This window comes from Beta vulgaris, chromosome 9 (assembly GCF_026745355.1).
Source record: "Beta vulgaris subsp. vulgaris cultivar EL10 chromosome 9, EL10.2, whole genome shotgun sequence".
In the NCBI taxonomy this organism is placed as follows: domain Eukaryota; kingdom Viridiplantae; phylum Streptophyta; class Magnoliopsida; order Caryophyllales; family Amaranthaceae; genus Beta; species Beta vulgaris.
This window is the reverse complement of record NC_079210.1, coordinates 46,368,463-46,440,551: the sequence shown is the minus strand read 5'-3', so window position 1 is coordinate 46,440,551 and position 72,089 is coordinate 46,368,463. Positions and strand designations below refer to the sequence as shown.

General features: G+C 34.1%; 7 protein-coding genes and 1 long non-coding RNA gene across 13 annotated transcripts; 6 read left to right on the top strand and 2 right to left on the bottom strand.

Annotated features, from left to right (window-relative positions):
- Positions 1-14,233: 14,233 nt before the first annotated feature.
- On the bottom strand, positions 14,234-15,862 carry LOC104904103 (pentatricopeptide repeat-containing protein At4g38150). Its single transcript, XM_010692292.3, has one exon. The coding sequence runs from the start codon at positions 15,719-15,721 to the stop codon at positions 14,465-14,467; it is 1,257 nt and encodes a 418-aa protein (XP_010690594.1). The 5' UTR covers positions 15,722-15,862; the 3' UTR covers positions 14,234-14,464.
- Positions 15,863-15,941: 79 nt separating this feature from the next.
- LOC104904102 (hypothetical protein) lies at positions 15,942-19,025 on the top strand. 3 transcript variants are annotated; one of them, XM_010692291.2, is made up of 2 exons: positions 15,942-16,090; positions 17,781-19,025. In XM_010692291.2, the coding sequence occupies exon 2, from the start codon at positions 17,786-17,788 to the stop codon at positions 18,770-18,772; it is 987 nt and encodes a 328-aa protein (XP_010690593.1). In that variant the 5' UTR covers positions 15,942-16,090; positions 17,781-17,785; the 3' UTR covers positions 18,773-19,025. The 3 variants fall into 3 exon arrangements, with proteins under 3 accessions (XP_010690593.1, XP_010690592.1, XP_048491789.1); XM_010692290.4 differs by having other exon boundaries at positions 15,943-16,090; positions 17,736-19,025; XM_048635832.2 differs by having other exon boundaries at positions 15,956-16,090; positions 17,763-19,025.
- A 3,316-nt stretch (positions 19,026-22,341) lies between these two features.
- On the bottom strand, positions 22,342-23,432 carry LOC104904101 (hypothetical protein). The gene has a single exon (XM_010692289.4). It carries the CDS (start codon positions 23,274-23,276, stop codon positions 22,527-22,529), a length of 750 nt encoding a protein of 249 aa, XP_010690591.1. The 5' UTR covers positions 23,277-23,432; the 3' UTR covers positions 22,342-22,526.
- A 10,548-nt stretch (positions 23,433-33,980) lies between these two features.
- Positions 33,981-34,616, top strand: LOC104904238 (uncharacterized). The gene has a single exon (XM_010692437.1). It carries the CDS (start codon positions 33,981-33,983, stop codon positions 34,614-34,616), a length of 636 nt encoding a protein of 211 aa, XP_010690739.1.
- Positions 34,617-36,037: 1,421 nt separating this feature from the next.
- LOC104904099 (protein FAR1-RELATED SEQUENCE 9) lies at positions 36,038-39,801 on the top strand. Of its 3 annotated transcripts, none has more exons than XM_010692288.2 (3): positions 36,038-36,583; positions 37,241-38,694; positions 39,308-39,801. In XM_010692288.2, the coding sequence occupies exons 2-3, from the start codon at positions 37,249-37,251 to the stop codon at positions 39,473-39,475; spliced, it is 1,614 nt and encodes a 537-aa protein (XP_010690590.1). In that variant the 5' UTR covers positions 36,038-36,583; positions 37,241-37,248; the 3' UTR covers positions 39,476-39,801. The 3 variants fall into 3 exon arrangements, with proteins under 3 accessions (XP_010690590.1, XP_010690588.1, XP_057247867.1); XM_010692286.2 differs by having other exon boundaries at positions 36,039-36,583; positions 37,052-38,694; XM_057391884.1 differs by having other exon boundaries at positions 36,049-36,583; positions 37,354-38,694.
- A 2,011-nt stretch (positions 39,802-41,812) lies between these two features.
- On the top strand, positions 41,813-42,571 carry LOC104904237 (uncharacterized). The gene has a single exon (XM_010692436.1). The coding sequence runs from the start codon at positions 41,813-41,815 to the stop codon at positions 42,569-42,571; it is 759 nt and encodes a 252-aa protein (XP_010690738.1).
- A 10,719-nt stretch (positions 42,572-53,290) lies between these two features.
- Positions 53,291-54,004, top strand: LOC125493699 (uncharacterized). Its single transcript, XM_048637189.1, has one exon. It carries the CDS (start codon positions 53,291-53,293, stop codon positions 54,002-54,004), a length of 714 nt encoding a protein of 237 aa, XP_048493146.1.
- A 3,805-nt stretch (positions 54,005-57,809) lies between these two features.
- On the top strand, positions 57,810-60,987 carry LOC130590030 (uncharacterized). 2 transcript variants are annotated; one of them, XR_008967619.1, is made up of 4 exons: positions 57,810-57,833; positions 57,963-57,996; positions 58,524-58,580; positions 60,153-60,987. It is a non-coding gene; the product is annotated as an uncharacterized LOC130590030 (long non-coding RNA). The 2 variants fall into 2 exon arrangements; XR_008967618.1 differs by having other exon boundaries at positions 60,139-60,987.
- Positions 60,988-72,089: the final 11,102 nt, after the last annotated feature.

Below are 72,089 nucleotides of genomic sequence, written 5' to 3'. Positions count from 1 at the left end.
TTATTTAGCTTAAATATGGAGAAGAGTGGATGGATTGCAACAAAATTTCTAAGGTCTTATAAGTTATAATTGAGTGAGTGGGGAGTATCAGCACCATCAACCATGTAATATATACCATGTGGTGGCATGACACACAATTAATCTCATCATGGACTAGTGTTAGTAACGATTCTCTTTCCCTATTATTGTGGACTTCTCTTTTATAAGTACTGGTGAATTAATAAAGTTCAGTAAGCTTAATTTTTCCCTAAATATTCTCAAATAGATATAAAAAGTTGCATGTGCCATCTACTTATCATGGTTTAGACATACCAATGTGTCACTAATTCTTAGCATGTGGCTTCTATCTACTTCTCTGCTTGTGGTTTGTTTGCTCAAATTTGCTGAAAACATGTAATACTTTATTATATTTTTTAAAGTTGTAATATTTTGAATCATGTAAAAAAATTGCAACATTTTTACTAGTAATCTTAAAACACACAACTTTAAAGTATCTCTAACTATATATTACAAAAATGTTCTAAAAATTGATATATTATTATATATATACTCTTGATTAAAATAGAACCAAAAATGTTTTACATATAATAATCTTTATATATTAGTGTAAAATTATTGGTCAATCCTTTTTTATATATAGTGCAAAAAATTGTTGAAAAAAGAAGCAAGCAGCAACATCTCAAGTCTAATCCTTTAGAAAAAATTAAATAATATAAATGGAAGGAAAAATAATAATGATGAGTGGATGATGTCTTAGGCCTCTGACTTCGTAGAGTTTGGCAGTACATGGCTTTTTATTATTATTATTATTATTATTTAGAAAAGTATTTGCTTAAAGTAGATGATTTTTGACATATATATTTTATTTATATGTAGAGAAGAACATGTCAATATCCACAATGAAAGAATTGTCAATATCCAAAAATTCATCATTCATCCCAAAACTAATGTTTCTCTCTATTCATCTAGTTGTAAAAACAAATTTTAGATATCTGCAACATTTATACCTACACTCGCTAAGATAGGTCAATTAACATCATATAGATAATTAATCAGATTTCGAAAAAATAAAAATGAATGAATGAATTACACAACTTAGTAGATGAAAATATTCAACCTAATATATCTTTGTCAACAACTTTGCAAGGACAAATTGACAAAATTACCTAACACTCTAAAAGAATAACATGAGAGACATGTATCATTCTTTTTCCTAATCCTTTGTACTAACTAAGCTTTTATTTAATCTAGCTAGAAAAGCAAGAAAACATACTATTGCATGTTGCATGAGAATTGCTTCCATGCATATTCAAGAAAGACGACCTACAAAGAGGACAAGTAAATTGGTTCCTATCCACCCATTTCTCAATACATACCATATGAAATATATGACCACATTTAGAAAGTTTGGTCACATAATCTTCACTCTCAAACTCAACTAAACAAACTGAGCATGCTTCATCATTATCACATGTATTCATCTTCAATTCTCCATATTGGCTCATTGGAAGGTCAATCAAACCTGTTTCCAAAGGATCAACCATTATCGGTTGCTCCGAACACTCGAACGGGTGGGGCCCGTGGGGATGTAGGCAAAGGATAAACCCTACAATGCTAAATATAGCTTGTTTTATTTGTGACAAAGGTATGTAAATACAAGTGTAGAAGATTAGGGTTGCCATGCATAATTTTGAGTCGTATACATTTATCATTTTTGGTTAATGGTATAGAAATATATACTTCAAAGGATTTTTTTGTATAGGAATTTTTGTGAGTTTTAATGTGAGTGATGTATGTATGAATAAGATGAAAATGGGAGAAAAGAGGAGTGCTTTATATAGGAATAGAAGTCATTAACATTAATCTAATGAAGTAGGATTTAATTAGTATCTTAATTAGCAAGTGAGTTCTGACTTTTTGGGGTGATGAGAAGACTAAAAATAATTTATTGTATAATATATAGTTTGAAAAATGTAGACTTGTAGCTAGTAATATGGTAACCTCATGTCAATGTCATATGGGGTTGGCATTTTTTATTAATCGGGTCATCTACAAAGTCTTTATATCCGGAGGATCCGGGGGCCGGCGCCGACCCCACATACTTCCTAGTACTTTTGTTCATAAGGTAACTAAAAATGGAAGAATCTAAGTCAACTTTGCCACTACTTTTACTTACCATAAATGGAGCCTACTATTAAGAGCATTGCTGAATGGTGGCTTTACCAATGTTATCAGGATCGAGATCCTTCTTTGGATTGTAGAGATTGGTAGGATCGAATCGTGGGATCGGGATCCTACAATTCTGTAAAATAGAAATAATTATGCCAGAATATGGTGAGAAATTCATGCTAAAAAATTTCACAAATTAATAATGACTTACTCCCTCCGTTTCCTAAAGATCTTCCCACTTTCCGTTCAAGAGTGTTTCCAAAAGATCTTCCCACTTCTGCTTTATTCCTTATTTGGCAAAACAAATTTCCCTATTTACCTTCTCATGTCACTATCATATGGTCCACCATTACATTATTAATTCAATTTTACTCCCTTTTTCTCTCCTACTTTAACCCCTTTTTATTTGTTTATTTATCTTAACCCCTTTCTCTCTCCTACTTTACTCACACCATGCCCAACACAACTTGATTTTCCTTGGTATCTGTAGAAACAGTAAGTGGGAAGATCTTTAGGAAACGGAGGGAGTATTTCACTAAAAAATGGTGACATTTTGTCAATACTATAAGATTTAAGTAACAAGCAACTAAAATCTATAGGAGAAATATATATGTAAATTACTTGATGATTCTTTTACGATAGGATCGAATCGTAGAGTTGTAGTATCGTATAATCGTATTAAGATCCTACCATGTGATTTTTTATGGTTAGGTAGGATCGAAAGATCCTAAAAAATTAAGATCCTACGTAGGATCGGGATCGTTAAGTTCCTTTCAAATCGTTGAATCGTAGGATCGTAAAACCCGGATCGGGATTTTAACAACAATGGGCTTTGCACTAGCTTAAATGCTTATCTAAAATATGCTTTAAGTTCTTCATTCAATTTTTGTAAGTTCATACATAGTTTTAACATAAAAAACAAGAGCTACTTATGGTCAATTAGGATTTTGATGATTTATTGCCGTGAACATATGTTTATTTGATGTTATAAGCTCTTTCCAACGTTGTAATTACGTAGATAGGTAGACTTCTTTTTTTTAGTATTTATGAATCATGTAGGTAACTTAATTGCAAGCAAATTTTTTTTTTTATTACATAATGAAAGTTAGGACACCCTTCTCTCAAAGGAGACTCCTAAAGAATCAAGAAGAACTAATTTATTTAACAAAGGTTCTGTAGAGATATCCACGTCTATCGAGGCAGCGGAACTAGTGTGACCTTTTTTTGATAGAAGATCTACTACCCGATTAGCTTCCCGAAAAATATGCTTAATGGTGTAGAATTTAAAATGACGAAGCAAATGTCGAATGTCGTCAATTAGTATTTGGATAGTCCAGGGGCAAAGCAATTTGTTTAATAAGTTAGTCCGACATATTTCATATATATTGAGTTCTGAGTTAGAATGGCTGAATGGCTGAATGACTGATGATTATGAGATTAAGTATACTTATAGTAAATGTTAAGAGTTTGAACGAGGTCTTTTAAAACTTAAATGAGGTTAAATTTACGAGTGTAGCCATGAATACTTGAACCAAGGTAGGCAAGGAATAAGGATCAATCATCTAAACTCCACTTTGGGACATAATATTGCAGGATAAGTATACTTGGGGGCCCTTGGAGATTAAAGCATCACTATCCTCAAAGATAGGCTTGTGTATTGATATGATTTGACAACAACTACATGATAAACCTAATTTCTCACTTATCCAAGGATCATTCATCTACTTTCAGCTTTGAATTCGTAATGACGTATATTAGCTTCATAGCTTGTTTGGACCTAAAGAAATAAAATCATCACTATTCTCTAAAAATAAGCTTGTCTATATATGAAAACAAATAAGTATATGAGAATTGACAACACCTCAACACCTAAATGATAGATCATATATTATTGTACGCATGTTCACGGTTCAACATATGATTTAGTTGATATTGATTTGTTATCTACTCCATAATCAAAATTCACCAATATATTCAAAGAAGATATTGCATGCTTGTAATAATACAATACATGCAAATACTTCTCCGATTTTGAAATAAATAGAACGCTTCTCACTTTTATGTCATAGTTTTTTGACAGAAGCGTTTCATTTATAACAAAATAGAACAAATACCTTCTTTTCAGCAGAATACTCATATATTTCTTTCTACAAAGAAAACACATGAATTAATAAACTTGAATTACATATATCCAAAACTACTAATTCTCATTCGTCAATTACATGAAAATGAAACTTATTTGTTTAAGGTAAAAATAACCCAGGGCCGTCTTGGATATATATGGAACCCTTTTATATAATGGAAATTGGATCCTTTTGTTTCCCTTTAATGAGAGAAAATGACTATAATTTTTTTGAAAAAGTAGAGAGAATTAATACTAGTTGATGGATTGATTTATTATTGATAATTATGAAAAAGTACTAATGACAATACTAAAGTTAAAGATATGGAAGGTTGAATTTTTGGTGAAAGAGATTGAGGAAAATAATAGGGGATATCGTGAATTATGGAGTACAGAGATGAAGATATGAAGTCTTTGCCGTTTACACAAAATACGATTATTTTCAAATTGGGTTCTTTTAAATAAAACAAAAAAATTTAAACCGAGGCCTGTGCGAAGGGGTTATTTATACACCCGCGGCCCCTGGATTTCTGATTCAAATTCCTTCTCAGGCTTTTTCATAACCAACTAATCATCAAATAATCATTAATTAATTTTTCATGCAACAACTACTGAAGTCTACTTATTTGATATACAGTCAAGAAAATGCCGTGGAGCACGATATACTAATATAGACCACTAAACCAGAAATCCTTGCAAGTTGCAAGTGGGATTAGTTAATTATCACATTAATATGATTAGCATTATTGTAATAATCTCTGATTTTGTGATTACAATGATTAATGTAGGACACAACTACACAAGTGGTGAACATGGCTTTGGATGGAGATAATGCTCATGATATTGAGCCTGATGTTACTGGTTAACTACAATAAACAAGATCAGAACAAAGCCATGATCAATAGTTGGACATTTGATAAGCAATCACTCATCTAAAATTTATTTGCTTATTTAGATCATGTGTTATTTAGGTCTGACATCTGCCTTTTGGACCTTCAGAAAGATATAAATTGAATTAAATATTTGCACCACCACTATAACTATGTCATGGTATTATTATGCTCGTCATGTTATTTGAAAATTTTCCCTGATTAAAGATGATAATGCATGAAAATATTACAAAATGTATAGTACTTAATCACTGAGGTATTATTGGATATGTTAGGCTCAAACACCAAATATATCTTACAACTTTTACCATACACTAAGTGTATCGTATACACCCAATACTACTTTTTTTGCTCATTACTCATTTGAAATCCTCAAAAATAATCAAATTATACGCAATATGGAATGTTGTCCTCAATATATCTTTATACTGTATATTTATAGTACTAGCCTCCAATAAACCATCAATATTTGCAATATAATACGAACTCAACAATTCGTAGTTAGGTCCTCTTCGGCAAAAGTAGCTGTTGGCTGTTGGAGTAGTTGTCAGCTATTCGGGTAGCTGTTAGCTCTTAGCTGTGGAAGTAGTTGTTTACAATATAAGTGTTCGGTAAAAGTAGATGTTATGCTTATATATGATAAAAATAACATATTTTTTAATTATAATTATATGATTAATTACTATATAGTTCATACTAGGATGCCAGTGTCCTCATCAGTCCACTTAAATACCTCTTTCATCCATTCTTTGTTATTAGATGAAGCCATCTACATATGTAACATAACCATAAAGAATATAAAATCTTAATGAGAATATAATGCACCAAGCCATCTACGTATCTAGCAGCCATATTAGTATACTATCAACGTTGAAATATATAGGCAGAACGAAAACGAGAGAGTTAGTTGATAAAAAAATTATCTTTGATAAAAATGAGAAAGCGACATTTTTTATCCTTAAAAAGTGGGATTTTTCCCTGTTAATCTCAAATTTTTATGCTGAATATATATTCTTTTATTCCCAAATTTTTATCCTTAAAAAGTGGGATTTTTTCCTTTGAAAAAAAAAATTAAAAAAGTAGAGCGCTACTTACAGAAATTGAACGCTATAAAATATAAAGTTTGGAAAAAGCTATCCAAAAGCTATTTGAAACTCCAACGGCTACTCCAACCTCTACTATGCCAAACACTTAATTAGTGTTTTGACTTAGTCAAAACACTAAAAGCTAGTGCAAAAGTTGTTGTCGAACAGGCCCTTAATAACACAGTAATGCAATATATATGATGGTCTCGAAATATTCTTGCTAATATTATCATATTAAAAATCTGAGGTATGTAACTCTAAAATCAAATGCCTCAAAATGAAATTCTATCATTTTAGTAGGGTTGATCAACAGAAGTAGTTGTTATTGTAATTGTTATTCGTTATACTAAGGGCCGGTTCGGCAACAACTTTTGCACTAGCTTTTAGTGTTTTGACTAAGTCAAAACACTAATTGAGTGTTTGACATAGTAGAGGTTGGAGTAGTTGTTGAAGTTTCAAGTAGCTTTTGGATAGCTTTTTTCAAACGTTATATTTTATAGCGTTCAGTTTCTATAAGTAATTTTCTATTTATTTTTATTTTTTTTCAAAGGAAAAAAATTCCACTTTTTAAGGATACAAATTTGGGATTAATAGAATATCATATATTCAGGATAAAATTTTGGGATTAATAGAAAAAAAAACCCACTTTTTAAGGATAAAAAATCCCACTTTCTCATTTTTATCAAAGATGATTTTTTATCAACTAACTCTCTTGTTTTCGTTCTGCTTATATTTTTCAATGTTGACTAGTATACTAATATGGCTGCTAGATACGTAGGTAGCTTGGTGCATTATATTATCATTAATATTTTTATATTATTCATGGTTATGTTAGATACGTAGATGACTTCATCTAATAACAAAGAAGGGACGAACGAGGTATCTAAGTGGACTAATGAGGACATTGTCCTCCTAGTATGAACCATATAGTAATTGATCATTTAATTATAATTAATATTATAATTAAAAAATATGTTATTTTTATCATATATAAGCATAACAACTACTTTTACCGAACACCTATATTGTAAACAACTACTTTCACAGCTAAGAGCTAACAACTACTAGCCGACAGTTAACAACTACCTGAACAACTGACATCTACTCCAACAGCCAACAGCTACCCAACAACTACTTTTGCCGAACAGGCTCGTACAGGTTAATTCGAGGTATAGCTTTTAATACAAGTAGTAGTATTTGGCAAAACTAGTGGTAACTTGTAAGATCAGAAAAGAGCACAAGATTCAAAAGATATATTTTACCTTTTAAAGCTACGCCTAACATTACCTAAAAGCTATCATTTTTAGCTTCTTAAAATACCACTTTTTTCTTGAAGGATCAATGTGAACAAAACTCAAAATGCTACTACTTGAGAATTATTAACGTAACACTCCCTAAATTTAAGAAAAATTCCCAAATTTCCCCTTAGAATTTTCGTTGTATGTTTTGGTGTGCTGGTAACTATGATATTCTATGCCCAAGTAGCATGAAAGTTAGTGTTGTTAGATACAAACTTAGGGTTGTTACAATACAAATTCCTAAATATTCTTTGTTCACTAAATTTCCTAATTCTTTATGAATATTAATAATGGCCTAGAATCTTGACAACCTCGAGTCCTCAACCTCTCCCCATTTGACTCCTACCATTAGAAAGCCATCCAAGACTTGGTGGCAGGAATCTTCAAAAGTTCACTCTTTTTTTTCTTTAGAGAATAAAATCATGAAGAGAACATTAGTTTCCAACAAACTTTTTCTTTTTTTAGTGTGTGTGTGTGTGGTGGGGGTGTTATGAGAGTATTAGCTTCGACTATACATTTTTTGGGGGCTAATGAGAGTATTAGCTTATTAAGGAAAAACTCTATTCGGCTAATATAATTAGCTCAAAAGTTCACTTTTTTTGTTCGGTAGAGAATATACATTTGTAGACCTGACATGTAGCGAAACTAAAATTTAGTCAAATAATGACGATCCTTTACAAAATGACGGGTGCAACTTTTGGTATATGATGCACCTATGGCTCAAGAAGCTAATATTATGTTCTCAGCCTGTTTGTGCACCTTTCTAAACATTGTTCTAGGATATATATAGACATATTTTCCGAACAATTTAACCAAAGGGGCGTCTCAAGAAGATAAGAGAACTCGAAAATCCACTTCCAAATATAGGTTAATCCTTTGGAAAAACCGGCCTGAGAGTAAGGGGAATGATCAATATCCAACCAATACATGAATTTAGAGAGAGAGATAATTCATAATTCCCTCAAATTAGAAAATTTTGAATGTAATGAAGTCAGATTGAAGAAACTATATTCTGATCATTCCTTTGAACTTGACTTCACAGATGGGCAAAAAGTGTGAAATGCATTTATCAATTCCTGGAGCAAGAACGAGCTAGCATGTAATAATATACTGATGCATGTGCATACACCAAGAAGTTATGATATAGTCTCTCTTGTATCATATTTTTTGGTCCTTTCTCATATAGCCTCATAAATACAAGTATATACATGCAGTAAACAAACAGGTAACTTAACATTGATTGCTAAAATTTAAGGTCAAAACTCAAATCAGAAGGAATATGCATGATGCACCTAAGTTTCTAGCACTATAGGCCTCATCCACCTACTATGCATAGTAATAAACATTACTGAGATACTTCAGATGCACTTATGTGGGGGAAAGAATACCTAGGATACTTATGCAACAAATTGAACTACGCGATAAAATTACTCTTTCTTTTATTCTTTTTTTCATGTGATATTGTATGTAACAACTCTAATGAGATAGACCACATATAACTCACCATACAAATTACATGCTGAATCTTAAAAAAAAAAAGAGGCATTAGCACCTTCTTGGGGAACTACAAGAGTAGTGAGTTACAAAGTTACCTTTGTAAATGGGGCTTGTGCATGTGTTAGGTTGTAGGCTTGTAGCATATAGATACTCTAGATTTCATTGAAGTCACAGCTCGTTTGATAAGAGATCATAAATGGTGAGAATGGTAATACATTATAGTGTAAATTTGTACTGCAAATCCAATGTCATTACCTGTGATAATGCTACTTCATCCCAAAATATCCATTTTCTTCCTAAAAACTCATTATCATCCATTATCACTTGGGAATGTGGTATTAAGTGGTAATGGAGATTTATAAAGGAAAACTCATGTTTTGTGATAAAGTTTCATTCCCATGGTCATTTGCATGAGAACTTGTTTACACATTTACACTATATTTTATTATCATTACTACTATTTATAACCACTAACCAAACGGGTCATCAGTATCTTACGCAAAGCATCCTGCATCAACAATACCACTAAATTCAAAGAAAGTAAAAACTGAAACATGTATAGTAAGTGCCAAATGGGGAACAACTAGTCTCCTGCTAGACAGTCCGACCACAACTACTGATCTTTTATGTACTTCGATCACCTACCTAACATCTAAGTTCTATGGTACAACACTCGTCGTATAGCTATTTCAGACCTGACTCTTTATCTATTTTTTGTAACTTTCAATGTGTTTTGTTTAACTAATAGGTCAAACTATTTGATACAAAACTTTGTGAATGAGGCAACAGAGGCAATATATCATAATGTATTAATGTGAGTAGGGGTGTTTAGTGTCTTCCCCTTCCTCTCTTCCTCCTTCATCAGAAGAGGGGCATTTACAGGTGAATCGTTGAAATGGCTGATGATATTAGACAGGTTATATGGCGAAAGATACGAAAGACAAAGCTTAGATAAGTTGAAATCCCAGCTAACACCAAGATCATGTGTGAAACATGAACACCCCCCCCCCCCTCTAGACTTCGTCATCGCCCTTTACATCTAACAAAGTAATGATAGTTCAGTTGTGTGGTTCTATGTTACTCCGACACCTTCATTTACCTCAAAAACCGGGTGTCGTGTCGTGTCCGACACGACACTTCGCTTGGATACTTCATTTTAAACTAAAAACTTGTCTTTTTTTCTACAAAATTGCCGAGTCGGACACTTAAACACCTGTATCCGAGTAGATACTCAATCCATGTCTGAGCAACATAGGTGTGGTTGATTTTCGAAACATGAAGAAAAATAAGGGGTAAAAACTCAGCAAACATATAGGAAATGAGAAAGGTGCTTAATTATTCAGGTGTACCAAGTCATCCATAAACTAGAGGGACTAAATAATTAATGATAGGGAATCTACTTGTTAGTTGCTATCATAGATTACGGCAGTTCCACACACTAATTAGTAATTATGGACGTGCCTACTTCATTCAAGACGTATGTAACTCTGCGCTAACAAGTAACAACAGATTACATTAAACTAATACCTTGGAGAATTATTAGGAATATACTAATAAACATTCATTAAATTGGTTAATAACTTAGGAATAATACTAATGTTGATTCATTAAAGAAGTAAGACTTGAGCAGAAAACCACCTAACCACCACCCCTTGGAAAAAAAAAAACCATATTACTTCAACTTGAGAGTTAACTTATAGTTGAAGGGTGTTTTAATAAAAAAAACCGACCAAATCACAAAGATCTTCTGCAGTCTTAAAAAATTCCTATACAGATGGATTCAGAGTTTAATTAATTATGTCAAACATCCCTTTAAGAAGAGATGCATCTCTCCAGTAATGACACACCACGTGAACTGCACATTTCAAGAATTAACAGAGAACCTAACCCTATTCTATTTCTCTGGCTTTCTAAATCCAGGATAATCACAAATTTCATTCATTAGTTGCAATCATGAGAAAAGCAAATATTGGTTCATATAGAGCTGAAAATTTGAGTAAACAGGTCATGTCAAGTTTGGGTTGTTCACAAAATGTATCAAAGACTAAATCAAATGTGAGATAATTGCATGATATGACAGTTTGATCCCATTGGGTCAGGTCGGGTAATCGGGTTGGATCTGTCACTATCGTGTTTGAGTTGTGTTGTGCCAAAGATTGTCAGCTCTACTACATATAAAATGTAAGTATAATAAGGGTTTTTTTGTGTGGAAGGACCAATTAAAATAGGATTTTTGTGGGGAAACACCACTTAAATTATTTTTTTGAGGGAATGATCAATTAAAAATACTTCCGTTGGCAATTTAACACCACATTATGATTTTCTGGCCAAATTGTCAACATTCCAGCGCTGACAATTTCATTCCCTCTAAAACCTCGTTTTTCTTTTGTTTTGTCTTATATCCCCCCTGCTTGCTATTTAAAAGCCATAATTTCCCCAATTTCCTCAATTTTCCTCATTTTATTGAAGATAAAACTCTCATCCTCAACCTCGGAGTAGATAGTAGTACTAGTTAAAGAACTTGGAGCAAGTGCACACGTTCGAGTTCAGAGAGGAGAAACTGGTGAACCCAGATCGGATTTCAGGCTTGTTGTTGTTGCTAAACAAATGTGAGTGAGTAAGGAGAGAGGAAGAGAGAGAGTGTTAATTAGTGAGAAGATGGAGAAGTGGGTAAGAAGGATAAGAAGAAGAAGACATGAAGATTTAAGAGAGAAAGAATAAAGATGGGGATCTCGTGAAATAACTAGGAGAAAACAAAGAATGTGAGTTGACAAGAAAAAAAAAAAAACCGAAGTTTTGGGGGAAACCAATTGTCAACCCCAGAAAGTTGACATTTTGGCATGAAAATCATAATGTGGTGTTTAGTTGCCAATAAAAATATTTTATTTGGTCCTTCCCTCAAAAAGAAATTTTAAACGGTGTTTCCCTACAAAAACCCTATTTTAATCGGTCTTTCTCGACAAAAAAATCCTATAATAAGAGAAGACAATTACCTGAGTCATTGCATCACCATGTGGGTTGAAGTCAGTTAAAAGGTAAAACTTAAACCTGTAGACAATAAGCAAACAAAATATAATTCAGTCAAGAGTCCAAACCTGTACGACAACTCACAGATATAATCAAAAGGGGGAAAAAGCATTCAACATGTATATGCGCTTAGCTGATCATTATGAAAGGCAGAAGCAAGAACATGCATTTTCTCTTGAAAGAAGGAAGAAAATCAAAGAAGTGCAGACAATATTGATGAATGCCTTTTGCAGTCAAATATTGATGTGAGCATGATAACATTGAATTCTCTCAGGCTTCATCAAGCGAGCAGGCACTGGAAGTGGCACAGAGAACAGTTTATAACTATTAATTAAGCAATCAAATCTATAGAATAGAATGATAAAACAATTGGACTACGAGACTATGATTCATTGATATATTAGGAGAAGAGAAAGTATCCTCTTACTTCCTCAGAAAGATCTATCATACAAAGACATGCTAATAAAGAGGCAGTCCAGATCTCCATGCAACACTGTAAATGCTCATCAGTCATATTCCAGTGCGTCGATTTTAGGTTCAGGAGTATTAACTTTGGAAGAGAAGCAACTCCAAAAACAGCGTTACGGGTCAAAGCCAGCCAGGATTCTACATGGTTGGCTCTTAGACTCAGGTAAATCTACTGCCTTCACAACATTCCTACTTTATGATGACAATCATAAGGTGCCAATAATTTGCCAGTTTTCTGTTAATTAATAACCCACCTCAAGCCTTAATGGGGTCAAAGGTTAGATAAGCTTTATATACTCAGAACTTAATTTTCTACGAACCTGATTTCTTGCAAACTGATACAAATAAAATTGAGCAACAACATCATACTGGCAGAAGACAGCAAGGCAATCATCCATTGCACACAAATCAAAGTATACCATTTCTAACACGATTAATATCTTCAGGAGCCAGTGAGCTATTTGGTTTCAGCACTAAGAACTCAATAACACATTCAGAGCTCCATTTACAGCTTCTAAGTTGACAATTCATGATACACCGGAAGCTCAACGGTCAGTTACTTGAATGCATAGCAACCATATTCTGCAACCTGAACCAAGAAAATTATTAGTTTACTAGTTGGTTTTTTACTCCCTTAAAAAAAGTCGCTAGCTCCCAGATGTTCCCTGTGATTACCCTGTTGTAATTTGCTCCATCCAAGTATATAAACCAGGCTATTATCTAAACTTGATAGCTCTTGATTGATAGCCCGAACATACATAGACTCAGTCTTGGATGCTCCATCCTTCAATTTGAATTTAATTTTGAGATCCCAATACTTAATTTTAAAAGACTACATAGACTCAGTTAGATGCTCATCATTCATATACCAGAAAATGGGAAAAAGAAGCTAGTACAGTAAAAGGGAAAGAATTGAAACAATGAACGAAAGTGTCACCAAAGCAGAGATTGAGAGTACTTTGAAGTTAGCAGCTACAAATTTAAAGATAAAGCTTCAGAGCGAGCACGAAGAGACAGATACATGGGAGTGACAAACTGAGTCACTGAGATAAGAACGTAATTTTTCAATTTCGAAGACAAATTCATGTTTAGAACCCCCTTCCCTTCACTTCTTTTTGTTTAAAGGATAGTTCAAGTTTTTGAATCATTGTGCAAGTGTGCCAACACCATCCTTGTTATAGCGTATCTCATATGCGATTGGAATTTAACAATCAGATTTATATAGAAATTTCAGTTCTCCAAATTAAAAAGAGTTAGGCATGTACTGCCAACCTGCCACTATATATGAATGGTATCAGCTTCTAATTGTCAGTCTCTTTATAATATAAGAGACCCAGAGAAACAATTTCAAGACTAGAGACGATTTCAAGACTAGGCTAGGCAAAAACATCACATTGAAATATTATTAATTAAAGAGGCACCAGGCTCATACACATGGAGTGATGTTAAAATGATAAAAGTTGATCCTTTGCATAACTTCTTGTAGAAAGAACCTGTCGATTTACAGCACCACAAGAGATAATAACTACTTATTCAGCAGGAAGAAAAGGTTCCAAGTCTTTCAATATCTAGCATGATGCTTCAATTGAACATTAACAAGTTAAAGATACACAATTCCTTTCTTTGGTTGAAGCTGTTTTTGGGGAGTAGAAGGGAGGCGGTATCAGTGAAGAGCAATGACCACAAAAAGATAAATTTTCACTAATAAGAGAAAGTTAGTTCATGTATAAAACAAGAACACAAGATGGCTGGAGAAAATGTGATTCTTCATTAATACAACTATTGAAAGAGAAACAAAGAAGACGCAGGTTGTCAAACCAACCAATCTCCAACAAGCTGTCAAAAGGATAGAGAATCAATTAAAAACTTCACAGGCATGCTTACAGATTAACGCTAAGCATCAGAAGCTCAAACTAGCCTCGCCGAGGTCTTCTTAGGCCCAAAGATTGCTTCCCACACCATAGGTGATGTTGGACCACTCTTATCCAAATAGGTTCTAACTGCCTTCTCATCCAAAAGGAATCCTTTTTGTTTCAATCTACCAATAATAATTTGTGCTTCTTCAACTCCCTTCTCCTTACAAAACTCAAAAACCAGCCCAGTGAATGTTACCACATTTGGTGAATGACCATTTTCCAGCATCTCGAAACAGAACTCAACTGCATCATCTAGTTTATTTGCCTTACAAAGACCTTTAATCAAGACAGTATAACTAAAAGCATTTGGCACGATCCCATTACTCTGCATTTTCCTGAAAATCCTCTTAGCATCATCAAAGCTTTGTGCCTGGCAAAACCCTTCAACCACAGCTGTATACACAACAACTTCCGGCATAGAACCCTTCTCGCGCATCAACCCAAAAAGCTTCATAGCTTCTTGAACCAAACCATCCTTGCAAAGCCCATCAAGCATTGCCACAGCATTAGGAATCAGACCAGTTTGTTTCATCTTTTTAAAGATCTCATCAGCATTCTCAGGCACCTCCATCTTTTCTTCTTGAGGCGGCGATGGTGCAGAAGTGGCCTCACCCGATTTCTTTTCCTCCTCACTAACACCACCAAGCTTAAATTTCTCAAGAAATTCACCATCCTTCTTCCCACTACTTTGCTCGCCTTTCGCGGGCTTATTCAAGAGCTCACTAACAGAAGGCTGTGTATTCTTCCTCCCCTCTCGATCTCCACCCAAACCAACACCACCACTATCTTCATCCTTACCATCAAACTTAAAAAAATCATCATCCAATTTCACATCACCTTTATTTCCATAACCACCAATGGGCTTTCTAAACCCATCATTTCTTCCTTGTCGCCCATAATTACGATCTGAAGAATCAGTTTTTCCATGAAATTGGGGCATTTGTCTCTCACCTCTAGAAGACCTAAAACTTTTATCAGCACTAAAATTTCCTCTATTTTCCCCAGAAAATCTACTATCATCACCATCATCAAAATCATCATTTTTACGACCATTAAAACCATGATTACCAAATTTCCTAAACTGCCCATTACCACTACTATGACCATTAACAGAACTATAATATTGAAATCTCAACAAAATGGGAAAAATTAAGCCATTTTCGCATTTAGGTTGCGATAAATAGGAGAGAGAATTGAAAAATTTGGAAATAACAGCAAGATCCAAAGATTTACCTCTTAAAGATCTCATCTTTTTTCCCCAATTCGATTTTTTGCTGAAAACCCTTCAAAAATATGGATGCAAAAAGACTTGTAATTTGCAAAATTGTAGATGATTCGAGGGTTTTAGGAGGTTTTAGGGATTTGGATTTAAGAAGGGTATAATAGTCATTTAAGTACCCCACTTGTGTAATGACAATCAAACCCCTGAATTTTCAGTGCAAAAAAGGGGAAAGATAAGATAATGGAGGATTTCATTTTCTGAATGTTGAGAGAGGAGAGAGAGTCGATAAAGAAGTAAACTTTGAAGGTTTTTTTTTTGTTCAAGTAGAGTGCTCTGTTTTTACTCTACTCTGCAATGCGCAATCAAAGTTGAAGAAAACCCATTTCAAGAAAAGAGGTAACCATCAATGTTTTTTTTTTTAAGCAAAAAAGTACATAATTTTTGCACGAAAAGTATTAGAAATTTACAGTCTTTATTCTAAAATTGCATTCTTTCTCTGTAAATTGAGGTTGATTTTGCTGATTGTTTGCATTTAGAAGAAAAACCCAATTTTTATTTTACCAAAATTTAAGTGGGTTTTGATGGGTGTATGTCTGTTTATGAATTTCCTCTGTTCTAAAACTATTGTTGATCAATTTTTATTGATTCTGTTTGAGTTTATGCTACCTTACATATTAATTAGCAAATATGAAGGTTGAATTGCAATTGTTGAAATTTAAGAATTTTAAAGCATTATCAAGTGCTTTGTTTTATATGGGGATGTTTAACTTGTTTGATTGCCAAGTGAATTTTTGCCCGCTACATGTTCGACTTAATGCCTTGTTTATTACCTTCCATAAGTTATTCTCAAATGCCTCAAATGCCCTGTACATGTCTGACTTGATTGCTTAGTTATGTTCATTTCGAGATATTACATAAAGATGGGAATTATATTGTTGTGTGTGCTAGCTGAAATTTTGTTATAGTATTGAGGTAATGAGGTTGCTATGAGTAAAAACATTGTTGGGTTTTATGTTAATATGTTCACAGAAATTATGTTTCTTCAAGGAACATATTAATGTTCACGTCTTCGAGTAATCGATCTCCTGTTTGAAGTGATAAACAAAAGTCACAACTATGACTTCTTCAAGGAAATGTTCACAGAAATTATGTTCTTCAAGGAACATATTAATGTTCACATCTTCGAGTAATCGATCTCCTGTTTTAAGTGATAAACAAAAGTCACATCTATGACTTCATTGCCCATATGCTTCTTGTGAAGCTCACTTGCATAGTGGGGGAGTCACTTGTATAGATCATTAGAACCTTAACCCCATAATAAAAGAGACATTATTTAACTTTCAGAGAGTGCTTGGTTTCGGGGAGGAAACATTTTCCAGAAAAAGAATGAATTTTCCAATTCTTTTGTTTGGTATGTAAAGGATGAAAATTAGTTTTCGCAAGAGCGGAAAACATTTGATTTTCAAGGATGCCACATTTTCTTCTTTATCCCTAACCTTCCTCTTTCTCTGCCTTCCCTCCATCCTTTCCCCTCCGTTTCCATTTTTCATTTTCTAACTTGTCTTGGGAGGAATCAAACAAAGGAAATATAATTTATAATTGTGTTTTCTCATTGGAAATCATTTTCCATTCAAATTGTTTTATATTCAACCAAACGGAGCTTTAGTCCAAATTAATCTTTGCACCAGAAATTCACACTTTTAGTCAAGTCACTCGGCAATTTTCTCCGTATTCCGGTTAAATCATCAACGAGCTCATAGGTTCCCCCCATAGTCTGCCAATTATCACCCCTAACAGCGATTTATGTACTTGTTACTGCATAGATTTGTCTATTTCTAGCACTGCTGGATGCTAAACTTTACTCCTGGGGCAGTCAAACAGGAGAATAAATCATTATAAGCTTCCTAGTTTTTTTTGCTGAAAATCGATTTGAGGGAACAAGGGTGTTCTTTTTGCTCATAATTAACAGTAAAACAACTCGGTCAATGTTTTTTGTTAGTTACATTCTTCTTGATGCTGTCTATCATATGCTCATGATCAGGTATCTTACCTCGACATACCTAAACAGCTCTTTTGTTATTCATAGAAATTATGGAGGTTAGTAGCAGCCAAAACAGCGGTAGTGTACTGTGGTTCTTTAAGGACAAAGGATTTGATGACAAAAACATCCATGATATGTTTAAAAGGTGCAAGCGGCTCGAGGGCTTGCAAAGGGAGAAAGCTTCACAAAACTGGGCTTATTTAAGAAGCATTGGTATTCAAGAGAGGAAACTTCCATCAGTTGTACTCAAATGCCCCAAAATCCTTACATTCAGTGTGGATGAGACACTTGAACCTATGGTTCAGTGCCTCAAAACACTTGCTACAAAGCCAGAGGAGGTTGTGACAGCTATAATCAAATTTCCTTATATCTTCTCTCACAGTACAGAAGGAAAGCTGTGTCCTTTATTGGGGTTCTTTGAGGCCCTTGGGATTCCCGAAAAACAACTTGGTAAAATGTTATTGGTGAACCCTAGAATAGTAAGCTACAGCATAGAACCGAAGCTAACTCAATTTGTTGATTTTCTTACCAAGCTTGGGCTAGCTGAAGAGGGGATGATTGGTAAAATTTTGGTGAAGAACCCATTTATAATGGGTTACAATGTTGAGAAGAGGCTGCGACCTACAGCAGAGTTTCTAAAGACAGTTGGTCTGACGAAAACAGATCTTCAGAAGGTCGCTGTAAATTACCCCGAGGTTCTGTGTCGTGATGTTAACAAAGTTCTTAAACCAAATTTTGATTATTTGAGGAGCTATGGGTTTGGTGACTCGCAAATAGCAGCTTTGGTATCTGGTTACCCCCCTGTACTGATCAAAAGCGTCAAGAACTCTTTGGAGCCAAAACTGAAATTTCTTGTCCAAGTAATGGGAAGAAGCATTCAGGATGTTGTGGATTATCCCGACTTCTTTCGACATGGTTTAAAGAAGAGCTTGGAGTTGAGGCAAAAAGTATTGTCTCAGAAGAATATTGATTGTAGCTTGAATGAGATGTTGTACTACAATCGAAAGAAGTTCTGTTTGAAATATGGTTCAACCTAGGAAATCTGCTAGCGCTGCAACCTTTTGTTCACTCCCAGTTCCTCATTTTCTGTAATCTATTTCCGTTATTTGTAGTTATAGACTTTTTTCATGAGGCATAATATAGATATCGTTTGGTAGTACAGTTCTGCAATTGTGCTCACTCGAAAAAAAAAATGTGCACATATTGCTAGCATGATCAAACATTATTTATTTATGTATGTTCTTCAATCTTCTATATTGAGGAAAGTATAATGGAGCTTTGTCAATGTTACATATCAGAAGTCGGAAATTTTTTCTAATTTGCGGTTAAAAGGTACAAAAAATGCAATTTCGTACCTATTTTTGTTATGTTAGTCCTAATGTATATCATATGCATATACGAATCTACTTTTTTAAAATAGCGGGAGATTTACCGATAGAATTAGTAACACCAAGTAGTATAAAGATGTGGACAAATGCTAATGATATCTTTTTTAGACAGTTTATCTAGCCTCTATATTAGGCAGGACAGAGAACATTCTTCCCATGCATAACCCCCGTGCACAAGCACCAAAGGTTAGCGTAGTGTCACGGATGGCATTCCACGCCCCCACAACATCGTTGGGCAGCAGCAGTCGGTTGGGCGCCCTACACTGGCCCAACGAAGCCTTAAAACGCCACAAGGCATCTGGTGGGCCAAACGAGCTCCAAATAAGCTCAAATTTGGGGGTCCGTCATATTTTGGGCCAATAAAGATAACAGTCGAGCCAAACTTTTAATTTGAGGCACAAAGATAGGTGATGGTGCACGGGCATATTCGGGTACTTCAAGGCTAGGGTACTTCTAGAATGTATCTAGAGTTTTCCTTGCTCTACATATATGTTGTAGAGTATCTAGAATGTACTAGGGAGTGCATCCGATTGAAGAGGTGAGGAACTTTCTAGAATTTAGGGGAAGGAGGGATGGAGCAGAAGGTAAAAGGTACACCTTGGTGTACGTACCTCTATGTACATCAAATGAGTATGAAGCCAAATGAGTATGAATTTTCCAAATGAGTACGAATTACCTAAATGAGTATGAGTTTTTCCAAATGAGTATGAGTTTTCCAAATGAGTATGACTTAGCCAAATGAGTATGAGCTAGCATAATGAGGATTTTCCAGATGAGTATGAGTTTTCCTTCTCAAATTTAGATTCCTATTTCAATCAATCTGTACAATATCCAAATCTAAAGAGAAAAAATTAAAACTGAATTGTATTGAACAACAAATTCGCGTCAAATTACACAAAAGAAAATCGACAAATCAAGAAATTCGAGGAGAAAACTCAATAAATTTAAAATCGATCAAAACAATGCAGATTAAACGAACGAACAAAAAAAAACAATGAAGAAACATACGACGCAAAGGCCACGGAAAACGTCGAGAGAAGCGACGCGAGTGGTTTTAGATTTAGCGGAGATATTCATCGGCGGAGGAGCCGTGGCGGAGGTAATGATGGAGGTTGTTCGACGTTGTTGTGAAGAGGAGTGTATTCCGCCATTAATATCGAAGGTTGAGGACGAGAGAGAAAGAGACTGAAAGAACCGCTCTACCCCCAACCCTTTGACGTATTTACATAAAATGCCCTTGGGAGTATACAGAGTTGTGTACTCCAAGATGTATGGAATAACTTGCGGGGATGGAGTCCTATAAATAGGCATCCCCATTCATTTGTCCATATCATCCAACACTTGTATTCTCTCTCAAGCAATCTAAGAGCAATCCTTAGAAATCTTCTCTTTAGCTATCTTTTTCATACTTAGCCAATTTCATAGCACACTTAGCTTAGTCAAGCCAACCAAGCCAAGCAGTCAGGTGCCTTGACTTGCCTTTCGACGGGACTGTGAAGCAAGTAGGCCACGCGTATAGCGACTAGGAAAGAGTCGATACGTGACCGTAAGAGTTTATAACACGGTGCATTAAGCAGACTACAGAGTACTGCTTTATACGTGTACAGACTAAGGAGCATGGCACTCTCATACGTCTATTTGGATGCACAATGTAAACTATAAAGTGCATCTTACACAACCATATCCATAAGGCCTCAACTTTGTTAAAGATCTCATAATTTCAAATTAGTGTATATGTAGACAATAAATTTATAAAAGGGTCAAATAAATATATGAATAGTGTCCAAAACTCAAATCGAAATGGTGAAATTATAAAAAGCGGAGAACATATAAAATTTTCATATATAGTTAAAGATAGAAATTGCTTGAATCTCGTAAAAAACAATAAGCTAGTCGAGGAAAAAAAATACAAATAGTACTCCTAATTCGTTCTAATTATTGTACCATGGAAAACATTGACCCTGAACCCTACAAGGTCCAGTTTCCACGATGTTCCACATACAAGAATTTTTACAAACATCAACATCCCTTTTAAATTCATACATATCAAAGTAATAAACCTTAGTTTGCCATTGAAAACCACAAAAATATAATGTTGTACCCATTGTATTGTGTTTGAAAGTGAACTCATATTTTTCTCCATATGGGATGACATATAGCCCTAAATCATCATCATCTCCTGATTTGCAATTAACTTGAAGATCAATCTTCTCGTTTAACTTGTTTATGATTCCTACATTTGTTCTCTTTCCCTCGCACATACTAATTACATTGCATAATGCAAGTAAAAGGAAGAGGATTATGACATGTTTAAACATGATTTGATTAATTATGATTTTTTGGATTTTCTTTTTTGTGGGGTTGTGTGTTAGTGTGTGTGTTAGTGTGTGAAATTCTTTCTTTGAAATTTATAGAATGCATAAACTTCTATTTTTGGATAAAACCCTAAGTCTATCGAGATTTTCCGCCTTTAATGATGTACGAAAAGTAAGATATACGTCACTTTTTTCCTCCATTAAGAATGATCCATATCATTATTGACATGGAAATTGAACCAAAAAATTAGGAGGGAAATTTGGGAGGCAAATTAATAGTGGTTTTAAACTAAAATGGAAATACTAAGAATTGCCAAAATAAGCACTTTTACATTTACTTTGACTTATCAACCACAATTTTTTGCTAGCATCTTGCATTCTTGCCATAAAATGTAGGAGAATAAGCAGTTAAGCACCCTCCATTAAGTGGATTATTTTCAATAGAGATAAGACAAAGTTTACTTACGAATTACTATTTTAGTTTTATATAAAAAGTCAGGGTGAAATTCTTTAGCTTGAATCAGGGTTACGTTAGTAATTTTTTCAAACTATAGGAGCACCAGGTAAATTTTGAAAAACATGAGGGCACCAAGTGAATTTTGTGAAACTTGAAGGGTGCCTGGTGAAAAATTAAACCGAAAATAAAAACTGATACAAAATAATGCACAAAATTAAGAAAAAAAAGTTATAAGTTAAATGATATAATGACCAAATTATTTGATTCAATCACGTGACACACTCTTTAATATGCCCATCAGTGCCATAGAATTATTTTTTTATATGTATACATGGTCACACATGAATACGTTATAGAGAGATATAAACTATATAAGACATCATAGTATTTTATGAAAAAAAAAAAATGACTGGTAATATATTATAGCTTTCATCAACTAGGATATGTAACCTTAGCCAGGCATGACTTAAAATTTAATTAGGATTAGGATCCATGAGTACATTGAAACATACACAATTACACACATTATAAACATAATATTTACATTGATTTTTTTTCACAAATGGCTCTATTATCAATCATCATACATCATATATCATATATTTTTCGATCTTTCCTTATCTTTTTTACATTAATTCGATATGAACCGACCAACAACTCCAGCTATAAGAGCTGTAGGATCACCCAAAATTGCAGACACAATAATATTAACAGCATTTCCAGCAATCTCACAACACTTACTCAACTTTCCAACATTTGATTTATCACCATGATGATTTCTCAAACTTCCCTTAAGATTAGGTATACTAGTCTCCAATTCCCTTACCATGTTATTATCCACATTCAAGTACTTAGCCTCCCAACTTTCCACAAGTAATTTCTTAACACAGGATACATGGAGACTAAACATTTTACACTTAGAAACATAAGCCCACCCTTGCCCTTTCCTACCACAATAATGGCACGACCGCGATAACTTGAGATGCAAGTAAAGATCACGCTCCCCATTATTCAACACTTGAGGTAAATTTACACAGCATGGATGAAGATCAAATCCACACTTCTTACAATGGTATACAAACCCTTGAACTTCGTTATGGCATGCATCACATAACCTTAAGATCGCGCCAGGAGGAAGGTTATGGAGTTGGAAGTGACATTTCTTGTAAAAAGGATGGTTTAAGGTTGAACAAGCTAAGGCACATGATTTGTGTAGGTTGAAGTCACAGAATTTGTGGCATGTGTATTTGAAGCCAATACCGGCTTCTTTGCATCCATTGCAATTGAATGGGATATTAGAGTACTCTAGATTTAACTTGTGTTGTGGGTGAATTGGGTGGAAAAGCTCTTTGTTGATCTTCATTTTAGTATATCCTTGCATTTCTTGCAAGCAAGTTAATTAAGCTTAAGGTATGTGTATGTGTATTAATATATATATATATATGTGGGCTAATAATACATGGATGTGTGATTGAAGATTCAAGGTTTGTTGATCTTATCTATGTTGTGTGTACTGTGTACATTGAAAAAGAGATAAATTTGGCCATCTTTGGTACCAAGATTGAATTATTATTCCTTGCGTGAGTTTTACAAGGTAGGAATAACTTTGGACAAATAGATGCAAAGTACAAATTAGGTGGGGATAGGAACTAGAACTTAAAGATACGAATGCAATCGAAAAGCTTTTTTCTTATGGGTGATCATTCTACATTTTTTTTTCTAAAGATATCAAAAAATGTCTAATGCAAACTTACACCATTGTTCCCTACTTCAGTGTGACTATCGTGAAGAAAATTGAATTGTAGATTTAATTTCGTATTTTGACAAAAAAATAAATGCTTTTAAAATAATGTTCACTTTTTTATGATAAAATTATAATTTTAAAAATAGTAGTTAAAATTGTATATTTTTAAGCATACAAGTTAAAGTGTTATAATATTAAGGAATCAATTTAATAGTGCATGATGCATGAGCTATTGTGAGTTGTGACTTGCCGAAGGAGGAAGGCAGCAGCTTGCGCGAGAGAAGAATGGCTTGGCACGAGTGGTGCGCCCGCACCAAATGAAGGTGCGCCCGCACCATGTCAGGTGCTCCCGCACCAAGTAGTGGTGCTCCCGCACATGGCTACGACGAATTTCTTCAAGTTGAGGCAGAACACTTTGGTGCTCCCGCATCGAGGCATGTGCGCCCGCACATCAGGCTGGTGCTCCCGCACCAGATGATGGTGCTCCCGCACCTATCGGGGGATGCGAAATTTTCGGGTTTTTTTTTTATCTTACGACTTAGGGCTTGTATCTTAGACTTCATATAAATATGTTTTGTCATATTTAGGGCTTTTAACCACAAAATACTAGAGAGAGAGATTAGAGAAAACACAATAGAGAAGATTAGAGAGAGTCTTTGAGATTCAATTGAAAATCCATTCAATTGAATCTTGCCTATTGTATTTGTAATCGTCTCGTTCATAGTGAAGCGATCTTTTTCCCTGCCTTGAGGACGTAGCTATCACATTGATAGTGAACCTCGTTAAATCTGTGTGTCATTTATTCGCTTTCTTGTTTTCTTTGTGTGTGCTTGGTTGTTGTGATTCTTGTTGGTTTAATTAAACGCTTCCGCATAACAAGTGGTATCAAGAGCTACAGGTTAACACCGGGGTTAATCGCTTTTGGGACATGGCAACAACAACCTTAAAGATCGACAAGTTTACGGGAAGGAATAGTTTTGGGCTATGGCAGATAAAGATGAGAGCTTTATTGAAACAACAAGGTATCTGGAAACCATTGATTAAGGGTTTCACAACGACATCAAAAGAGGGAAATCTGACTGGTCTAACTGAGGCTGAGTTGGAATCTATGGAGGAAAGAGCACACTCCACTATCTTGCTATGCTTGGCGGACGATGTCATCACAGAGGTTGCAGATGAAATCACGGCTGCAGGTTTGTGGTTGAAACTGGAGAGCTTGTACATGACAAAGTCGCTCACAAACAAATTGCTATTGAAGCAAAGGTTGTTTGGCCTACGCATGAGAGAAGGTATGTCCCTAAAAGATCATCTCGATCGTTTGAATTCTATTTTACTGGACTTGCGTAATTTAGATGTTAAGATTGAGGATGAGGATGCTGCGTTGATATTGTTGGTTTCATTGTCAAGTAGCTATGAACATTTTGTAGAGTCTTTTGTGGTTGGAAAAGACACTGTGTCCCTAGAGGAGGTAAAGTCGGCACTTTATACTAGGGAATTGCGTCATAAAGCAACTGGTGATATGGTAGAGGATCGTGATTATTCTGCAGGTTTGGTAGCAAATGCTGAGAAAAATAAGGGAGATTCGAGTAGGGATAGGAGAAAACCTAGGTCGAAGGGCCCTAAAAGTAGTGATCTTTGCCATTATTGTAAAGAACCGGGTCATTGGAAGAGTGAATGTCCTAAGAAGGATGGTTCGGCTTCTTTTGCAAAACAAAATAAGGTTGACTACGATTCTGAGGAGGATTTAGCTCTAATTGTCCATGAGGAGAAACGTTAGAAGATAAGTGGGTTCTAGATAGTGGATGTTCTTCACATATGTGTTCTGACAAGGAGATGTTTTCGACCTATAGCTTATGCAAGAGTAGTGTTACTTTGGGTGACAATACGTGTGTGAGGTGGTTGGAGTAGGCTCTGTGAGGTTTAGAATGCATGATGGGAGAGTTAAGGATCTTAGAGGCGTGAGGCATGTTCCACAACTTAAGAGAAACCTTATATCTCTTGGGATGTTAGACCGTAAGGGTTTTCGATTCCAAGGAGGGGATGGAGTTTTGCGTGTGGTGAAGGGTTCTTGTGAGTTACTTCGTGGCGTGAAGTCAGGTGTGGGTAACTTGTATGATTTGCAGGGTACGACACTGGCTAGAGATGATTCTGAGTTGAAGCTGCATTCTGGGTTGAAAAATGATGGTCTTGAGTGTGAGGTGGAGCTTATGGGGGCTTCTACACATGTTGAGGGGTCAGAGTCAACAGAATGAGTTCAACAACCGGGTTTAGAGTACTACTTGGGCTGAGGATGAGAGTGTCAACAGTGAGGTAGAGTTTGTGGGAACTTCTACACAACTGGTTGAAACTAAGGGTCATCAAGAAGAACAACCAAGGGTCTCTCAGCAGCAGATTGGTATGATAAGGTTCGGTTCTATCGATACTTGTGTGCCAGCTTATAGCTATGGGATCTCGAGCGACATGTCTTTGCCAGGGAGTGTTGGGTTGAGAGGTGATTCTGGGAGAAGTCACCAAGAGGTAGCTAGATTGGAACTCCAGGAGGAGTTGCCTGCGTTCCAGTGAGAACGGGGTGGAGTGCTCCGGCGCGAGCATAGAAGAACTTCGACGGAAGTTCCCCTGCGCCAAGGGTGATTTGTTTTGGGTACTTAGACGTAAGTGCAAATGGCTCTAGTTGGAGCAACTGGCAGGGTACTGGCTCGTCTTGATTAAGGTGGAGCTAGTGTGTTTGCGGTTCAGTGAAGGCGATTTGATTTCCGACGGGTAATAAATTGGGTTTCAGGTGAATGCGCAACATGGGTCTCATAGGTTGTGAGACCGGGTCGTTCATGAGGAGTGGTCAGCGATCTTGGCGAGATTGGGTGAGACTCATATGAGGGCAAGCCTGGCATCGGGTGAAAGATGCATGAGCAGGAGGGAAAGGAGTATCTCGCGTACTGTTGTAGAGGTACATGTGTGTTGATGGTTTCGAGATGGAGTCGTGTGATAGATGCAAGTCAAGGTGGAGATTTGTGAGTTGTGACTTGCCGAAGGAGGAAGGCAGCAGCTTGCGCGAGAGAAGAATGGCTTGGCACGAGTGGTGCGCCCGCACCAAATGAAGGTGCGCCCGCACCATGTCAGGTGCTCCCGCACATGGCTACGACGAATTTCTTCAAGTTGAGGCAGAACACTTTGGTGCTCCCGCACTCGAGGCATGTGCGCCCGCACATCAGGCTGGTGCTCCCGCACCTATCGGGGGGATGCGAAATTTTTGGGTTTTTTTTTTTTTCTTACGACTTAGGGCTTGTATCTTAGACTTCATATAAATATGTTTTGTCATATTTAGGGCTTTTTAACCACAAAATACTAGAGAGAGAGATTAGAGAAAAACAATGAGAAGATTAGAGAGAGTCTTTGAGATTCAATTGAAATCCATTCAATTGAATCTTGCCTATTGTATTTGTAATCGTCTCGTTCATATGTGAAGCGATCTTTTTCCCTGCCTTGAGGACGTAGCTATCACAGTTGATAGTGAACCTCGTTAAATCTGTGTGTCATTTATTCGCTTTCTTGTTTTTCTTGTGTGTGTGCTTGGTTGTTGTGGATTATTGTTGGTTTATTTAAACGCTTCCGCATAACAGCTATTAAGAGCTAACTAGCTAAGCGCCTATCCCAACTTATTTTCAGTTCAGTTCAGTCAATTCAGCTCTGGAAAATACTTTTACTCTCACATATCACTATTCATTTTAGTACAGTTCAATTCAATACAGTTCAGTTCGATTCAGTTCTACCAGTTCAGTTCAGTTCAACTGTTTTATGTCAAAGAGAACAGGCCTAAGTCATATCTATTAATATAGTAATTCTTACATTAGCTGGAAAAGAATGGGCTTAAATTATGTGTTCTTCGGCTACTTTGAGTAGGTCGAGCAAAGAAACTGTGAATTATCAATTACTTCTACATATGCACTGATTAATGTTATCTCTGCTTTTAATCGTCATAATTAATTTTTCTTCTACTTTGGCTTTTATATTTATATTCCTTTGGCTTTGTTCTTCTTAATTCTTCTTTCGCTTTTTGCTTTTTCATTTATCAGTTTTCTTTACTAACAAACTATAAGACTCTATCGTGCGGGACTAAACTATAGTAGTACAACTGTACAAGTAGATGGTGCACATAGAAATAAGATTCGTACCCCGTGCACAAATCAAAATGTATAAAACTAGTAATAAAATGCATTACGTGAATATAAAAATAACATAATAATAAATGAGCATTAGGTTCAATAAATCGAACATTAATTCAATAAAACAAAAACGTATTTGATTTTTTTTAATAAGGCCGGGGAGGTAAATAATGTTTTTTTACGTAAGATATAATGTTCAAAATTAAGATTTAATGTTCAAAATTAAGATACAATGTGCATTTAGAATTATTTAATACTAAAAAAGTCAGCATTACAACATATGTTTTTTATAACTTGCAATACAATGTTCAAAACTAAGACAAAATGTCCAAATGTACATTTTAATAAACTCGATGTGCTCTTAATTTTTACTCACTTTCTAACATTTGAGTTGATAGAAGGACCTAAGTTTAATGTTCATTTTAAGTCCTCAAAATATTCATTGGCTTAAGAAACAATGTCCAATATTAAGACTAGATGTAACATTTAGAGTTTAATAATATAATAATTAAAACTGAAATATATGTTTTTCAAATATATAATATATAAAGTTCAAAATTAAGACTAAATGTATAGATTTTTATGAATTTGGTGTTCTTTTATTTTGTCCCATTTTACAAACGTTTGATTTTTGATACTCCCTGCATTCCTTATTGATGTTTAATTCTACTTGCAATCTTAACATTGTTTTAAAATTATGGGTAATTTTCTATTTTTTTTTCCAATATATAAGGAAAGATGTAGTCATATGGGGTTTTATTTGATTAGTCTCAATGAGTACATTAATAATATTAAGTTTATATGAGTTTTGGCTAATATGTAATTACTTATATTGATATTCAAATATGTACATTGCCAAGTGTGTAAGTCAAACTAGGAATATCAATAAGGAATGGATGGAGTAATGTACTCCCTCCTTTTCCTAAAGATCTTCTTTGTTAGTGTCCCTACAAATATCAAGAAGGATCCATTTGTGCTTTTACCTAAAATACAATGTTCAAAAACTAAAACCATATGTACATTTCAATAAACTTTTAAAAACATTTTAATTAATAAACTCCTGCTTTTGTACCCAATAATTCCTAATACACAAAAATCATGTTCCTTTCAAGTCAAAGGCTTCATTTCCTTTACACCCTCTATTTTGTTTTAATAATCTACACACTTTCCTTTTTGGTATATAATTTCTTTCTAATCTACGCATTATTGCTTATTATTCTATACTTGGTAATATGTCTCATCTACTTTTTCCTCTTTTTTCACCCATGTCATCCAGTATTTTTCAATATTTTGACTCACTTTTTATTATCACTTTCCACCTTTTTAGTTTCTTTCATATACTGTTGAATTTCTTCCTTGGTTATCTTACAAAGTGAAGAGAGTAAACCAAAAAGAAGCAAAGGAAGTATTTCTTTTTTTTAATTCAAAACATCGTGTATGTGCAGTATGTATCTAATTTCCACTAGTAGTGTCTAATTATAATACATTTTACTAAAAATATAATATTTTTGGGAAATTGGCTCCACAAGGCTAAAAAAATTTATAATTAGACAAAATAGATTATATATTGGTTAAAAAAGATTATAACAAAGTGTTCTCATATTTTCATATAAGGACTGTTTTCATAGAAATTTTTCTTTTGATGTAGAAGCCATAAATTATTTACTTTTTACTTTGTTTTGTTTGCCAATATTTTTGTATCAATATTAGTCATTTTGACAATATTATTACATACACTATCTAAAGTCAAAAATCAAAATCAATATATATATATATATATATATATAAAGGAATAACTTTTCCGGAGCATAGGGAGTTCCTCAAGATTTCGAGAGCATAGAGCGTGCCACGTAGGATTGTCATGTCACCAATTTTAATCTTTTTACAAAAATAGAGTTCTACATAGATTTAAATGCATATAAGGAGTTTTGGATAAACAAAAATTAGTGTTTGGTTTTGAATGAACAACCTAAATTATTATATGTAAATTGTGTATAAATTTTGCTACGTAATTCGGCATATTATAATTTTGTACCATTGGATAGTGCTCGAAAAATGCTGCAAAATAAGATCCATTTACAATACAGTTTTACAACTTATGAAATATAGAGCAACATGTAGGATTGCCATGTCATCAATTTTTATTTTTATTTAAAAAAAATTATAGTTCTACATAGATTTAAATACATATAGGGAGTCCTGGATAGGCGGAATTTAGAGTTTCATTTTGAATGAACAACCTAAATTATTATATTATGTAAATTATAATTTTGCACCATTGAATAGTGCTCGAAAAATGCTCTAAATTAAATTAAAATCTATTTACGATATAGTTCTACAACTTATAGAATATAGAGCGCCACGTAGGATTTTCACATCATTATTTTTTAAAAAAAATAGAGTTCTACATAAATTTAAATACATATAGGGAGTCTTGGATAAGCGGAAATTAGAGTTTCAATTTGAATAAACAACCTAAATTATTATATTATGTAAATCGTGTATAACTTTGCTACCTAATTCAGAATATTATTATTTTTGTACCATTGGGTAGTGCTCGAAATATGATTCGAAATAAGATTCATTTACAATATAGTTCTACAAATTATGAAATAGAGACTGTCACTTAGGATTGTCATGTCACTAGTTTTTATTTTAACTATTTGAAAAAAAAAATTCTACATATATTTAAATACATAAAAGAGTTTTGGATAGGGGGGTATTATAATTTTTCTTTAAATAAACAACGTAAGTTATTATATTATGTAAATTGAATTTAACTTTTGCTACCTAATTCAGAACATTATAATTTTTTTACAATTGGAAAGTGCTTGAAATATGCTTCAAAATAAGATCCATTTACAATATATTTTTACAGCTCATGAATATATATTAAATTAGATGAATTGTTAGACATTATTTAGTCTTTCTTTTAGATAAATATAATAATAGCTATACGTATTAAGTATAGTATATTATATGTGATTATGACATTTGATTATAGGTCCAATTTACAATATTAAATATATTATCTTACAAAACCTCAACCTTACTCAAATAAACCAAAACAATATAGTATTGCAACAAAATTTATGAAGGAAACTTTGTTGTTATATACAACAAAAACTAAAATCTATGAGTTTGTCTTGTAAGAGACCGCCTACTTTTAAATTAAAATTATGCAATGGTTAGGGCCGTAGTTGAAGATTTTGGGGCCCCGGTTCTAACATGAAAGTTGGGCCCCTAAATTTATAGAAAATAAAGATGGAAGGTTAGAGTTCTAAAGATAGGAAGTTGAAAATCTAAAGATAAATTATTGACAAATTTTATTAAGGGTGGGAAACAAGGGTGATTTCTTCAAATATGAAGTAAAATTTTCAAAATAATATATTATGGGCCTTTATAATTTTGGGGGTCCTGTGCTGTTGGGCTCCTTGCACACTCTCATCTACCCCTCTGGCTAATGGTAAGTCCAATATTAAAAAGAGAATTAGTCCAATAGTGACTAGGTTAATTTCTTTTCGTGACTAGTATAATCCATTTAGTGACTAGGTCTACTTTTATATTAAAAGTAAACCGTCTCTTTTAATAATTTTTAAAAATCAATAGCGATAAAGTTACATATATATTAGAGTTTTGGATTAGGTAAAAAAAAATAGAGTTTGATTTAAATAAAACAACCTTAGAATATTATAAAGAGCTCACCTACATATATATTAGAGTTTGATTGAATTATGTAAAAATTAGCGTTTGATTTAAATAAAACATACAACCTTAGAATATTATAAAGAGCTCACCTTATAAGCAAGCCATGTCATTCTTTTTAATTTTTTTTTGAAGAAACATATATATAAATATGTGTTATGGATAAGTGAAGATTAAAGTTTGATTTTAAATAAACAACCTAAATTATTGTCCTATGTAAATTGAATATAACTTTTGCCCCATAGTTCGCAATAGTATATTTTTTTTTCCATCGAAGAGTGATCGAAATATGTTTCGAAATATACAACACAAAATCAACAACAATATTAACAAAAAAAAGTTGCAAAAAAAGTAAAATAAACAACAACCCGTGCAACGCATGGGCTTTAAAGCTAGTACTTCCTCCGTTTCACAATAAGTGAAACATAGAGAAAATGGGGAGTTACCAAGGAATTTAGAGACATAAAGTTAGGACCATAATAAAGTAGAGTGAAGAAGTATTGAAGTTGTGGTCTCCTCTTACTTTTCAATGGTATATTTGTAATAAAAGTGAACTTTTTTTACCATTTGGAGCTTGGTTTCACTTATTGTGATTAGTCCAAATAAGAAAAGTGTTTCACTTTTGTGAAACGGAGGAAGTATATAATATCTATACAAATATGCTAAAAGGTGTGTGAAAGAAAGTCTATATGACACATGGCACTTTCCTCAAATTTCTAACGCAAATGTTTTATGTCTATGTATACTCCTCACTTTTTTTAAAAAAAAAAAAAATATAGGTACAAGATATCGAACACATGACCTTTTAAATGATAATTAAAGAGCTTAACTATAAATACACTATGACTTTGTTGTCTAATGTTTCAAATAAAATATGATAAAGACATGTAATAAGTATATACATCTATAACATACTTATTTCGTAACTTACAAGAGAATATTAATGTCATATTCTCTTACCATATTTCCTTTTGAGGTATTATTTTAAAACTCAAACAATTTAATTTTTTTTTTACTTATCACGTCATGACGTAAATTTTTTAATTAATTTTTCAATTGACAAAAATACGAAAAGTAGCAAAATAAATTATAAATTTTTTTTTAAAAAAATTATTTATTTATTGTAACTTACTCGACCCATGGTCCTGGAAAAAAAACTACGGAGTAGTTAATAGTAAAAACAACCTTAGCCGCGGCCGCCTCTCTAGTCTCTGCCATCTTTCCGTAGACTCTAGAATCTACGTAGATGCATCCATGTTAAATTGCTAATACTGTAATACGTGTTTCTTTAATTTAATATTATTATGTATTGACAACAATCCTAGCTTTTTTTTTTAATAGTAAAATTAATTCATTAATAAAAAGTCATACGACATTTACATAAGCAATCGAATTAAACAAATACATAAGTTGAATCAAACAAAAATTTCCTTCATAAAAACTACGATCGTCAAACAAATCTTGCAATGTGGAACATCTCCCGCTTATATCGCTGGAAAATACAGCCTTGTTGGAGAGACAATCTAACGATCCCTTGTAGTCGTGAGGATGATTTCCGTCGAATTCATCTGACCGTATTCGAAAAATTGATAACCTTTGTGATCCCGCATAATTCTTCACCAACAAAATAATTTCACGGCAATCCATTAGATCTAGTATCCCGGATTGTAACCTGTAGAAATTCCCTCTCTAAAAGAGGAGAAAAACCCTGTCTTTCGAAGGAGGTCGAAAAACCTTGTCTTTCGAAAGAGATCGAAAAACCTTTTCTTACGAAGGAGATCGAAAACCCTGTCTTTCGAGGGAGAAATTGTTATTGGAAACCTAAAAACAAATAAAAAAAGCAAAGGTGGGGGCTTTCCAACGGTAAAAACCGATGGAAGCTCTTTAAAAATCAACAATGGTGGCTAGGGTTTTTGAAAGTAGAGAGGAGAGAGGGGAGAGAGAGAAAAAAAAAAAAGGGAACACATGGGGGACACCAAAAAATAGAAAAAGGAAAAAAAGAAAAAAATAATTAGAGAATAACTAACTGTTTAATTTGAATGAAAAAAGGGGGGAAAGTAGGACATTAAAATTGAGCATCAGTTTTTTAGAAAATAAAATATAAAGACAGTTTTTCTATCCAATTAATTTTATTTTTGACTTCATTCGTTATCACACGTTATCGCACGCATTGCGTACATGTAAGACTAGTATTATATATCCTATCTCCCCCACCAAAAAAAAAAAAAAAGATTTATCCTATCTCGAATAGGTTTTTTTTTTTTTTTTTTTTCATTAAGACTTACCTTTGAATAGGTTTCGAGTTCCTAATCCAATATTAAATAGGATTATCCTAACTTTAAACTATATATATATATAAATAGTAGAACACATATGAATTAACCATATTCAATACCATCTTCCATAACTTCATAGCACAGGTAATTAAGTAACTCGGTCCCTTAAAAGTTAACCCTACTAGTTTTTAGTTGATACCATGAGCACTGCAAGCATATATAATAGTATTCCATCATTGAGTTCAATGTCAAGATCCGGTGTTGTTGTATCATCTTACGCACTGGAGCCATACCAGGACCTGAACCAACCCGATGAGTTCTTTACCGTTTACTTACTTTATCGCAATAGCTACGTCTTCCCCAATGAAGATATTAAAAGTGCGCGTTTCAAGTTAGAGATAACAACTCCATTTGATCATTCACAAATACAAGTAGCAGTAATTGAGGAGTTGTTAAAACTTGATGTGGTAGGTAATGCTTATTTATGTATTGATGTGGTGGTTCAAAGTTGTGAGAAACTTCTAAATGCACTTTCAAAGGCAATGATTGTCGACCTTAGAGTAGGACCAGAGCATGAGTACCATGATATGGCGAGTTATGAAGGGAATAAAGAAGCACTTATGACATATCTAAGGATCAAGAAGATAATTAGGTCGAGTAATGAGGTTGATATTGTTGATTGTCTTTGTTCAATTTGCTTGGAGGAGTTTGAGTCGGAACAAGAACTTGCGAATCTTCATTGTTCTCATATATTTCATGGGAACTGTTTGGTTTCTTGGACTGTCAAGGGAAAAAATAGTTGTCCATTATGTCGACGTAAATTCATGTATGTCTAGTCAATAGTCATTGAAGTTTATTTTAGTTGTTGATTTTTATATTTAGGACTTCTACGGGAGTAATATATAGGTTGTGTTGATAGTATTATAGGATAGGTTAGTTGATAAACATTGTTTACTATGGAAAATCTTGCATACGCTTGTATTTATAAACGAAGGAAATAATAATTGTTATTTTTATATGATATATTGGAACTCAACTTCTCTTATGAATTAGTATCACCATGATTGTAGAATCTTGGTTTTATGGATGTATTTTTTTTTTTGTGAGTGTATGAATTTTGGCAGAAATATTGCTTTTATATCATAACATAGTACAAGTTACACTTCAACAAATGAGATATATATGATGACACAAGTAGTAGAATAAATATTTGTATGGATTACCCATGCGTCTATGCAACAAGATAAGGCATAAATAGAGTATTTAAGTATATGATCCTAACCTCCAACCATATACAGTCTATAACTAGCCAAGCTAGGCACAAACTGTGTCATGATCTTGGCCTAGCAAGCTAAGGTTCATGCCTCATTGGGCTAATAAGCCTGAAATAAGCCCAAACAAAAAGTCGTGTCGAGTCGTACATGGCCCGAATTTCCAAAGAGGTGATCGACCATGCACTACCACATATGTCGTGTGAGTGGTCCCTTCTAAAGATATGCACTTTTTTCGATTGATTGTAAGTGAGCCAATAGGCTTGTGCCCGACCTGGCCAAACTCGTTCAAAGCTAGCTCGGGACATGCCCAACTCAAACTAAGAAAACATTGAAAAAATAAAAATAAAGAAAATTAACCATAAAACAATATTTATATGAAGTAGCTTATTGTAATTAAAACACAAACTTGTAAGGAAATCTGCCAAAGAAAAATCGTGGAAGTAGGTTTTCTAGGGTTATCGTTAGGAAATCGGTAAGTAATAGTGCATGCTCTGTAATTGGATTCAATCAACGGAAATGCCACCAATTCTGATGAACTCTCCATTTTTTCTCTGTATTTCTTACTTTCTCTAAAGTACTCAATTACGAGTATAATAATGTTGTCGTTTAATTGATATTCCTCATTACTCATGAGGTTGATATGGTAAAAAAGGATCATCATATCACTAACCAAAATTCAATCTATATATATATATATATATATATTCTGAAAATTATGCCGTGGCACAAATACAAAAACAAAACTAGATCAAAGGTAACTACTCCACTCCTAATCCTGCAAAATTTAATCCACCCTATTCATTCACTACGACACTTCAAGAAGCTACTAAAACATAAATTCCAACCCCGGTGACAGATAGTATGATAAGAGGCAAGGTAATGCTGTAGCTCACAAATTAGCACAAATTCATAAGTCCGTGGAGTTTATGAAAAGTGTAGCTAGAAGAAACCCCTTATGAGATTTTTCGTGTTGTAACTGCAGACAAGCTTTCTGAGTAATAATATCACTAATTTTTTCATGTCCAAAAAAAAAAAAATTATGATTGAGCCAACAGTCTTCTGTCAAGCCTGACCAAATTCATATCATGCTAGCTCGAGACATGTCCAACTCTAAATTACGACTCACTAAAAATATAAAAAATAATATACAAAACGATAGAGAACAAGTATAATATGGACTTTGGACTAAAGTACAATGGCCAATGGGCTATAGATTGATCCAAAAATTAGCCACATTGTTCTGAGTTTCTTATCAAAAAAAATAAAAGAAACCAACAATTAAAACAAAACCCCCAAAATTTTCTCTCTCTTCAACGTCTCGTTGTTCCCTGTGCGACTACCGGAATCCGGCGACCGGCGTAATTTTCCGGCGAAATCGTGCATTTCAACATTTGGCAGACCTTTTAAAACAAAACCCCTAAACTTTCTCTCTCTTCAACATTTGGCAGCCTGAATTATTCTCAGTAGTTTCTGTGGACTACTCGATTGATTGAAGTTTTAGGGTTCTTTGCTTTTTATCTTAATATCAGGTAAGTGAGTTGAAGATCGAATTTTTTTTAATCATTTTCTCATTGATTAATTCTTATGGTTTCATATTGTTGGTTTTTTTTTTTTTTTGGTATTATCTCTGAGAATTCTTATTACTTCATTTAGCAATCAGACATAGCAGATTTTGTGGCAATATGAAAATACTACTGATTTTTGTTTGATAAATTGTAAATTTTTATTTGTGGTTGTCTATCTAATTTCGAATTATCTGCAAAAATGCAAAAAGGTTTAGATTGTTCCACGTAGAATTTAGGTGGAATGTGAAATTTAAGTGATTTTTGGATTAGAATTTTGCCTGAGAATTATGAAAAATATGGAATTATTAATGGTTTTTGTTGGAAATTTGTAACCTTTATCTGGGTAAGTGTTTTTTGATTTAATTTTGAGTGCCGTCATAAAAAGTTTGATCATCCTTTGTGAAATTCTGAATTAATGTGAAAATAATTCAGTGAAATTTGACTCTGATTGCCGGAGAATTTTGATGGTATTAGAGTATAGAAAGGGCTGAAATTGAAGTGTTTGATGCATTGAATTGGGTAATTACTGCAAAGAACTACTTGATTTTACCCGGAAAGTAAAGAAAGAAAAAATATGTAAAGGAAGTAAGGTTGTTGGTTCACCTGTGTGAACTATTGCAGTGAAATTGATGAACACGTTCAGGCAAAGGTCCCTGGGCGGTGGGGGTCAGCATGTATTGGATTACCTGAAGCGAATGCACTCTGAGAATCCTAATTTTTATTATGCAATTCAGGGTGAACATGATCCTTCAACTGCCAATGTTTTCTGGATTGATGCTGCTTCACGGATTAACTATACCTACTTTGGTGATACGGTTGTTTTTGATACCTCATATGGTAGCAATGGCTATAAAGTACCTTTTGCAACATTTACGGGACTAAATCATCATGGGCAGCCAATACATTTTGGCTGTGCATTGCTGCTTAGTGAATCAGAGTCTACCTACAATTGGCTGTTCCAAACATGGCTTCACGCAATGTCAGGGAAAATCCCAGTCTCGATCACAACGGAGCCTGATAGATTTGTGCAGATGGCGGTGTCTCAAGTTTTTCCCAATACCCGGCTTCGTTTTTGCAAATGTAGCATGTTTAGAGAGACGCAAACTCATTTGGGTCATGTTTACCAATCACATCCTACTTTTGAAGCAGATTTCAGGAAGTGTGTTAACGAGAGTGAGACAATGAAGGAATTTGAAACTAGGTGGGGGATGCTTTTGGGACAGTATTATTTGATGGATGATGAATGGCTGCAGTCAGTTTATGATGCTCGGCGTCAGTGGGTCCCTGTTTACATCCGAGAGACTTTCTTTGGTGAGCTCTTTGGTGAAGGGAATGAGGCTCGATACTTCGATGGGTTTATAACTGCTGATACTACCTTAGAATTGCTGATTAAACAGTATGAAAAAGCTGTTGCAAGTTGGCATGAGAAGGAACTACTGGCTGATGATGATACGAATAACACATTACCCATGTTGAAGACTCCTTCTCCAATGGAGAAACAAGCTGCAAATGTTTACACCAGAAAAGTATTCATGAAGTTTCAAGAGGAGCTTGTTGAGACCCTGGCTAATCCTGCAACAAAATTCGAGGATTCAGGAGGAGTCACTACTTTTCGTGTTGCCAAGTTTGGGGAAGACCATAAAGCTCATATTGTTAGTTTCAACTCCTTAGAAACAAAAGCTAGTTGTAGCTGCCAAATGTTTGAATTTTCAGGTATCATTTGTAGGCACATACTAGCAGTTTTTAGGACAAAGAATGTTCTTACTCTTCCTTCAGAGTACTTGCTGAAAAGATGGACAAGGAATGCTAAAAGTGGAGCTGCATTGGATGAACATTCTGTGGAGGAGTCGACTAACTCACGAGAATCTCTGACTATTAGATATAACAATCTAAGGCAGGAAGCCATTAGATTTGTGGAAGAAGGTGCAAAATCTATTCATGTATACAATGTAGCTATGAACGCTCTGCAGGAAGCTGCAAAGAAAGTTGCTGCCACAAGTAACCTAGGTCTTGGAGTCTCACAGGGTGGCTATCTGACAAATGGTGACAATCAAGTGACGTCGGGTCATCTAGCAGTAAGTTTGGCCTTTTTTTTGGAAACATTATTTTCCTTGCAAAATCATTAAATTACATTTCTCTGTGAATGCTGATAAGTGCTAGTTCTTGGGGTTGGTACGTTCTTTTCCTTGTTTATGGCTGCCGACTTTGACATACTACGCAAATCTTGGGTTTTAGTTCTTTTAAACAGCACCGGTGGAAGCATCAATGTAGGTTATCCTGGTTTTTGCATTTATGGCAAATTATGGAGCATCTTAAACTCAATTTCTTCTTTCTGATCAATTCACCAATCCCCAATGATTGGCCATGAACCGTATGATTACACACACTTTATATGTAAATTCATCACTGGCTTACTCTTTCTATGATTTTTTGAATGGTTATCTGACAATTAAGGTATATTGGAAATGATGCTTCCTTTTGCTAGTGCAATTAAGTGTAAATTGATGCAAGAATATGATTTTTGTTTAAAAATTTTGAGGGATTTGTCAACCACAGTAGCTATGAATAATCTTGCATCATTATTAATGCTTAGTGTAACCACATAGGAGTATTCTCTTACCCATAACTCTAAGGACTATTTTTAGCATTATCCTTTTATTCATCAACTTTTTTTTTCTTGTGCTATAGGAGGAGAAGGTGAAGAAGATCAAAGAACTGACAGCTGAATTGGAAAATACAAGCAAGCGTTGTGAGGTTTATCGTGCAAACTTGCACGCAGTGCTGAAAGATATGGAGGATCAAAAGCTGAAGCTTTCTGTTAAAGTGCAGAATGCAAGACTTAGTTTGAGAGAGTAAGCTGCCAAAAATATTTACCAAGAATTCTTAGATTGAGATGCTGTAGATATTAGTAATAGAACTAGTCTGATTTTTCGAGAGTTTCCTTGTGGATATTGTGGTGCATTGAGATCATGAACCATGAATGAATACATCATACAGAGCTAACCTGAAGAAGGTTACTGCTCGTAGTATCAGAAGGTTCACTTGATTCACAACCAAAATGAGTATTGTATGATTTACCGTCTAGAATTAGTAGTCATCTAATTTTCTCATCTACAGACTACAATGTTGTTCCACAATGTCTTAACGTTTCCTGAAATAATAATATATGACCTTTTTTTTTTTTTCTGATGGATAAATGATAAACAATTATAAAATCGTGTTATTATTGACTAAATATGGGAGAAGAGTGTACTCAACTCATGGTTACAAAGTGCAAGTAGCCTAACTTCATGCTTATATAAAAATATTAGTGGTAAAAGGTTTTAAGATAATGAAAAGGTAAATATTGCACTTTATTTGAAACATTAGACAACAAAGTCATAGTGTATTGATGGTTAAGCTCGTAATTTTCATTTCAAAGGTGACATGTTCGATACCTTGTATTTTTACATTTTTTTAACATGAGGAGTACACATAAACATAAATCATTTGCGTTAGAAATTTGAGGAGAGTGCCACGCGGCACATAAACTTACTTTCGCACGCCTTTTAATATATTTGTATAGATAGATTAATAAATGAGTAACTTGGCCTAATTTCCTTCTCTCTCCTCTTTTCTAAACATTTATGCAAAAAATAATTAGTGCAAATAAAAATATTAGTGGCAAACGTCTGGCCAGAAAGTTCGCTCCATGGAGTGAACGTTTGGCCAGGAAGTTCGCTCCATGGGGTGAACGTCCAGGCCAGATTTTCACTCCATGGAGCGAACTTCCTGGCCAGACGTTCGCCCCATGGAGCGAACTTCTTGGCCATACGTTCGCCCATCGCACTAAAAAATTTCCACTACTTTCAGGTGGGTGGTGGAGGAGGTGGCGGGTGGTAGTGGGAGGTAGGTGATGGCGGGTGGTTGCAGGGGGTGGCAGGTGGTGGTGGGTGGTGTGGAAAAAAGGAAGAGTAAAATAGTCTATAAAAATGAATTTTGGGCGATTTTAAGTACTTTTGGGGCGACGTTTAACCATCCTTGATTTAAATGATCTCCATAATCCCTTTATGACTGAAACTTTCCATAATTCTAACCTTACAAAGCTTCTTAAATAGAGTTTATCTTGTAAGAGACCGTCTATTTTTAAATTAAAATTAGGCAATGGTAAGCCCAATATTTAAATAAAAATTAGCACAATAGTGGCTAGGTTAATTTTTTTCGGTGACTTGTTTAATCCATTTAATGACTAGGTTTACTCTTATATGAAAATTAGACCGTCTCTTTTAATAATTTTTGTCTTAAATAAATAAAACTCTGATATTATACTTGGCCACCACATGAACAGATGAACTATGGAGTCTGGATCCGACTCATATGGGTAGGAAGGAGAAAATTATAGGGTGAATTTTTATAAGAAAATATAAGGGTTTTTTTTTATATCCATATGAGCTATAAAGGCAGTATAAAGTATAAAGAGAGGGAGGAGAGATTTGTATAGGGATTCGAATATGTAACTCATCGTTCACAGCCGCTCAATTTTAATCATAAGGCCAAAATATCATTGGTTTTTTTTTTGTTTTTTTTTTTTTTTGAGAAAAGATAATATACGAGCCATTGATTTTTTATTCAATACTCCCTCTGTGCTTTTTTATCTTTCTCACTTAGAATCTTGACATTATTCACAATTAAAAAGAAACTTTTAGATTTTTCTCAATATATAAGAAAAAATATAGTCATGTAGGGTTATGTTTGATTCGTCTCGATGAGTACTTTATTAATATTCAATTATTATAATTTTTATTAATATGTTAATGAAATATATTTAATATAAAATAAGTGCATTGACAAACGTGCAAAATCAAAAAGATAAAAAAATACAGAGGGAGTAATTGACATTGCCCCAACTCTTCTGTGTAGATTTATTTTAGAACTCTATAGAATCCAAACACGTAAATAAGATATAATATCGTCTCCCTTATCCTAAGTAATAAGATACTTATCAAATAAAATAGTGTCGATATTCCTATTAATTAACCACAACTCATGAAGGATTTGGATTACATTAGGAAACCGAATTCTATATATATACATACGTTTAATGACAAAGATGAAATTGAGATTTTAGCTTTACATATTGTTTGGCTTAGCTTCTTCGTTGTAGTGCTTTGCTAAGGTTTTTCTTCTCTCCAAAACAAAAATTTACTTAGAGACATGACCAGTGTACCCATGTATCCTTTGATATACTCATCGAGACCCGGGGTTCAAGTATCTGCTTGGACAGCCGAGCCGAATTCGAGTTCGAGTTCTAGCCCGAACCCATCAGACCCGAATCGCCGAGTCGATCGGTTCTTTACCGTTCACGTATGCTATCATGATACTTACATCCCCAATGCCGTCGAAAGAAGTGCGAGTTTCAGGTTAGAGAGAACATGCTTATTTAATCGTACAACAGCACGACTAGCCATTAAAGAGTGGTTAGATGAACTTGATGTGGATGCCAACGCTCATTTTTGTGCTATTTATTTGGTTGTTGAAAGCTGTGACATCCTTTCTGATGAAATTTATCTTGAAGATCGTAAGTCTCTTGAAGTAACAATCAAGATTAAAGTGGGACCGGAATATTGGGATGTCGATGATATGAATATTTATATGGATATGGATATGGATATGGATATGGAGATTGATGACGAAGAAGAACCCCATGAGACTTATGAAGAGAAAAAGGCACGTATGAAGGAAATTGAGACATTTCTACGGACCAAGAATATAATTAGGAAAAGTAAGGTTGATATGGGTTGGCAGTGTTCGATTTGCTTGGAGGATACGTCGTATAATAGTAGTGAACAAGAAGTTGCAAATCTTGGTTGTTCTCATATTTTTCATGGGAATTGTTTGGTTTCTTGGATTTTCGAGAGAAAAAATAGTTGCCCATTATGTAGATCTAATATCATGGCAATCATGCCTTACTAGTTATTTGATTATTGATGGAAATAAGATGGTATTATTTCTTTCTCCTCATATACCAAATTAGTCACTTATTTTTTAGTTGTTGGTATTTGTCATTAGTGACTTCTCCTATATATATGGGAGACTGGGAGTATAGGTTGCATGTATTGATAGTATTATGGCTTCATGTTATAAGTTTAAGTTTACTCGAACAAGCCAGTTTTTGGTTTCTAAGTTTTTTTTCAACGAACTTGGAAGTAATTTAGGCTTTTTCTGCAAATCTTTAAAGAAAAATCCAGTCATTAGCAAATCTTTTAACTGCATTTCTGCTTTGCGTTTTTACCTAGACTAAAGCTAAAGGCCAGAATATGATTTGCATTACTCTAAAATTTCAGGCTGGTAAATTTTTTGTCACAATTGAAGAAAACGTCTAGATGGAGAGACTCTGTGTCAAATCATCATTCCTTACTAATCTAATTGGCAGATAGATAGATTCTTAGTTCGGTTCTCTTCAACTTATTTTGTCTTATCTTATAAGATCTTATAAAATCTTATTTAATCTGATTTTATCTTATAAGATCTTATTAAATCTTATCTTATTTGATCTTATAAAATCTTATCTTATTTTTTTTCCTGAAAGGAGTGAAGATAAGTTAACTGAATATCTTATCTAATCTTATATGATCTTATAATATCTTGTTATATAAGTTAATATAAGTTGAACTTGAACATAGCGGACCCTAAACTCGTGTTATGGAATTAGTATCATCATGATTGTAGAATCTTAATATTATGAATGCATTTTTTTCCGGTATATAAATTTTGACAGGAATAATGTTGCTTTTGTATCATATCATAGTACAATAAGTTACACTTCAACAAATAAAATATGTGCACTTTTCTACTTAATGTTACACTTTAAAGTCATAAGGTCAAATCCTTACCACTAGGTCAAGCCTTGCTTGGTCTAACCTAGGGGTGATAATGAGCCTGACAAACTCGCGAGCAGCTCGGGCTCAGGTCGGTCAAAGCTCGGCTCGTTGAAACTCGGGCTCGGCTCGAGACTTAAACGAGCGAAAGCTCGACTCGTAAAACTCCTGGACAACTCAATTATTATTTTATATGAAAAATTATTTTATATTAAAAAATTGTTTATATAATAAAAAATTCTTTATATATTAAAAAATTATTTATATATTAATTTTTTTTTATCTATATTAAAAATTATATTAAGTATTTCTTTTAAGATATTAACTAAGGTATATAATAGAAGAAAGATAAAAAAAAGTAAAAACAATTAAAAAGAAAAAAAAAACAAATTCTAACGAGCTCACGAGCCGAGCTCGAGCCCTAAATTCTAATCACGAGCTCGGCTCCTCCAAGCTCGGCGAGCTCACGAGCAGAGCCGAGCCCATGGAAAGTCGAACGAGCTCGAGCCGAGCCCAATACTATTCGGGCTCGGCTCGCTCGATAAGCACTCCTAATCTAACCCATACGTATATGCTATGCAGTATCCTGAATACTAATCATTAGAAATATCATTTTATGTGTAGATACCATTTCAAAAAGGGTAATATTTATAATTGCTTATAGAATTGAATCACTGCATATTATTTTCTATTGATTAAATTTGATTGTTGAGATCAAATGATTAAATTTGATTGTACTGCTTTCCATGATCCTATTCTGATGGAAATAAGACTTTCCAAAATTCCAAATCTAAAAGTTGTCTGAACAAACCACGCACTAACGCCGAATATATCACTATAGACACTAAAAATTTATTAGTGTTTTATATAAAAATAAATTTATTATTATTGAGCTAAAATAGATATAATTAGTCCAATTTAATTAACTTAGCCCATCAAAATAAAATATCCAAACTAAAATAAACAAATATAATTTGGATCAGGCCGTATCACTAGTTCATATAAGATGGTCGAATGACAAAAGTAAAAAAGACTTCTAAGTCATAAACGGGCCCAAACCCATAAACTACCAAGTCCATGAAAGAAGCTTCATACCTTATAAATAGACCTCACCTACTTCATTCACAGCTCATAAAATTCTTCTCTCTGCAAATCGTCAACAAGCACATCAAATCCATGCTCGATTGTTCAAACACACTCAAACACATTCGACTAAGATTCAAGCTTTTATCAGCCCTCATTCACGTACAGTCAAACAAAATCTCAACTCAAGTTAACGTTTTCAGAACGTCATCCCACACTCAAACTCAGGTTGACGTTGAAAAAAAGTCATCATACACTCAACTCCACGTCGGCGTCAACACGTGTCACTCTCCACTTATGGAACAAAATTAGGGGACTTGGTTTATTTATATTATAAACTGTTTACAGAAATTATACTCAACACATTTATTGAAATAAAATTTCAGATCAGTTCTAGACAACCATACTTGAAGGAGATCAAGCTCGGAGGCTCTCTCTCAAGAAAATCAAATCATTCTTGGATATCGAATCAGTGGATACACATTAGAGATTTTACTCAAATATTCATATTAATAAAATTGTCGTTTTTTCACATATTTTGATTATATATATATTTTACAGACATTTAAAAATTTGTGTTTACAAATTTTTACACTCAAACTCAGGTTGACGTTGACAAAACACCACCCTACACTCAACTACAAGTCGACACCAACACGTGTCACTCTCCAGATACGGAATATAATTAGAGGACTTAGTTTATTTTTATTATAAACTATTTACAAAGATTGTACCCAATTACATTCTTTGAAATAAAATTTTATTTTCAAAAGAACTGCTAAATATCCCTAGGTTACAAGTTATAAGTTACAAGTTACAACCGTAATACGTTAATAAGGCTAAATATTTACATAGGCTAAATATGTCTAACAAGAACCTGCAACTGCAATATGTTAATTCTCCGCCTTTCTTACCAATTGACACAAGACCAAGACCAACCTATCACGTCATTTAATCTAACCACGACCGGCCGTTACAGCCATGCCGTCGATCTTTGTTTGAGCTTCGCCGTCGCCGAAGAAGAGGAGCACTTGGTACTTAGGGCCTGTTCTCTGCGGCATAAAACAGCTGAACTGAACTGAACTGAACTGAACTGAATTGAATTGAACTGAACTGAATTGAACTGAACTGAATTGAACTGAACTGAATTGAACTGAACTGATCTGAACTGAACTGAACTGAATTAAACTGAACTGAACTGAAATGAATAGTGATATGTGAGAGTAAAAGTATTGTCAGGAGCTGAACTGAACTGAACTGAACTGAACTGAACTGGTCTGAACTGAACTGAACTGATCTGAACTGAATTGAACTGAACTGAATTGAACTGAGCTGAACTGAACTGAATTGAACTGAACTGACCTGAACTGAAAATAAGCTGGGGAGAACAGGCCCTTGGATAATGTAGAAGATCGCGAAGAGCTAGCTAGCAGTGGAATGTACTTCGATGAGGCGCTGATAGAGGTCGTACTCGTCTACTCGAGGCCGAGGATTCTGAGGGGGCGCCGGGGTGATAGGCCTGGTGGTAAAAAGTGGAGTAAGGTACCAGTGGCGGATCTTGAAAGATTTGCTATAGGGGCCAGATTTTTCCACAATAACATATTATAATGTTGTGTAACTTGTTTTTATATGCTGGGTTTTGGGCTCTAAACTATAAGGCTTAATTTTTTTAAAAAATAAACCTACGGGGCCAGGTCCAGGCCTGCCCCAATGAAAATCCGCCATTGGTAAGGTCGTCGAGGAGGAAGAAGAGGAGCCCATGTGTGATGCTAATGATCATTGATCAGTTAGATAAGATTATGATCTTATCCAGCGATGAGGAGGATTTGGAAAGGGTAGAGGAGACATGTAAGGATGGAATGTTCGTTAATTTTTTTGTTTAGAGGAACTTTTGAGATCGGTTAATAGAGAAGGTCATAAGTACAATTAAAAACTCACATGTTGGTATAATAAGCAGGTTTCGACACCAAATTAAAATTGACCTAGTCGTAACTAAAGAACCTTACAACTTCAAGGTTGGTGGTTGGATCACCATTAGGGGACACTTTGAGAGAGGGTTTCCCCTTACCACCCACATCTCCCCACTATCTAAGTATGTGCCCGCAAATCTAGGCCGGGTTAACATGCGAGCAGTTACGATCTAACAGGAACTTTCATCTTATCATGGGATCCCTAATCTCGGCAAAAAAAAAAAAAAGCCAGTTTCGACTTTCGATACAACGTCTTAAAATGGTTGTTCACAATCGTAAATTGCTTTTTTGCTTCCAATTTTTTTCTTTACTGAACATCTAGATTACCAAATAAAATTTGTTTTCTATTTTTAATTTTCAAGATAATAAATTGATAAATACAAGTATGCATGAATAATTTTATTACATTATACCACTTCATTTCTCAGACTTATCAATTAAAATTCTTTAAACCAGAAATTGAAAAATTGGAATGATATATATGGAATGAGTCCTTATAAAAACTCTTTATAAACCTTTTTTTTTTTTACATAAGACCAAGATAAGAATTGCAAAATTATACTAGTGTATGTGTTAAATTATGGGCCTGGGCCGCACCCATCACAAGGAGAGAGAGTCCACTTCACAACACAAAGTAGGTTCCACCTTAAAACCATATAGCAATAAGGGGAGTAACCCTTTTGCATTATAAAGTGAACCCATCTCTCTTATTTAATCAATGTGGGACACTCACATGTGGTGTGCGCTATACATCATAGCTTCAACAGTATCGCATGTATTTCCTCTGTGTTTCTTTAGTTAACTTGTTTTAAATGTATATATTTATCAATGCACTTCTTTGACATTTAGTGGTTGTTTGGTATACATGAGAATTTAATTCTCATAAAAAGTTCCATTTTCTAGGAAGTTATTTTCCTTTTGTAATTCCTAGAAAATTGACTAATGTGTGTGGTTGACATCAAGGAATTTGTAATTCACATGAATTGATGTGTAAAATTTGAATGATCAAAGGGGCTAGGTGAATAAATTCTCACGTTTTGAGGGAGTTTCATTTTCATAGGAATTTCATTGCCCCCATTTTCCTCACTTCCTGTTAACTAAACAACTAACGCCGAAAAAAACGTGGGTTTATTTGTGCTTTTGACCTAAATCATGTTATAATAATAATAGTAATAATAATGAGTAAAGCTATAATAAACAAAATAATACATAGAAATAATAATAATAATAATAATAATAATAATAATAATAATAATAATAATAATAATAATAATAATAATAATAATAATAATAATAATAATAATAATAATAATAATAATAATTATTATTATTATTATATAAAAATAAATAATAATAATAATATTAGTAAAATACCTTAGACCAACATAATAATAATATTTAACAAAATGATTATAAAATAATGGAGTTGAACTGAACTGAACTGAAAATAAGATGGGGTGAACAGAAATAAAATAGTCCTATTAACCACAACAACTAACATATAGAAAGTTGCATTAGAATAGGAAACTGGTTTCCCGAATTTTATAAAGGAAAGTTGTATATATATTTATGACATACGTCTAATGACAAAGTTGAGATTGAGATACTAGTTAACAAGGTGTTTTGGCTGCTTCGTTGTACTGCTTTGCTAAGGTTTTTCCCTTCTTCCTAACCAAAAATTAAACAAATATTTATCTTGAGACATGAATACACCGTACGAAGACGTGGATCCGGTGGCAATCTTGGCGAAATCCGGAGTTGAAGTAAGTTCTTGGGCAGTCGAGCTGAGCCCGAATCCAGACCCAAATCGCCGAGTCGATGAGTTCTTTACCGTTCACATATACTATCATGATACGTACATTAACGTCGACAGAAATAGGAGTTTCAGGTTAGAGAGAACAAGTCCATTTTATTGTTCAAAAGTACAATCTGAAGTTTATCAGTGGTTATTAGAACTTAATGTGGATGGCAATGCTGATGGTTGTGCGATTGATGTGGTGGAATATACATGTGAGACCTTTCTTGAAGAAATTTCAGAGCTAGATCGTAAGTCTCTTGCAATGTTTGTCCAGATTAATGTGGGACCCGAATATGAAAATGACGAGGATATGGATATAACCAATAGGGGTATGGATCCCCAAGAACCTGTAGAAACTTATGAAGAGAAAAAGGCACGTGCCAAAGAAGTAGAGACGTTTTTACGGAACAACAAAATAATTAGGCCAAATAAGGTTGATATGAGTTGTCCTTGTTCAATTTGCTTAGTGGAGTTTGATAAGTCATATAATAGCGGTGAACATGAAGTTGCAAATCTTGATTGTTCTCATATTTTTCATGGAAGTTGTTTGGTTTTTTGGATTCTCGAGGGAAAAAATAGTTGTCCATTGTGTCGATCTAATTTTATGCCTTGTTAATTATTTCATTATTAATGGAAATAAGATTGTATTGATTTTGGTATTTAGACTTTAGTGACTTCTCATTTGGGAGTATAGGTTGTAATAGTTGTATGATAGTATTATGGCTTGATAATATAATACTCCCTCCGTCTCAAAATATAGTTCCCATTTCTTTTTGCACAGTCTCCGAGACGTATCTTTGACCTATTATATCTTCTATTTTTTAGTAAAAAATATAAAAAATTGAAATTATGAATGTACACATTGAGACGAATCTAACAAGGCCCCACATGAATATGTTTTCTTGTATACATTAATGAGAATATTTGGTCAAAAATTTTAAATTTTGACTCTCAAAATAGAAATGAGAACTATATTTTGGGACGGAGGGAGTATAAGTTTACTCCATTTGAACAAACAACAAATTGGCCACTACGTTTATATTCAAAGTTCTTTCAAGATTTTTTTTAAAAAGAAATACGGTTAGAAATGTATATATATACATCCCTTGCTTGGTTACAAGTTTACAACCCTAAACATGGATACATAATAATATATCATGCTATGTATTTACGTAGGATATCTACACATCATTACGTGTAATGAAAAGCTAAGCAAATTCATATCCTATGCCTTTCTAACTCTAACACGCGCAAGATCAACCAATCATGTCATCTAATCAAGCCATGACCACTACAACTGACGTAGAAAGGTTAGCAGATAAGTTCGATAATGAAGTTCGACAAAAACGCCTGAAATGATTTCCACTAATCGGGCTTACGGAGTCCGATTGCTTATTGTGATACCTTTTCGGAAGCGGAACGGGCTAACGAGTCAATCTCAACTATGCCGTGACGTATAGGCTTTTTAAGCCATCTGAGTTCGTTTAAGGCCCAAAATAAGCATTTTAATTATTTTCGGATTTTATTATTTCCTTAATTTCGTATTAGGGTTTTGTGTTAAGTATTTCAACATTATTAGGTCATTGTTTGGAGGCAGTTTTTTACTTTTAAAAATATCACAGAGTTTCTACTCTTTTCTGGTGGATTCCGGAGCTTTTACAGATTTATCGCTTGTAAATCTGTCAGCTCTTTATCGGGATTAGTGCTTGCTTTTCTCCATAATTTTCAACTGCGTCAACAACCATCAACCATGCCGTCTCAACTCTCATGATATTTGTTTGAGCTTAGCCGCTTATGTCAACACCAAGCTTGGACAAAGAAGAGGAGGAGAGCTCAGCCAAGTAGTTGGATGGACTAGTGTATGTGGATGAGGCGCTGACAGAGTCACAGAGATATAAAATCTTTTTTCGACCGGGAAAGCTAGCTAGTATGTTTATTCATCAACCAAAAGGTCTACAAGTACAATATTTTGAGCCTCTACAGACACCTCCTATAACCAAACTCGCATCTCAGAAAAATTCCTACTCAAATGGGCAAGTTTATGAGCAACCTTGTTCCCAAATCTACAAACATGATTAAAAGCAATAAAAAAACAATTACTAGCTAGCATCAATATATCCAAAACAATGAAACCAAAGCTGGTCATCTCCTTTATTTTCTTCTTCAAGTGATGGATCAGATTGCTACAATCACTTTCAAGAACCACTCGATGGATCTCGGACTCTAAGGCAATCAAGAGGGCATGACGAGCTGCAACAACCTCCGCAACATCTACTTTGTATTTTCCTTCAATCAACAAGCATGTAGCACCCATAACCTTGCCACTTTCATCACGCATAATCCCCCCCACACCTCACTTTTCCATCTACAAAAAATGTGGCGTTGGAGTTAACTTTGTAAGTACCTGCAGTCGGTGGCATCCACCTTCCCTTCTCGACCACAACTACCTGGGAGTGGTCGCAACCATCTTCAGTAGCTTCCAGATACTCACGCATAGAAACAATGGCCTTATCTAACGCGTCTTCAATCGTCGTCTTCTTTTGTCTAAACACCCAAGCATTTCGCCTCAGCCAAACATTCCATAATATACTTCAAAACATTGCCCACCAGTGGGCGTCCGTTATACTTTTCGCCTTGTCAACGCACTAATTTCGAAAGGAAACACATCTATGTTCATTGATTTTGAGCCTTAGAGGTGATTGTTTCCACATTCTTCTCACCTCCTCACATTCAATGAGAGTGGGCATAATAGTTTCTCTATCTTCCCCACACATCGGACACCTTATTTCACCTTCCATTTCCCTCTTAACAAAATTTTCAAGTGTTGCTAAACCCTCATGGAGGGCTCTCCAGCCAAAGAGCTTCAATTTTGAAGGAATGTTAATTAGCTTCCCATAATTTCTTCCATAAATGGCAGCTAGTATTCTCCGATGACGTAGCCACGTCTTTCTTTTTTTCTTCCATCTCCAAGTAATATGCACTCCTCAAGGTAAAGTCCCCATGTTTTGAGTAATGCCAAGTCCACTCATCCGTACCGTGATATCTCGGAATTGGAATGCTCCGGATCACAGAGATATAAAAATCGATGGAACATTAAATATAACATTCTTTTTGTATATTGGCCCGTGTGCTACCATAATTTTAATTAGATCCTAGATCGGCCCTTATCTCTAAGTCAAAACAACATGTAAATCTCAAAATTATTAACACCCAACCTCGAGTTTTATATCACTATTAGATCTGCTCCAAATGAAGCAAGTGGATAAGCATCAGAAGTATTTGGGTATTCCAACTGCCAGCGAAAGTTCGAAAAAGGTGATGTTTCGAAGTATCTTGGATCGAGTGTGGAAAAAAATTGCGAGGCTCGAAAGAAAAGTTGTTATCTAGAGCAGGGAAAGAATTAAGTTCTTATCAAAGCTGTCATCCAGGCTATTCCTACCTATCTTATATATGGGAGTTTACAAATTCTCTGTTGCCATAATTCAGGAGATTAGTTCTGCTATGGCTCGATTTTGGTGGGGTGGTAAAGGGGAAGCTCGGAAGATGCACTGGTTGAGTTGGGAGAAAATGTGCAAGCCAAAGTGTATGGGTGGTATGGGTTTTAAAAATCTCTCTGTTTTTAATGATGCTTTGCTTGGGCGTCAGGTATGACGACTCCTTCATTTTAAGAATTTTCTCCTAAGTCGTGTGATGCCAGTGAAATACTATCTAAAGAGTGATGTGCTTAATGCTCGTTTAGGGTATTCTAATAGTTATTCCTTGGGGAGTATCCGGAGTGCCAAAAGCTTCGTGAAGAAAGGCATATGTGCAGGGTTGGCAACAGGGAATCACTGTGCGAAGGGTGGGGGAGGCGTTGCACGAAGGGTGGGGGGTGGGGGGGAGGCGTTGCGCAAAGGGTGGGGGAGGCGTTGCTTGAAGTGTGAGGGTAGGGGTGGTGGGAGCGGCTGCGGTAGTGCGAGGCTGGGGTGGTAGGAGGGGCTGCAGTGGGTAGAGGAATGGGTGGTGGGAGGGTGATGGGAGGGTTAATGGTTAGGTTTTAGGGTAGGGTTATGGGTTAGGGTCAGGGTTATAGATTAGGGTTAGAATAGGGTAGAAGTTAAGGTTATTTAAGTTTTTTAGGGTTATATTTAACAAAAGGGTCACGTGAGGTATTTTTCCAAACCACAGGGGTACTTGGTAAATTTTAGAAAATGCGAGGGTACTAGGTGAACATTAAAAAACCTCAAGGGGTACCTGATGAAAAAATCGATTTTCATATTACAAAAATATTATTGTCTGATTTGTCTACTAGCATACTCCCATAATTCTTTTTTTTTCTTATAATATACTAATATTTATAATAGACAAATTATTAACAAATTGTGTTCTTCAATACCATATGAAGAAAAACAAAGAGTGCCAGACTACCAGAAATACAAATTGTATATGTTATTACTTATAGGATTGTGTCAGTAAATATTTATTTTCCGTTCCTTAAATTTGATTTAACTAATTTCCATAATCCTTTTCTAACAGAATCTTTCCATAATTCTAACTCATCACAAAGCTTCTTAAACAAACAAAAACTTTGATATTATACTTGGCCACCAAATAAACTATACATACCCTATATAAGACATAATACCGTCGTTCTTATCCTAGCCAAGTGAGAAGATATCAAATAAAATAGTCCTATTAACCACAACAACTAACATACAGTAACTGCATTAGAATAGGAAACTGGTTTTCCGAATTCACTAGGAAAGTTGTATATAGATATACATATGACACACGTCTGATGACAAAGTTGAATTTGACTAGGAAAGTTGTATATATATATATATGACATACGTCTGATGACAAAGTTGAGATTGAGATATTAGTTTTTACAAAGTCTTAGTGTTTTGGGTTCTTCGTTGTACTACTTTGCTAAGATTCTTCCCTTCTTCCTCACCAAAAATTAAACAAAACTTTATCTTGAGACATGACTACATTGTACGAAGACGTGGATCCGGTGTCATTCTTGGCGAAATCCGGGGTTGAAGTAACCTCTTGGGCAGTCGAGCCGAGCTCGAATCCAGACCCAAATCGCCGAGTCGATGAGTTCTTCACTGTTCAGATATACTATCATGATACCTACATCAACGTCGACAAAAGTGGGAGTTTCAGGTTAGAGAGAACAAGTCCATATAATCGTCCAAAAGTACAAGCTGACGTTTTACAGTGGTTATTAGAATTTGATGTGGATGGCGAGGCTCATGGTTGTGCCATTGATGTGGTGGATGATACATGTGAGACCTTTCTTGAAGAAATTTCAACACTAGATCGTAAGTCTTTTGCAATGGTTGTCCAGATTAATGTGGGACCAGAATATGAGTATGATGAGGATATGGATATGACTAATACGGGTATGGATCCCCAAGAACCCATAGACACTGATGAAGAGAAAAAGGCATGTGCCAAAGAAGTAGAGACGTATCTACGTACTAACAAAATTATTAGGCCAACTAAGGTTGATACAGGTTGTTCTTGTTCGATTTGCTTCGAGGAGTTTGATAAGTCGTACAATAGTGGTGAACAAGAAGTTGCAAGTCTCGCTTGTTCTCATATTTTTCATGGGAGTTGTTTGGTTTCTTGGATTCTCGAGAAGAAAAGTACTTGTCCATTGTGTCGATCTGATTTCATCATGTCTTGCTAATTATTTCATTGTTGATGGAAATAAGATTGTAAAATATTTCTCCTGATGTACATACCAAATTATATTAGTCACTTATTGTTTAGTTGTTGGTTTTGGTATTTAGTGACTTCTCCTCTGGGAGCATATATATAGATTGTTGTGATAGTATTATGGCTTGATAATTTAATACAAGTTTACTCCATTTGAACAAACAAAATATTGGCCACTACGTTTACATTCAAAGTTACTTCTTTCAAGAATTTTTTTTAAAGAAATACGGTTAGAAATATATATAAAGTTGTATACATCCCTTGGTTACAACCCTAAACATGGATACATAATAATATATCATGCTATGTATTTACGCAGGATATCTACACATCATTATGTGTTATGAAAAGCTAACCAAATTCATATAATCATATATGGAGGTATTGCAAAAATAGCTTAGATTCCTTCATCCTCCAGAAATATCCAGATTTCTCCTCCTGGTTTTATGTTGCTCCATTTAGGTCAAGAATCTAATGGGTTGGCTGCTCATATTATACAGATAGATGGATCTTGGGACAAAAACACAAAACATGCCGGAGTTGGTTAGGTTATGTGTGATACTGGTCACGACTAGAGGTGGGCATGGGCCGGACCAACACGCGAGTCGGCCCGGCCCGACACAATTTGGGCTCGACCCAGCACGAGCCCGCACGAGTTCCGGCTCGGTCCGTTGTCCGCTACGTGGGCCACATGTAATATCCCGAAAATTTAAACTTTGCTTAAATTAAATAAGAATAATTAGTGGTTAGTATTTTCCTTTAATCATAAGTTATTATTGAAACTTTGTTATTCTATATCCAAGTAATGATAAAGGATAATTAATTCGTTAAATAAATATATATTGCAAATAATAAAGTTATGTTAGATTAAACAATAACAATAAATTAGAGTAAGGAAACAAAGTAATAAACAAATTGATTACTACACAAATGAATAGTGTTAAGAATAAAAAGGAAAAGAAAAAAAAAAAAAAAAAAGAATGAGAAAAACAAAAAAAAAAAAAAAGAAAAACGAAAAGAAAAAAAAAAAAAAAAAAAAAAAAACTCAAAACAGAAAGTCTGTTTCAACCCATCTTCATTTTTCTTCACAAACCAACCCAACAATGGAGTTTTAACTCCACTCCTGAATTTTTATACACAAACAATCTATTATTCAATTAAAAACCTCAATTCAAACCCATCCAAAAATACAAATTTTCACCAAAATCAATCCACCCAATTCACATAAATTAAACCCCAATCATGGCTATAAATAGCCCTTGCTCCTCCATTACTACCCACTCACCTCCACAACTCCACCACCCGCCGGAAAAACGCCTCCAAAACCACCCCCAAACCTCTGTTTTTTTTTTCGCAACACTTACATTCTCTCTCCTCTGTTTCGAACCAAACCCCCCTGCCCACCACCGCAGTGCCGCTGCACTGCCGCACCTCCGGTGTGCCACCACCACACCTACCCACCGCCGCCTTCTCCCTCACTCGCCCACCCCTTCTTCCTCTTCTTCTCTCTCTCTCGCCCCAACTCTCTCTTTCTCTCCCGTGTTTCCCTCTTTCTCATCCTTGTGCCGACGAGCCGCCCAGAACCGCCGGAATTCCGCGCCTCCCGCCTCTCTCGCCGGGGCTTGAACCCGCTGCCACCTTCCTTCCTCCACTGTTTTTCGTGCTGGCTCAGATAAGCAGGAGGTAATACCTCTCCATGCTTCAAGTCCTTTTTAAATATGTTGATATTAATCTAGGCCCAAATATCCAAACAACAAATAAAACTCTAAATTGGGCTCAAATTTGAATTTTCTTATTATACACTTATACTTTACTAATTCATGCCTTTAATTTATTAGCTAAAATTTTCTTTTAAGAAAAGAAACCCAATATATCATGTCTTGTAATAATAGTTGTCAATTTATTCTCATAATATGAAAATAAATGAATATTAGTAATTTATGATTAGTTGGCCTACGATAACTTAAATTATTATAAAACTTGTTGAAGCTAATTTACTTATTAAATTACCTATAGTACAAATATATTACGAGTAAAATTATGATTCCATTAATTAAAGTAACGTAAGCTTAAATAATGAATATATGTAGCGTTAATAACGATATATAATAATAAAAGTATTAATAATAACTAAAGATCAGTTGATAAAATAAATCGAATATTTATACTTTTGGTGCGTCATTTCATGGTTAGATTAAAAGGAAAGGACATTACAGCCTCCCCCGGCTTTCAAGTTATTACGCATGAATCGAGATAACATCTATTGCTAACATCCACGATCCCCTTCGAAATGTATTTATGAAATGATGTTTATAATTATTTAAGGATTTTGCGATGTGATTCTTATATGGATTGTGGGATTAAATTGCCTTCGAATGATTTTCGTAAATGATGATTTTATGAGTTATTGATGCTCAAGTATGATTCATGAAAGATCTATGGCTTATGCCGATGAATGCAAAACAAAGGAAACATGATAAATAAAAGTGAAAGAGCTTCTGGTAGTATAATGTTACGCTTATCTACTTTATGGTCGTGCACATACCTTCGGACCCATCGTACACCCGAAAAGGGAGTCGGGCTCCTTGAGAGGTACCGCATGTTATTTTGGTGTGAGCGGTGTGTCCAAAAAGGGAGCGGGACTCCTTGAGGATCATCACATGGTGGTGTATCCAAAAGGGAGTTGGGCTCCTTGAGGGTCATCACATTGTGGGAGACGTCCCACATGTCTATACTCGCCAGTTACCATGTTAAAAGATGAAAAGATAATTGGAATTTATGAAGTACCAAGATGCTATTTATAATAGTTTACTTTGCTATTATTTCATTACGAATTTGAAATATGTTTTACTATATTCTCTTTTCCCTGTTTGCAAATAAAATGAATTGAAATGAATTTACGTTGTTAGGGTAGTATGTTACTGAGTTTCGGTTCACAATGTTGCTTTTGGTTTTAGGTACTGATGAAGGTGATGGGATGGCGTAAAAGTGAGGATGGTCAACTACTTTACTTTATGAAAAACTATATTGGTTTTAATCTAAACTTATGAACACTAGATAGACCACGAACTTAGTTTAACTATAACTACGTAATTATCTATGATTAACTATTTATATTTATATAATTAAGATGCTTATGAGTTTTAATAACTATAATATGTTTAGCGATATGAACGAATGTTTGCCTTGTAGTTTCTCAAACGGAAAATATGGCAGTAGCGCACCGACCATCTAAGTTCCGCTGCTAACATTGGATTAATTAACATAAAAATAATGTTTAGAGGTCGGGGAGTTACACCACGGGTCTGTCATGGTCAAGAAATTTTGTTTGAGGCCCACACTGGCACGAGCTCGCGGACCGAACGCTCATTTCCTTTGTTTTTTAGCCTAAAACTGTCAAAAATACAAAAAAAACATAAAATATGGGTTAGGCCCATAAGAGGCACGAGCCCGGTGTAATCCCCCATGTTTTTAAGATATTTAATTAAATAGTTTTAATCATTTTTAATTATTAAAGCTATTTAATTTCAGTATTTAAGAGCAGAAGGGTATTTTGGTCATTTTACCAAAAGAGTATTTGAGTATTCCACAAAGAAGTATTTTAGTATTTTCAAGAAAGTATTTTTTAATATTAGTAGGAAGATTATTTTGGAAATTTATCATCAAATGTATTTTGGCAATTTGATGAGTAAGGGCATTTTGTCTTTTACCCAAATTGACTACCACTATAAAAAGGGGGAAAACCTAAAGTTTCCCATCATTTTCCATCTTCTTCACTAGCCACCATTTCTCAAAAAGGAGTAAGTGGGTTTTTCCTCTCAAACCTTTGTTCTTCCTCTCAAACCTTTGTTCTTCCTCAAGTAAGTTTTTCAAGTAATTCTCTTCAATAATTCTAGCTTCTAATCTAGTTTTGTTTTTGAAATTTATAGGAAGATCTTGCAATTATCAAAGGGAAGTAAGAAGGTAATTATTTTTCTGAAATTTTGGGGTTTTCTTCCTTATTTTCTCTCTCCTCCTCGCCCCTCTTTGCTCGCGATTTCCGGCCACCACGGTGGTGGTTCGCCGGCGAGTTGATGAGATCCGACGGGCCACTGTCAGGAGATAGTGTGACACGACTGGGCCAAGAGCACCACCTGCCACTGCCGCGTCGGTGGTGGTGCAGGCGGTGCGTGGTGGCGCCGGTGGTTGTGGTGTTTTCAGATTTGTGGTTTTCGAACCACTTGTAAAAAAAAAAAAAAATTCTGTTATTATTATTAATTAATTTACAGCATAATTATTAGAAAATAGTAGTTTTTATAAAGTTTTAAGTATTAGTTTGTAGTGGGTTTTGCCTACTAGTAAAGGTTTTCAAGTTATGACTTTAAAATAGTTTTTAAAGCATTTGTAAGAAAAATCAGCTTTATTAGTATATTTAAAATGCTGATTTTAATTATTAAGTAGCTTTGAATTGTTGTTGGAAGTACTAATTGATAGTACTTTATTGTTGGTAGGTTTCAAGAATAATTAAAGCAGTCAAACTTTTGACTGTTGATTTTTGTGTAATCAAGGTACATACACTTTGACCTTGACTTTAGTAGTTTCAAAGGATATATATTTTATTGAGCATGAGGAGTAAGGAGAGGCTTATGCCTTGAAATTGTTTGAGTATATGTTGAGAACTTAGAAAGGAGATTAGGAATGGAACTTTTGAGTTATTCCTATATTTGAAAAGCATGTGATTGATGATTATTGCTTTTGAGCATGATTAAAGTTATTAAAGTTACTCTTGAAGTTATGGCTTGCCTATGAACATTTTATTGAGCATGGACTCATTTGAGGTTATATATTTTATTGAACATGGTCTCATTAGAAGTTTTATATATTACTCCCTCCGTCCCTTAATAGAGTGCCCATTTCTTTTTTGGACACTATTCAAAGGTAAAGAAAGCCCCTAAAAAATATTTCTAATATATAAGAAAAAACATAGTCATGTGGGATCTTGTTTGATTCGTCTCATTACGTACATTAAGAAAATCAAACTTTTATAATTTTTACTAATATGAAACTAAAGATATTAACGATACAAAACGTGCATTGGCAAACGTGCATTGGAGAAATGGACACTCTATTAAGGGACGGAGGGAGTATTGAGCAAGGTCTCATGAGAAGTTATATTTTATTGAGCATGGTCCCATTAGAAGTTTTATATATTATTGAGCAAGGTCTCATGAGAAATTATATTTTGTTGAGCAAGGTCTCACAAGTTTCAAGTTATTGAGCAATGTCTAACAAGTTAAAGTTATTGAGCAAGGACTCACAAGTAGTTGAATCATTGAGCAATGACTCAATTGATTGGATCATGGATCCTTAAGAGAGTAAGAAAAAGGACTCATGGAGTCATTAAAGTAATAAGATGAGCAATGTCTCAAAGAATTTAGAATTGAGTTAATTATGGTGTTTGTTGCATTCACTTGTTAAAGAAAGATAAGAAATTAATTTATTTGCTAGATGTATTATTGTGATTGTGTCTCACATAATGGGCTTTGGCAATAAAATCTTGGGATGGATCCCCATGAGTATTGAACATAAGGGGGAGTTAGTGTGAAACTATACTCCTTGCATATAGCTTAGCATGACGATGTTAATGCTTTTATTTTATCAAGCAAGTTTATGAAATTCCAATTATCAAGATCTTTGAGTGGACTAGGTGTCTCGTATTCTTTATCTCTGAGATGTTGAGTCTAGAGGCTCACTCTCACCCTCTTTCATTACTAACAAGCTTAAAATTCTCAAGTCAAGTTATTTAAAGTTCATGGAACTTTAGTAAGAGGTGTGGGATCTCTTACACAAGTAATAGTAGCCCGTATGACTCCAAGAGGAGGACGGTGCCCGTTCATTGCCAAATAATAATAAAAGAAAGTATTTAGTAAGTTCAGTTATATGCTTGTCGCATGTAGAGTCATAAGAACAGCAAGCCGAAGTGATTGAGGATTGCATGCATTATTATTCGCATTAGTTAGTTGTGTTATGTACTCAGCGTTGCTGATGTATGTGTTTCTTTGTTTCTTTTGGTTGTTGTTTTTCCTCAACAACCTTGTGATGATCCATTTGGTGAGCTGAGTTTAGAGAAGAAGTTGCAGGTACAAGTTCTTGATGTGCATGGAAATCATAAGCATCCGGATGGGAGCTTTCCGTACACGAGTACTTTATTATTTAAGCTATCTTAAATGTTATGTTTGACTTTACTTGACCAATGGGGTCAAGGTTTGACTTTGAAGATGGGACTAGTATGGGATAGTCTCGGAGTTTGTAATTCATTTACATACTTTCTTATTTCCGTTGTATTAAAGTATTTTCATTTATTTTAAAAGACTTCCGCTGTATTATCTGATTAGCCTTACGTATTATCATGCGTGGCATAACAACTTCTGCAATTTCTCCTAGTTTATCAAAGGAGGAGTCGTGGGGGTGTTACACCCGGCCCGAGAGGCTGTGGGCCTGGGCCGAGCCGTTGACAAAATTTGAAACTTTCAAGCTCGGCCCGGCCCGACCCACCATTTCCCAAAGCCCGCGGGACGAGCCCGTGAACAGGTCCGGTCCATGCCCAGGTCTAGTCACAAACCGCTTTCTTCTGGAGGTGGCAAGTTTCTTGCTAAAAGTGTCTTACAAGCTGAAGTTCAAATTCTTCTATCGTGTCTTCAATGGGTCATTCAAAATGATGTTGGCTCTCTTAAGATCTTAAGCTTGGTTGCATCCAACTGTTACAAAACAAAAGTTCGACTAATGTAGCGCATCGATGGACAGTCCAAATATAATCAACTTGGCTGGCACTCTTCCTTTATGCTTGATTTTAAGGTCTCAAGAGACCAAGTCAAATATGCTCATGACTTAGCTAGAGTTTTTCGTTCTTCTCCTTGATGTGTCTAGTGTAGTTTTAGCTCTTGTCAAAAAAGTAATAATAATCTTACAACGTATAATTTTTATATTACAAAAATATACTACCTCTGTTTCAAATTAATTGTTACACTTACATTTTTCACGCATGTCAATGCAGAACTTTGAGGACATATACCTTTAATTTTGTATTTGTAAAAATTATAATAATTACATATTAATAAAATACATACTAATACGAATCTAATAAGATCTCACATGACTATGTTTTTATTCACGTATAAATCACAAACGATGGTCAAAGTGCAATTTTTGAATAGTGTAAAATGTCAAAGTGTAACAATTAGTTTGAAACGGAGGTAGTATTGTCTAATTTGTCTGCTAGCATACTCCCGTAATTACTTTTTTTTTCTTATAATATACTAATATATATATAATACAAAAATTAGTAACAAATTGTGTTCTTCAATACCATGTGAAAAACAACTGAGTACCAGACTACCAGAAATACAAATTGTATATTTTATTGCTTATAGGATTGTATCAATGAATATTTATTTTCTGTTCCTTAAATTTGATTTAACAACTAATTTCCATAATCCTTTTCTAACATAATCTTTCCATAATTATAACTCACAAAGGTTCTTAAACAAACAAAAACTTTTATATTATACTTGGCCACCAAATAAACTATAGTACTATACATACCATAAATAAGACATAATACCGTCGTTCTTATCCTAGCTAATTAAGACAGAAGATATCAAATAAAATAGTCCTATTAACCACAACAACTAACATATAGTAGCTGCATTAGAATAGGAAACTGGTTTCCCGAATTTCACTAGGAAAGTTGTATCTATATATATATATGACATACGTCTGATGACAAAGTTGAGATTGAGATATTAGTTTTACAAATTAAAATCTTAAGTGTTTTGGCTTCTTCGTTGTACTACTTTGCTAAGGTTCTTCCCTTCTTCCTCGCCAAAAATTAATCTTGAGACATGACTACATCGTACGAAGACGTTGATTTGGTGGAATTAGTGGTGAAATCCGGAGTTGAAGTAAGTTCTTGGGCAGTCGAGCAGAGCCCGAATCCAGATCCGAATCGCGAAATCGATGAGTTCTTTACCGTTCACATATACTATCATGATACCTACATCAACGTCGAGAGAAATAGGAGTTTCAGGTTAGAGAGAACAAGTCCACTTGATCGTCCAAGAGTACAATATGACGTTTATCAGTGGTTATTAGAACTTAATGTGGATGGCAATGCTCATCGTTGTGCGATTAATGTGGTGATAAATACATGTGAGACCTTACTTGGAGATATTTCAGAGCTAGGTCGTAAGTCTCTTGCAATGGTTGTCCAGATTGATGTGGGACCGGAATATGAGTATGACGAGTATGACGAGTATATAGATATGACCAATATGGATATGGATCCCCAAGAACCCATAGAGACTGATGAAGAGAAAAAGGCACGTGCTAAAGAAGCAGAGACGTTTCTACGGACCAATAAAATTATTAGGCTAACTAAGGTTGATACGGATTGTTCTTGTTCGATTTGTTTCGAGGAGTTTGATAAGTCATATAATAATGATGAACAAGAAGTTGCAAGTCTTGATTGTTCTCATATTTTTCATGAGAGTTGTTTGATTTCTTGGATTCTCGAGAGGAAAAGTAGTTGTCCATTGTGTCGCTCTAATTTCATGTCTTGTTAATTATTTTCATTATTAATGAAAATTAGATATTAAGATTATTGTATTATATTTCTCCTGATGTACATACAAAATTAGTCACTTAATGTTTAGTTGTTGGTTTTGGTATTTATTGACTTCTCCTTTGGGAGTATAGGTTGTATTGATAGTATTATGGCTTGATAATATAATATAAGTTTACTCCATTTGAACAAACAACAAATTGGCCACTACGTGACGTTTACATTCGAACTTACTTCTTTCAAGTTTTTTTTTTTTTAAGAAATACGGCTAGAAATGTATGTATAGTTGTTTACATCCCTTGGTTACAAGTTTACCACCCTAAACATGGATACATCATAATATATCCTGTTATGTATTTACATAGGATATCTACATACATCATTATGTGTAATAAAAACCTAAGCAACTTCATATCCTCTGTCTTTCTAACTCTAACACGCACAAGATCAACCAATCATGTCCTTCAGGCAGTTTCATATAAATCTCTTCTGAGAGATCTCCATGCAAAAATGCATTGTTGATATCCAACTGAAAAAGAACCCAATTTTTGCTAGCTGTTATGGCAAGTATGCACCTGATTGTGGACATTTTAATCACAGGAGAAAAGGTTTCTTCAAAATCCACCCCATATTGTTGTGTAAACCCCTTAGCTACCAATCTGGCCTTCAATCTCTCTATAGTACCATCTGCTTTTAACTTCACCTTATACACCCACTTACATACAATTGCTTTCTTACCCTTAGGTAGAGTAGTAAGCTCCTAAGTCCCATTTTCTTCTAAGGCACTCACTTCCTTTTTCATGGCTTCTATCCAACGTGGATGTTGAGAAGCTTCTAAATAATTTGTAGGTTCAGTGATATTGGAAGTAAGAACAATAGCAGCTTGTAAAGTGGTAGGAAGTTCATGAAATGCAACCACATTACACCAATGAGAAGAAAGAGAAGGAACTGCAACATAGTCTGTGAGCCATGTTGGTGGTTTGTGTATTCTTGGTAGAATGTCTAGGAGGAAGAGTAGTAGGAGTGGGACATAATGGAGTAATAGAAACATAAGGTATAGAATAATTTATAGGTGAAGAAACAGAAGAAGTGGGAGAGAGTGAAGATGGAATAGTGGTTGATGGAGAAGAAGAAATAGGTGTGTCAAATAGAAAGGAGTCAGGTAAGGGACATGATATATCAGGAGAGAAAAGTGTTTGTGATGGAAGAAAAATGGAAGGTAGAGGGTGAGAAGGGGTAGGAGAGTGGAGGTAAGGCAGATGTTTCTCATAAAAGGTAATAATGTCTCTGCTAATGATAATTTTGTGAGTTGTTAAGTCCATGACTTTGTATGCTTTCTGGTCAGGAGGGTATCCAAGAAAGATACAAGCAGTAGCTCGAGGATAAAACTTATTTCTGTGAGTTTTGAGAGAAGAAACAAAATACATGCACCCAAAGACCCTGAGATGGCTTAAATCTGGTGTATGACCAAACATGCACCTTCTCATAAGGTGCAGAGAACTGAATAGAACTGAGGGGCATTCTATTTATCAAGTGTGTGGCTGCTAGCAAGCACTCTCCCCAAAGAAACATAGGAACATGAGATTGAAGGGGTGGGGGTGGGGGTGGGGGTGGGGGGTATTTGATGATTAACAGTGAGAACAAATAAGCATTTCTATAGAGAGAATAAAAGAAGATTTATTATTGATGTAATGATGAGAGAATGAGAATTATTACATCATTTCAGATGAAGATCAGTTTATATAGTACTGATCAGTACCAGAAAGTAGCTACAGAAAGTAGTTAGAAGAAAACGAACTCTGTAACAATATAATAGAATTGTAACAAGATGAGTTGAGCAAAGCTTGCACAATGACAAATAATCTCCTGTGGCTGCAGTAATGTTACTTCAAGGAGGATCATAATCCTCAACAACTTTATAGTGGTTAGATGAAGTTCTTGATGTGAAAGAAGATACGTATGGTTGTGTCACTGATGTGGTGGTCTCTTGCAATTATTGTTGAGATTAAAGTAGGACCAGAATATGGCGATGATATTCATCAAAAGGAAGAATCCAACGAGACTTATGAAGAGAAATTGGCACGTACGAAGGAAGTAGAGACATTCCTAATGATCAACAAGATAATTAAGCCAAGTAAGGTTGATACGGATGGTTGTTGTTCGATTTGCTTGGAGGAGTTTGACAAGTCAGGTAGTGAACAAGTTGTTCATCTTTGTTGTTCTCATATTTTTCAGGTTTGTTGTTTGGTTTCTTGGATTCTAGAGGGGGAAAATAGTTGTCTATTGTGTCGATGTGATTTTATGCCTTGTGAGTTGTGATCTGAATATTGATGGAAATTAGTTGGTATTGATTATTATTTCGAGCTCCTGATGTACCAAATTAGTCACAGCTTATTTTAGTTTTCTTTCGTATTTAAGGCATGTTCTGTTCAGCATAAAACAACTGAACTGAACTGATTGCAACTGAATTGAACTGATTACAACTGAATTAAATTATGACTAATAGTAGTGATAGTAATATAATATAATATTATAATAATGGGAAATTGTATATGGTGATCCTCAACTTTTTTAAATTCTATTTGGTAGACAATTTTTATCTTTCCTTTATTTGGTAACCATCTACTTTATTTTTTGTATTTTCTTTAGCCTTATTACATTTTAAAATTATTTTTTAAATAAAAACTAATTTTTTAATTACAAAAAACTAATTTTTTAATTACAAAAAACTAATTTTAAAATGAAAAGAAAACTCAAACCTTTCCCACCCACCATAACCACCCATCCTACCACCCCCTCTCCTCCCCTAGCCACCATCACCCACTTCCCTTTCACTGCCAGCCACATCACCCCCTTCTCCCTTCACTGTCGGGGCCGGACCACCCTCTCTGCCAGCACCGAGGCTTCCTCCCCTGCCGCCGACCGTAACCTAGGACCCACGAACCCTCCCCGACCCTCTTTCCTCCCACCCCGACCAGTCATCGCACCTCCCTCTCTCTCCTTTGGCGAAGAACTAACCAGTTGTAATTTAGGGTCGAAGGGGTGGATGGGTGGTGGAAATCGGAGGGAATAGGTGGGTGCTGGAAATCGAGGGGCTAGAGGATAGGGGTCTGATATGGTGTAGAAGGTGGTGGGTTTCGATTTTGTTAGAGGAGAAAGAGGGAGGTGCGGTGGCTGGTCGGGGTGGGGGGTAAGAGGGTCGGGGAGGGTTCGTGGGTCCTAGGTTACGGTCGGCGGTATGGGAGGAAGCCTGGGCGCCGGCAGAGAAGGTGGTCCGGCGCCAACAGTGAAGGGGAAAATGGGTGATGGTGGCTGGCAGTGAAGGGGGGTGATAGTGGCTAGAGGAGGAGAGGGGGTGGTAGGATGGGTGGTTATGGTGGGGGATGGTTTGGTTTTCAAAATCAGTTTTTTGTAATTGTAAAATCAAATTTTTAATTAAAAAATGATTTTAAAATGCAGTAGGGTTAAAAAAAAAAAAAATAGAGTAGAGGGTTACCAAATAAAGAAAAGATAAAAATTGTCTACCAAGTAGAATTTAAAAGAGTTGAGGGTCACCATATAGAGTTAATTTAATAATAATAAATTATTTTGATAAATTATTAAATATTAATAATAAATTATTTTGAGATAGATTAAATAAATAAATTACTAAATATTGATAAGAAATTATTAAATAATAATAATATGTTATTAAATAAAATAATAATAAATATTAATAAGTTATCTGAATAATAATAATTATAATCATGATATTAATATTTATGATACTAATACTAATAGTAGGAATAATAATAATGATAATAATAATAATTATTATCATTGTTTTATTATTAGAGAATTAAAAGACTGAACTGAACTGAACTGAACTGATTGCAACTAAACTGAATTGAATTGAAATGAAAATAAGCTTGGGAGAACAGGCCCTTAGTGACTTTTTTAGGTTGTATTGGTATTATTATGACTTGACAATATAAGTTTGCTTTGAACAATTTATTATGACTTGACAATATATATATATATATATATATATATATATATATATATATATATATATATATATATATATATATATACATATAAAAGAGAAACTTTTCGGGAGCATAGAGCGCGACACGTAGGATAGTCATGTCATCAAATTTTATTGAATTTTTTTTAATCTTTTACAAAAATAGAGTTCTACATAGATCTAAATACACATAAGAAGTTCTAGATAAGCTAAAATTAGAGTTTGATTTTGCATGAACAACCTAAATTATTATATTATGTAAATTGTGTATAACTTTTGCTACGTAATTTGAAATATGAGGCCATAGAGCACGCCACGTAGGATTGTAATTTTATCAAATTTCATTTTTATCTTTCACAAAAATAGAGTTCTACATAGATTTAAATACACATAAGAGTATCTAGATAAGCTAAAATTAGAGTTTGATTTTGCATGAACAACCTAAATTATTATATTTTGCGTATAACTTTTTTTACGTAATTTGAAATATTATAATTTGTGTTCCATTGGATAGTGCTCCAAATATGCTCTGAAATAAGCTTTGAAATAAGATCTATTTACAATATAGTTCTAAAAATTATGAAATAGAGAGCGCCACATAGGATTGTCATATCATTAATTTTTACTTTAAATATCTTTAGAAATAAAGTTCTAGATAGATTAAAATACACATAAGAAGTTCTAGATAGATTAAAATACACATAAGAAGTTCTAGATAAGCTAAAATTAGAGTTTGATTTTACATGAAAAACCTAGATTATTATATTATGTAAATTGTGTATAACTTTTGTTACATAATTTGAAATATTATAATTTTTTTCCCATTGGATAATTCTCGAAATATGTTCCCAAATAAGATCCATTTACGATATAGTTCTAAAACTCATGAAATAGAGAGCGTACGCAGGATTGTCAACTCATTAATTTTTATTTTAAATATTTAAAAAAATAGAGTCCTACATATATTTAAATACATAAATGGAGTTTTGGATGAAGAGAACTCTTTTACAAAAATAGAGTTCTACATATAGATTTAGATATGTATAAGGAGTTATAGATAAGCTAAAATTAGAGTTTGATCGATTTTGATTTTGCATGAACAACCTAAATTATTATATTTTGTAAATTGTGTATAATTTTTGCTACGTAATTCATAATATTATAATCTTTGTTACATTGAATATTGCTCGAAATATACTCAGAAATAAGATAAGATCCATTTACAATATAGTTCTCTACAACTTATGAAATGGATGAATGGTAAGGTACTATTTAGTTTTTCTTTTAGATAAATATAATAATAGTTATAACTATAGTGTATTGTATCTGACTATAACATTTTATCATAGGTTCAACTTACATGATTAAACATATTATCTTTCAAGACCTCAGTCTTACGAGTCCGGATCCTCTAGAGTTTTAATAAAATTCTAGAAGGTAGAGTTGTATATGAACCATATATTTTAATTAAAATCAAGAGCGTGTATTGGTGAAAGCGGGGAAAAGCGGGGTGGAGTTTGATGCAAAAAAATGGAGTGGATTTTGATGCGAAAAAATAGAGTGGATTTTGGAAAGATAATATATGAGCTATTGATTTTTTATTGAATGTTGATATTGCTCAAACTCTACCTGTAGAGTTCTTTTAGAACTCTAGAGGATCCAAACACCATCCTTACTCAACTGAACCAAAACAATTTAGTATTACAACAAAAATCATTAAGGAAATTTTGTTGTTACAACAAAAAATAAAATATATAGCAAATATGATGAAAAAATTCGAGTATGATGCTACAAAAACAATCTTAGAATATTATAGAGAGCTCCATCTAAGCGTGACATGTCATTCTTTTTAACATAGATATAATTACATATAAGGTGTTTTATAAGTGAAGATCACTCTGATTTTGAATAAACAATCTAAATTATTCAACTATTTAAATTGAATATAGCTTTTGCTACATAATTCACAATATTATATTTTTTTTTTACCATCGAGAGTGTTTGAAATATGTTACGAAATAAGTTCCATATACAATATAATTTTACAACTTATGAAAATATATTTCTTTAGATGAATAATAATGACATATTATTTATTTTAATTACATTAAAATTAACTATAAAAATAGCGTATTATATGTAACAATAACAATTATGCTTTTTAAAATGATATATACTTTTAAAAATTGAGTTATATAAAAACACAAATTGTATATTTTATTGCTTATAGGATTGTGTCAATGAACATTTATTTTCCGTTCCTTAAATTTGATTTAACTAATTTCCATAATCCATTTCTAACAGAATCTTTCCATAATTCTAACTCACAAAGCTTCTTAAACAACAAAAACTTTGATATTATACTTGGCCACCAAATAAACTATACATACCCTAAATAAGACATGCATAATACCGTCGTTCTTATCCTAGCTAAGTAAGAAGATATCAAATAAATTAGTCTTATTAGAATAGGAAACTGGTTCCCGAATTTGACTAGGAAAGTTGTATATCTATATCTATATCTATATATATATATAAAGCTAGGTATATAAATCCTACATGTCAAGCTAATATTAATTCTGCCAAATGTCGCCTCCAAAATGTTCCTCACAAGAACTATGCCACGTGTATTATGATCCAAAATTGTTGATGTGTTGCTTCCACATTGCAAGTATGCATGTGGCATGATGCTTAATTTCCGAAAATCAAGGACAAAATTGATTCTATATACAAAATGAATCAATCATAATCACACTAATTTGGTAAGTTATAAACCTTTGCTTAAATTATGCTGCCGGGAAAAATTCAATAAATTCTATGCTTTTAGTCTTCGAAATTATGGCTAATTTGCAAGACATATATGGTAATGATTTTCGTACGCTTGGCGTTACGTTATTGGTTAATGCATTTAATTGGATTTTCAAAAATTCTTCTAGGTAGCGACCTTTTTCTATTGGTTGTAAGAAATGAATGATAAATTAGGAATTAATTTGATTCAGCTTTAAGGGTCTGTTCTCTTCGGCATAAAACAGCTGAACTGAACTTATCGAAGCTGAACTAAACTGAACTTATCAGAGCTGAACTGAACTGAACTGAACTGAACTGGATTGAATTGAATTGAATTATATTACATTGAAATAAATTGAATGTAATAAATATATAAATAATATTTTAAACAATAATAATATGAATATTAAATAATAATTGTAATGATAAGTAATAATAATGAATAATAATAATAGTAGTATTTTGAATATTTTTAAATTATAGTTATAAATAAATAATATTAATAATCATAAATTAATAATAATAATAATTAATGATAATAATGATAATTAATAATAATTATTTTATATTATTTGTATTAATATATTAATACTTGACGATGATATATAATAACAATAATATCTAAGAAGTAAATTAATATTACTATTTTAATAATTAGATTTAATAATTTAAAAATATTTAGTAATAAAAATAATGATTGGGTTGGACACGAGAAAATTACATCATAAACCGTCTTGAAGCGATTTGATTGGTTTATGGGCTAAAAAAAGTGGGTTTATTTGTGCTTTGACCTAAACCATGTTCCTCCTAATAATAATAGTAATAATAATTAGTAAAGCTATAATAAAAAAAATATATAGAAACAACAATAATAATAATAATGCTTAATAGTAATGATATATATTTAAATAATAATAATATTGATGGATGGTCCTTGTTGTTCGATTTGCTTGGAGGAGTTTGACAAGTCGGGTAGTGAACAAGGAGTTGCGCATCTTTGTTGTTCTCATATTTTTGAGTTGTTTGGTTTCTTGGATTTTCGAGAGGAAAAATAGTTGTCCATTGTGTCGTTGTGATTTTATGCCTTGTCATCTGAATATTGATGGAAATTAGGTGGTATTGATTATTATTTCGAGCTCCTGATGTACCAAATTAGTCACGGCTTATTTTAATTGTCTTTCATATTTAGTGACTTTTGTAGGTTGTATTGGTATTATTATGACTTGATAATTAGGGGCGAGTTTATGAAGTAACAAGGGGTAGCATATATTCTACCCCTAATAAAAATTAAAAAATTGACTAGAAAAAAAAAAAGTAAATACCTATATAATGCAAGCAATACTCTATTGGAAGAATTTGTTGTTACAGTGATCAATTAACTTTTCATGATGCATTTTATTGAGTGCAGCACCGCAGGTTCAACTTCTCGGCTAAAAGAATACTGCTAATGATTTTTTTTTGTAAATAAGTAAATTTAATTTTTTTTGTAAATAAGTAAATTTTATTACCAAAATAGAAAAAATACAAGGAAGAACCAAGCTAGCTTACAACCAACAAAACACAAAGAACATAAAACAAATAAAGAGAAAAACTAACGCAATTTCTCTTATTTCAAACACACCCAATACATAATCTTTCTAAGAAGCTCCATCGGATGTTGATGCTTGTTTTGAAATCTCCGAACATTACGATCCTGCCACAACAAGTATACAATAACAGAGAAACTCATATCAACCTTATGAAGAGTGGAATTCCCATTAAATTGTCTAATACAAAGTGAAAGCTCATCGCTCCAATTCCTGACATATTTATGAAAGTCCATCCACTTCAACATTGCACTCCAAATTTGCCTGGAGAAAGGACATATGAAGAACAAGAGCTCCAAAGTATCGTCATCACCAGAACACAGAACACATCTCTAATCACGGTAAAAACCAATTTTTTTGCAAGTTATCATAAGTCAACAACCTTTTATAAGAGCAAGCCAAGTAATAAACACACATTTTGGAGGAGAATGATTAATACAGATCATTTTCTTCAAAGGTACTCTATTATTATGTGTACCACTTAACAGAGCATACATCTTCCTGATTAAGAAATTTGGCTGTTGAAGAAGCTCAAAACCACCATGAACCTGAGAACAATGCTCAACAACTCCAAAAAATTTCCTAACAACCCATGATGCCTGACTAGGAGCATCCATGGTTGTAGGATTTCGAGACTTGATATAATAACCCTGTATCTTGAGGACCCAAGTTCTATCTTTCTTCTGAGCAATATTGCAGAAAAAGCTTAGCAATAGCTGCAATATTCCAGAGTTTAATGTTGACTATATTCCAGCCTCCTGCAACTTTGGGGAGACATAGTGTTTCCCAAGCTACTAAGGCCCTTTTAGTAGATCCTGATCTACCAGTCCTCAAAAAGGCCCTGCAAGCCGCTTGAATAAGTTTCAACACTTTATGAGGAATCACAAAAACCTAGCACCAATAAATCTGAACCCTAACCAAGGCTGATTTGATTAACTGGATTCTACCAGCATAAGATAATAATTTAGAAGACCAACAATCAATCTTGTGCAGAATCTTCTTCATCAAGGGATGACATTGAATAATGGTGAGTTTTCTAAAAGAAAGAGGCACACCTAGATATTTAAAAGGTTTTTCT

What these genes read in the sequence shown, in the direction of transcription:
- LOC104904103 (XM_010692292.3), bottom strand. Translation starts at nt 15,721, where the DNA reads ATGAGATCTTTAAGAGGTAAATCTTTGGATCTTGCTGTTATTTCCAAA.
- LOC104904102 (XM_010692291.2), top strand. Translation starts at nt 17,786, where the DNA reads ATGGAGGTTAGTAGCAGCCAAAACAGCGGTAGTGTACTGTGGTTCTTT.
- LOC104904101 (XM_010692289.4), bottom strand. Translation starts at nt 23,276, where the DNA reads ATGCAAGGATATACTAAAATGAAGATCAACAAAGAGCTTTTCCACCCA.
- LOC104904238 (XM_010692437.1), top strand. Translation starts at nt 33,981, where the DNA reads ATGAGCACTGCAAGCATATATAATAGTATTCCATCATTGAGTTCAATG.
- LOC104904099 (XM_010692288.2), top strand. Translation starts at nt 37,249, where the DNA reads ATGAACACGTTCAGGCAAAGGTCCCTGGGCGGTGGGGGTCAGCATGTA. An exon ending in TGACGTCGGGTCATCTAGCA is followed by an intron (nt 38,695 to 39,307) that starts GTAAGTTTGGCC and finishes CTTGTGCTATAG; the next exon opens with GAGGAGAAGGTGAAGAAGAT.
- LOC104904237 (XM_010692436.1), top strand. Translation starts at nt 41,813, where the DNA reads ATGACCAGTGTACCCATGTATCCTTTGATATACTCATCGAGACCCGGG.
- LOC125493699 (XM_048637189.1), top strand. Translation starts at nt 53,291, where the DNA reads ATGACTACATTGTACGAAGACGTGGATCCGGTGTCATTCTTGGCGAAA.